This window comes from Varroa jacobsoni, unplaced genomic scaffold (assembly GCF_002532875.2).
Source record: "Varroa jacobsoni isolate VJ856 unplaced genomic scaffold, vjacob_1.0 contig01929, whole genome shotgun sequence".
NCBI lineage: Eukaryota > Metazoa > Arthropoda > Arachnida > Mesostigmata > Varroidae > Varroa > Varroa jacobsoni.
The window spans coordinates 1-67,244 of NW_019214720.1; the positions used below are offsets into that span (position 1 = coordinate 1).

At 40.0% G+C, this 67,244-nt stretch overlaps 2 protein-coding genes across 7 annotated transcripts; one reads left to right on the top strand and one right to left on the bottom strand.

Moving 5' to 3' along the window:
• Nucleotides 1–9,527: 9,527 nt before the first annotated feature.
• On the bottom strand, nucleotides 9,528–35,235 carry LOC111272277 (uncharacterized). Of its 3 annotated transcripts, none has more exons than XM_022853632.2 (3): nucleotides 34,995–35,235; nucleotides 13,272–13,514; nucleotides 9,528–10,347 (listed from the first exon to the last, which is right to left on the bottom strand). In XM_022853632.2, exons 1-3 carry the CDS (start codon nucleotides 35,048–35,050, stop codon nucleotides 10,281–10,283), a joined length of 366 nt encoding a protein of 121 aa, XP_022709367.1. In that variant the 5' UTR covers nucleotides 35,051–35,235; the 3' UTR covers nucleotides 9,528–10,280. The 3 variants fall into 3 exon arrangements, 2 of the variants coding, with proteins under 2 accessions (XP_022709367.1, XP_022709368.1); XM_022853633.2 differs by lacking the exon at nucleotides 13,272–13,514 and adding an exon at nucleotides 21,558–21,748; XR_002687425.2 differs by lacking the exon at nucleotides 13,272–13,514.
• A 19,929-nt stretch (nucleotides 35,236–55,164) lies between these two features.
• On the top strand, nucleotides 55,165–63,106 carry LOC111272275 (uncharacterized). 4 transcript variants are annotated; one of them, XM_022853629.2, is made up of 2 exons: nucleotides 55,165–57,308; nucleotides 63,005–63,106. In XM_022853629.2, exons 1-2 carry the CDS (start codon nucleotides 56,624–56,626, stop codon nucleotides 63,043–63,045), a joined length of 726 nt encoding a protein of 241 aa, XP_022709364.2. In that variant the 5' UTR covers nucleotides 55,165–56,623; the 3' UTR covers nucleotides 63,046–63,106. The 4 variants fall into 4 exon arrangements, with proteins under 4 accessions (XP_022709364.2, XP_022709366.1, XP_022709363.1 ...); XM_022853631.2 differs by lacking the exon at nucleotides 63,005–63,106 and adding an exon at nucleotides 61,089–61,417; XM_022853628.2 differs by lacking the exon at nucleotides 63,005–63,106 and adding an exon at nucleotides 59,679–60,483 and having other exon boundaries at nucleotides 55,166–57,308.
• Nucleotides 63,107–67,244: the final 4,138 nt, after the last annotated feature.

Consider the following 67,244-nt stretch of genomic DNA (forward strand, 5'->3'; position numbering starts at 1 on the left):
ATTTAAGGACTATTTTGCGAAATGGATGAGACATAAATAAATCGCCAAAAACAAAATATCAGTCTTCACAGCGGCGTAAAATTATGAATATAGCGTACATCGAGTCAAATGTTGATTTGAATATTTACTTCATATAGTTTTCAGACTCAGAGACGTTATACAAATGCATGCAACAGCTGTTCATCGTAGAAACGGGTTACTTCGGAAAATCAAAAAGTAAACGCTCTAAACTCTGTTCCGTCATTAACAAGGATCGAAGCACATGATTCATAATTATGGTACGAGAGGCTCAAGTCAAATTTTGATAGGAGCTAGCGAAACTGCCGCAGTAAGATAGACTTATAAAAGGTTTATGCAAAATGAGGTGACGAGTTCTTTGGAACCATGTGTGTGGACATTGGTTCTAGCTAACGACTGAACAACGCTTAACCGCCCGTCACCAATTTAGAAGAAGATTCGTAACCACGAACCAATCGTCGTGCACCGTCCATATTCAAAGCAATCGATTTCTTCGCTCGTTTGTCGAGCCTTTGTTGTCTTAAACTTTAAGACGCATTGTCGGAAATGCCCACTCGGTCCTTTGGGCAATAACTTTAAGTTTATGAACTTCGCAAAACTTTTACCTGTTTCTTGCCCCTTTAGCCTAGCGATTCGGCTTGTGCACCGCACTATATAATATGATAATCTGACAAACGGCTTATCAGCATGTTTGTGTATCTGCTTGTAATTAGGTGTGATTATTGTCTTCTCGAAAAACATCATTTGGATACCATTTTTTCCGCTTGATCATTAAGGCGAATTTGTCAGTAATACTTCTTCTTCGATCGAAAAGTGGTCCTTAGACGGTATTTACTTTTGACAGTTTTTCCTTTTTCGCCACGCTTTTCGTGGGACACTTTCCACAACACACCTTTATACAACAGATTCCTTTTGTGGAATTGATGGTCAACTGTTATTGCGTCGCTCTTTACTATGTGGACGCCTTATGACATCCTTCACAATATGGCGGTGCCGTTAAGAACGTTCAATAATATACCGGAAGCTTTTCAAGTGAGATGTACCAGCGCCAGGCTGCACTTGGACCCAATAAAATGTATCAACCCAGATGTTTAATTGGCTAAAGTTTCGTGCGTTGTATTTTGTTTCACTTATTGCAATCTAGCTGACGCCGGCTATCGCTGAATTTCCAATGGGCTTTTATTTCTTGACCGCTGAAAGAACCATGGTGTTTTCTGTAGAAAAAACCACTGGACAAATGTTTTTCTCAGTTTTTATGTTTAGTACTGTCATCGCTCCAGGTGGCTGGTATCCTACACGAAGAGAAGTGTAATTTAGGCCAAGTTGAAACTTAGACTATTTCATGAACATTTACCTTCTTGAGAATGTATCTTGCTTGCCCTCTCTGCTACCGCTATTCTAACCAGCTGCACTGTGTGTTTTATCGGCTACCCAGCATCTATTTAAGCGGTACAGCACGAAGTCGGCTCACGATATATGACTTTTTTCATAATGTCAATGTCAAGAAAGGCTGTTTTATGCACGAATGGCAGTAGCAGTCACAGCCATCGTGAAGAAAACCTCTAACTTGCTTGAGATCGGTCACACGAGGGATATATTGCCACAAAAAACGGATTTTGCCCACTCTCATACCCGCGCTGCAAAAAGCAGCGAAGTTTCCATCATGTATTTCCTGCTCAACAGAACGCTGAAATGTCGTTGAACTTGGAATGACTCACTTCGTCAAAGCAATAAAGAATCCCACAGTAAAATCGTGTATTCGAATTATTGTTTTGCAATAAAGTTTGTCATACTTTATTGTGTAGTTTCTTTTTTTTTGTTTGGGGTTTTCTCTAGTTGACGTGTCAGATGACGGCTGTTCGTGACTGAAAAGACCAGATACGTTCTATGACGGACCAAATATATACTCGGTTACAAATTCTATATTAATCAATGTAAAACCTGAAAATTACAGATTCTTTAAGCATGCAATATTGTCTGGTAGAATGTCACTGTTGACGTTGATGTTTGTACCTCTAATATATTTTTTCGAAACAATAGAACTAGCGGCCTTCTTGACTAACATAGACATCTGAGGTCTGTATTTTTATATAGTTGCCAATTATATGAAATTAGCGTTTATAGAGGCTTTCCCAGAGAAGAAGAATGCAAGCATAAAAGCAATCAATATTGTGCCCTGGAAAATCGTACCACTGCCAGCGAGTTCAACGAGTCCACTCGCATCATTCACTTTCTGGTCCTGACACACAATGCTTATGAATGTGTTACCTTTAGTTTTTATTGTCATTGGGTACGGAAGCCGAACTGCGGGTCGCAAAATGGATCACAGTCGAACAAATCGAAGCGATCACTTTAAAGCTCCTGCTTCCTGCAGGTAGCATTACGTAGTACCGCCCACAGCCACTGTGGGCCACACGAAGTAAATTGAAATCGCTGAGATCGTCTTCTAGGCTTTTGCCCCAACAAGAACAACAAAAACCTCAGAAGAGGAATCAATATAAAATGTAAACGCCCTTCACCTCCCTGAAGGCAATTGCAGGCTCCTAGTTTCACAGATGGTTTCATCTAATACGCTTCCTGCTGGCGCCTTTCCGTGAAAAAATTTTACTTTTCTTTTGTCTCCTCCGTAGATGGTACAGTATCTGCTGCGTTTACGACACTACACAATCTTGCTTTTTTGAAGTTATGTACGTATTTATGAATTTCTTTCTATCTATTTCACGCAATACAGGTATTAATATTTCCACTTATGATCTGTACGTCTGTCAAATACTCAACCCGCGAAGGCCGACGCGTTTTTGGATTCTAAAAAAAGGCCAAGAGCTTTCCAGCCATTAAATATATGTGACCAAAAGTTTGTCGCAAGAAGACCTGTGTAATCACGTTTTGAAAAAAAAATGTTCAATAGACGTTTCGGGAAAGGTTGTACATCAAACCCGACCGTTATTGATACTGCTGACACTGTGAATATTTCAACCGCAAGGAACCCACAAAGTTGCACAGTAGCAACTTCTGTATTCGTCGAGGCCTCAGAATTTTAAGTTGAGCGGCCTTCTATAAAGAGTTTAACGCCGGTGACGATCGCAAGAAATTCAACACTGCTTCAGATAGACTTGTCCAGTGGAGTACAGCAGAAGAAGGAGGCCCTATATATAAACAGCCATATTTTGTTTTTATCTAATATCTTTTCTGATATTGGACCATGATTAATACTGAGAAATGAAGCTTTTATAGATAGAAAACAAATATTATGGACCACTTGCTGTAGAATTGCCATATCAATACAGAGCATCTATTATATATTTATATATACACCCGAAAATCGGCTAGAATTCGGAGACTGGTCCTGTGTGATTTGCTCGAATCCAGTACCACAGTTCATTCTAAGATAAATGCATTTGAAATTACGACCAACTTGGGCTAATAGCAGCTATTATCCAAACTCTTGACACTTGGCGAATTTTCACGGCGATTAAGCACTTCTTTGCTAACCCTTCATCGTTTGTAAATAGCTGGGCGGCCGTCGAACAAATAGAAACAGAGCGCAACCAAAAGAAAAGTCCGCTACCAACAAAAGACAAAACAAACCTGAGAGTTAATTGATGCCCTCTAAAGTGTACTTCTGATGTCCATCTGGTTCTATCCCGTCAACAACGAAAGAAGTCCATATGAACGTGGCTACCATGTTAGTGACTGTTTACGAAGCGTTCAGATGTAGATTAGATGTTATAAAGGTTAGACACTTTTTGCTAGGCCAATAAAACACGGGCAAGAAAACGCTTATTTTTGATGCACGAATCAATCTCGGAAACGTTCGCTGGCTTGCTCACTATCTATTACGAGTAGATCCGACCTTTCAGCCAAAATGTATGTTTTCGATATTTGAACGTTCACTGAAAATGTCACGCCGCCATTTCTCGCAAAAGTGAGACCACTACCGAAAAACTAGATTTCCGTACGTTATACTGAATATAATAAAAGTGTATGAAAGAAGGTTATACGCCTTTCAGTTACCAGTTTTAACATCTAAGCATGTTCTGGAATAAACACGTATGGCCTTCATACGGCTCAGACCTGAATCCATAGTGCGTGTGAAGCGCAACGTTCAACGAGCATTGGCATTACAACGGCGACTCATTCACTCGTGCCTTGAAGGACACGTTGGCCTTTGCTCAGGGGTAACATTCTGCAGGTGTTCTCTTTGCAAGCGACTTAGGCCTAGAATTATAGCTCTAGTCGAGGTGAACGGGGCGCCACATAAAAACTAAAGGTTGCACTAATAAATAGGGCTGCCAGGAACAATACTTTAAGCACATACCGAGAATGTTGAAATACCTGCTCTACTTTATACAGAGCCTTAGTACGTGGAAAATAAAAACATCCAAATACAAATCAACCATTCCGCTTGATTTTACATGGTCTAAATCCGTAACTGCATTCTATCAATCGATCGCTTTCAGATGGATGGATGGATTCTAGCGTTTGTCTTCCTTAGTCGTACAGCTACATACTTACTCAAAGCTGTGCCAGTACGATTTGTGTACTCTTTCTGCCATCGAGCCATAGAAGGGATTGGCATTTCTTAATTTTCTTGACACTGATGATGCAGACAAACACCTCTTCTTTTTAGCTGGTAGGCAGATACTTAGCTGCGCCGTTAGTCTCATTCGGATCCCCGAACTGGCAACAGAAACAAACAGTACTCCGACAAGATTTGAAGCTATAGTAATTTACAATAGCTGACTAGTTTTAATATAAATAAAAGCTACACATAGTGTTCTCTATAGCAAACGATCGTATCGAAATGTCTATATATAATGAGCATAATGCGATAAACACAATATGCCAACAATCAGAGAAAAAACATGGTGTGAAACCGTTATTTTTTGCTTACGGAACATCAAAAAATGTTTCAGATTTAATTACTACAGTAAAAGGCTGTGACGAGAATTGCTAAAATTGTATTATTTTTATATAAAATTGTAACCTGAATCGGAACTTGTCATCCTGCTATACTATGAAACTTAAGCTGACAGATTAAATCGACATTGTACCGGTTAAAAGACGGACTGTATCGTCTATAAAGTTAATGCTATCGCCTGCGTTGATGTCTATAACCCATTTGACATCCTAGGCCAATTTCAGTTGTCAGTTTGACGATAAAGTGAGTAATATTTTAAAAACCATTAATTGACGCTTGTGTTGTGAGTCAGCCGTCTTATATTCAGTCACAAAGATTTGATTTTTAAGGAAATTATCAATTTTTTAATGGTGACTGTTTTCCACAGATCCATCTAAACGTTTAGTGTAAAATGAAAAAAAGCTTAGTGAGGATAATTCTTTTATAGCAACGTGTATTTTCCGTTACGAAATTTAAAATTTACAAACCGAGCGTATATGTATAATCGACATTTTCAACATTCTATGAAATATCTCTAGGTAAATCTTAATAAAGGAGCGCTTGTAGTAGGCGCTTTTTCTATTAAAACAGGTCGCCATTTAAAATGCAGTTCGCGTGAACGACGGCATGTACAATACATCAATTAGATGATCATATCTTTTTGGCTGTTTCCATTGACAACAATCTCCCTACGGCAGACGGACAATGAGATTCGTTACTTAAACCTAAATGTTCGGAATTGTGATGCTGTTCACGGCAAAATTACAATTTTTTAGCAACGATCAGGCCTCTGTGCTCCTGGAAAAAATTTTAATTTTTTGCCGTTTACTTGTTTAGACCGGTGGTAAACATGGGATAGGATCGTACACGTTTTCTGTACGACAACAAAACTAGGACTGAATAGTTCATTTGGTGCCGTCCTAAACGGCTTGACTGTGCTTGGTCATTCTGAGAAATACATATGTTATACAGAGAAGGACACAACACTTAGAGCGGACAACAACAATTTTTTAGAATTTAACCTCGTAACGGTTGAATTTTGAATCCCTTGAACTATTTGGGGACGACAATTTGCATATGGGTGAAACAGAAGGTTCATGTGTGTGCGAACGATTCCAGGGTGCTTTGCTGTAAGGAAATGTTCACGAAGGGTGAGCGCTTGGTAAATGGCAAAATGAGCGGATGCTCGACCCGACTAGCAGTATGGTACGCGGCGCCGTTTCGTCATACTATACGCTTAGAAACAATCTCTCAGTTAGAATGTGTAGTTTTTTTGATGGGTATCCAAGAAAAAATATGGAAGCCGGTCTAGATCTTCGATGGGTACTGAACATCATCCATTAACCACTAGCCCACATAGAAAGCTAGTAATTTCGGTACATTTATTTCGGTAGATACGTTCTTTAAAATGCGAGTCTGCGCGATTCATAATAGTGCAGTGCTTTTCAGCATTATATGTATCTGTTAGACAAGAACATTCAGCAGCGACACGAGTAATTGTTCACGACAAAGAAAGCTTGTGCACATCTACGTAAGAGAACCAACGACATAAGTGGAGTTTGGGGCAGGGTCTTAAAGGGACGCGCGAGAGGGAAGGAATTCGTCGACAACTGTTGTGGGGCTTTCGCCTTCGCACCTCACAGCTAAAGCAATTCTAACAACTCCGGTGACGGGTATCGCTCAAAAAAGAAGATGCGGAAGCAAAGCAAATAGCAGCACGAATGGTTAGAATAGTTTCTTGCAGCAAAGCCAAACGTCGCCGTCGCCGTCGTCGTGCGACAAGTGTCTGGACCGGCCCTTCTTGGCTGTTGGGGGTCGGACCCATTGTCGCTGTTGTCAGTATTTCACCGATCGAACCTTCTCTCTTAAGTATGGCACTTTGTTTGCGCTCTAAGCTTTCTTATACGAAGTAAGTTCTTCCGCTTGCAGAAGCTCTCACCTGGGTCTGGCTTAGCTGGGCCAAAACAGTGCTGTTTCTGCCGCCTTACGCCTTTGCCCGCCCCTCGAAACTCCCAGACCTTCCGCTTTCCACTTACTTTTCTCCGGCCTTACACATTCCTCTCACCACCGCGTTGCCGGCTTCTTGCCGACTTGCTCCCTTTTTATCTTTCATTCCGCCGGTCCCGTTGTCGCTCCAAAAAACAAATTCCACTGCTGGCCGCTTACAGCTGCTCATTTCTTTGTTCGAGCGGAAGCTTGCTTCCACCACCACAACGCTTGGTTCATTACGGTAACAACGCCACTGTCGAAAGAACAACTAAGAATGGTTGCCCTTGCACCGTACAGATTTGTTGCAACTACATGGACAGTCCGAGAAAAGCTCCGCTCTAATCAACGCGGAGGAATGAGCGAAAGAGAGAGGGGTGGGGGTGGGGAGACAGGGAATACATATCCCCTGCGAAAGCAACGAACCTTAGCTCTGCAGCTGAGATTTCCATGTGTGCTCTGGCATTATTTTCTAGCCCAGGCGACTAATAGACTCTGCTGTGGCTAGAAGTGCTACGTTTACTGTTGTTAGTGGAAGTATTATCACTAAATACTTTGAGTTTTACATCCAGAACCGCCATTAGATATTACATCAAGCTGCGTTACTACTGTATAGCACTTTGATACCTCGCTTCATTTTACATCGCGACGCTCCCTTTGTCCATCCAGAAGCAGAAGAGCATGCCAGTTCAGCCAAGACAAAGCTCTGTCTCACTTGCTTCGGCTCAGGGGCAAAAACAGGAAAAAGAGAAGAAAAGGCAATCTGGGAAAATAGGAACAACTAAGGGAGTAAGAACTGGTATGGTTGCAACCCATATTTTCATACCACGATATTAAGTGAAAGGTTGCGTTAGTGGCGTACCTTTGTCCGGACGCATGGCTGAGGAAGATATGGAACTTCAGCCAGCAGGAGCGACCCATTGGGCGGCAGAGTAAGCGCAGACGCTTACGGAAAGGGGAATAGGACTAGTACAAAACAAAGTTTGGCAGGTCCGTCGATTAATTGGTCTATTTGTTCGTTCGTTTGTTGGTAATCTTTGTGATAGGTGGCGTAAGTTCGGTGGAAACTTGGTTGGTCACATACAAAATAATATGAAAATAATACTTGTAAATACATGCTAGTATCGATGGTAGTTTTCGGTTGCTGGTGATGCAATATAGCATTGCAAATTGTAGTATTAGGCTGTTACAAGCTAACCCAAAGGGATTTGAAACTGAATATTTTTTTTAATTACGCGCCGCCGGAGTGCAAAATTCGGGAAACAATTTTAGTCTCAAAAATCAACGCTAGCTTTTTTCCTCGCAGACAACAGCGTTGCGAAATTTCATCGAAAACTGATCAAGATATTAAGGCAAGTGGCCTTAAGCTAAACCCAGTACGTGAATAATGCAAACGTTTTGTCGTGTTAAAAATCAGCGAGGAAGTAACAAAATATGGCATTGCCGCAATCGAAAAGGCCTTTGACAAAAGCGGAGTTCGGAGTTTAAAGGCTCTATGGCTTTCCGTATGTAACACATTCCAGAATTACAACTGAAATATGGAACATGTGGAAAATAAGTACGACACGCTCAAGCGAAAAAATATCATGTATAATTTGCGAAACTTTGACTAACGGAAGACGCGCCTGGAGCATATGATCGTTATGGACGAAACATGGTTCATTCTGTTCTTGAAAGAAGCCAGGCGAAAGAATAGCATGGCCCCAGAGAGAAGTCGAGTTTGGTGGCAGGGTCAAGTAAGTTGACACACGCTAATAGTACTAATTGCAATGAACATTAGGAACATCTGCTACTATGAAATGTTCTCCGAAAATCAAAGAATAAACGAAGCGCATTATTTCAAGTTGCTCAAAAGATTGTTAGACCGTAAACAAAGCAATCGAAACATACATCTTAATTACTTGATGACAACGCCAGACGTTACTCACAGTCACTTCTAAACTGAGCAAAGGAATATGCAAAGTTCGTTTCATCCCACTTATTCTCCCGGTCTACGTTCATGCGATTACTAAAAGAACAACTGGTAGACAAGGATTTGCTTCAACAAGCCGCATATGGGGAAATTACCTTAGAGAATGCGAATGCAGGGTTATATGGCTGTCTAGAGCCCATGGGAACACATGGGAAATGTGAAAAAAATAAAGAAGAGCACCTCTGATATATATATAAAAAAAAATATAATTTCAACCCAACTAATCCGATATTCCAAAGTTAATCGTAATGCGGCAAAAATCCAAGCGCCTTCTAACTAACATTATACCATAAGTAGCTTGCATAAAATTGTAATGACTGGTACGCACTTCTGTGTCACGTGTAGTTTTTTTTTTTGTAAGCTCTTTAACATTTTTATCAAGCTGCGAAACGGCAGCGAGCAAATACTGGCAGTACTCCCACCAATATAGAGTACACCTCGCCTAGGTTCCAAAACGGGCTAACAAAGTAAGTTTTTCTATGAATTAATGATGCAACAGATGAGACGCGTCTTTAACCTAACCTACTGCAAATGACCTGAGCTACAGAATATCTGGTTCTTAACCTGTCGTAACGGAGGAGCTAAACAAGCAGACATACCAAAATTGACAACATGATCATCTGAAGCAGTGAAGCAAGATTTACGCACGAGTATGTGTTGCATCAAACGTAAATTTATTTCGTTTACCTCCTTAGAATTACATTCGTAGGTCTGCCAATCTTTCCTACTGGTCAGCGTTCTCTGTCAGCATTAGCACAGATAGGGGCTCACTATAAGGACCAACGTTAGCTACGGCTACTGTTACAGAATTTAAGAGAATAGCTGAAGAAGCAGCAGCTACATTCTTTGGCCTCAGTTAAAGACGCTAAAGGTCGTAACTAGCCAGGAAGTTCATACGTGTTAGTCTTATGGGATTTCAGCACTGTGGTTTTTATAGCTGAGCTTCTTTGTGTAGCAATATCAATTCGAAATGAATGATTCTCTTGCATTCATTGGCTACAAGCCATGTGTTAACATAAGGCTGAAATTAAATATAACCATCCTTCCATACAACTGGATTTTGCGTGCGATAGTGCAGAAGTGCGGTACTCTTTGTGTTGTGTCCGACCCATGCCAACAGGATACTATAGTAATCTCTGTGTTTGGCCGGACATACCATTAAGATCGTACGTAAAGTTTCCAGACTTAGCGAACGAATTCGGCCTCGATTCGATCCGCCTCTGCCATCATAATTTGACCACGCCGCTACAAAACCCCCAGCTGCTGTTGCTTGCTCCCGTCTACTACGATGAGGTAACTTGCGCCTGTTGATTTTGCGGAGAGTGAAGTAATTTTCGAGGCCAGTTTGTGCGTTCAGTGGCGCCAGGTTAAGGCCGTTGTTTTGAGCCGAGAGCAACATGGAGACTAGCGGCTGGCAACACGTGGCGTAGAGGTGCAAATGTTGCTTAATCGGCTACTAGTGATACCATTTCTGAAAAACAATCCATAATTAAATTATTTCACACGTATTGTGATTCTGATTAGAGTCATGATAGAGATTATTTCGCCTATCTATCATTTAAAAAATCATATTTTATTATATGGGGAATGATTATACGAATTCTTTTTCTGTTTTAGATGCTCTTTTGCCTGACATACATAAAACCATATAACGTATATAATATAAAAACAATGACAATGCGTGACAACGAACGTGTCGATGGATCTTGTTGACGCAGTTCCAAGAAGCGATTTTTTTGACGCTTATATACTTTACAACGCAGTTTTCTCTCAACGATCACGAAAAGGGACAACTTCAACTCAGTTGACAATTTTTTTTTCTTTGTAAAGTAACAACGTCATTCTGCAGGCTATCGCTATGTACGTTCAAAAGCTTAGATTAAAGCGACGTAACAAACTGAGGTGCGGAAGGTCACATTTGATAAGTCCAGCAAAAATTAAATTCATTCTTATATAAATAAGAACGATAGTAATGTCGACCACAGACAGCATTTTCTTCTCTATTGGCTGACGTGGACTCAAATTATGGAATGGCCTCTCTGCTAGCAACAAAAATGCCTTATCCTTTGGCAGTTCAATGTTTGGCTTTCTACAAACAGGACTCATCACCCGAATGAAAGATGACCAGTCAAAGCCAAAACGCCCAAGCTGTTGCTGACATTCAGCTGAATCCTGCTGGGCCGTCATTCTATTCGTTCGAATTGCTTAGGTCTTGTGCTGTGTCCTGTTGCGGCGTATAGTAGCGGTCAAGGAAAAAACGGCCACCTTGCACAATTGACGTGCACCGTAGCGCAACCAAAGCACTACCGTCCGTCAGAATTGCCTACGTTGCCTGTTCAGGCTCTCGATGCTACGTGGCTGGCGGCCAGCCAACGATAACAGGGAATATGGTGTTTGTCCGGCACCGTTGCATCGGATGGCCGAAGTGCCAGCACAGTATCAGATGTATCGATGGCGAGTCCTTTCGAGCGAACAAATACAAGGGTGGGTGGCTTCTGCGAGGTGCTCCACACTGTAACATTTTCTTCCCTCGTCGTTCGTTTGCGTGCGAATTCGCAACCCATGTTATATCCCTGCTACTCTGCCAGATGCCAGCCTCTGGTGACTTGCCGTGTCTCGACAAATATACTTTTCTTTGCTAGTCGAAAAAGTAGTTTCAGGGAAAATTTTAGGGGAGGAAACGGGACAGTCTATGCGAGAGATAGCTATGCGGCTGAGCTACATTGACTCGTACAACACTGGGAGGGCTACGTGGAAAATATAGAAGACAGAATGCCATGTTGGGCTGTTTCGAGTTCTAGCTCGAACCAGGGCTGGGGCTAAACTCGAGACTGGCTTCGGCTTCAGAGTTGGCCTGGGTATTGCCCTTGTCGCTCCAGTGGACCATTCCAGGCCGAGAATGTACTAGATGGAAGGCTAGTTGGAGAAGCACGGAAGAATGAGAGGATAGGCTTGCACGAAATATTGAACACGGAAGTGAGTAGTCAATACGGAAGGACTCTTTCTGTACGACATATCGAAAAACGAACGGTGGGAAAAAGGCACAAAGTTAGCCGATCCGCAGCCTGACCACCAGTCACCAACGGTCCTGTAGTCTTTTCGCCACTGTAAATTATCTTGTCCACTCTTACCAAACGTTAGCCACAATTCATCGTTCTGATAATGAAAGATACATGAAAACAGGAGACATGAGGGCAAAGCTTCTGCTTTGCACCGACTACTTTGACAGGAGAACACAAGCTGGGCAGAGTTCAGTGCTACAGGGGAATGTCAAGAACGAGTTGGATTCGGAAGTTTTGAAAAATGTTATTGAGAAACAGAAGGAAAAGTGGAGATCCTTAGAACTAATACCCAGGCTGTGCGACGCTTAGTATTTGTTGCAGATTTGTATTCGATGTCCTAAAGGGAATTTGGAATTGAAAGAAGGCTCAGAAAACGGTTGTATTTCATTTAACGGATTTTTTAAATAAATCGACTGTTCCCACTTGCTAAGCACATACATAGTTGAACTGAGTAATAATTCTGGCGTGGTTTACAGGACTTCAAGGCAAGTTCTATTGTCGAAGGTAACCGATTATTGTTTACTCTAAACAATACGTGCGTTTTATGGTGCATAGATTTACATTGAGGAAAGTATGCGCATGCAGAGTAGCTAGTAACATCAATCAAGGCCCCGTCCACTATCCGGAATCAACTGAGACATATCGGTCTAGGAGGTTTGATTTTAGTAGAACCCATTATCAGCTTCCCCTACATAGGTCCGGGTGCAGTGTGATACGTCTTTCTACCAGGCTATGTGCACCAGGCGGGCACTGTGCTAGTGACTCTCTATAATAGAACATCCTAACAATCTTCTTGTGCATAACGATGCTCGAAAATGAATCTCGTTGTCGACGAAATGGTCGCAATAATGAACTCTCTGGCTGCAAGCACATACAGATTGTTCATTTAATTATCAAGGCACATAGAACCTACCGTTCGAAATGAAAAATACTTTTAACTTAATTCGCTTTGCTATTGTACCGAAGTAAGCGTACGCCTCCAGCGGTAACCTTTGTCCCAGCATATAAACTCGAAGAGAACTTTTTGAGAGTGTCGTATAAATTTGTACTTCCAGTAACGGGTTAATTTTAAATTCGTATCCGCTAACATTTTTATTAACTATCGAGTAAACTAAGGCGAGTTCGCTGTCCATACGGTTACGATCTCACACAGGATCTTAATAGGATAATTAACAAAAAGATTCTTAATAGAAACTTAACAATTTAATTAACGGCAAAGTCTACGACCATCCGTAAAATATTTCGGATCGTGAAGTCAAGCCCGATCGACTCTCGATTATCGACCGTTCAGTTTCACTTACTAACAAATCTGAATTTTATAGATCTCACGTACCTCGACGTTTTTAGCGGCATCGACTGTTTTACAACGGTATCATACTTGTAGCATCTGGTGACGTTCGTGGCCTCTTTCCACCGACGGGTCATAGCTTCAGCATAAGAAACTTCAGCCATTAGTGCACCATACCAATATCGTCGAGCTAAAAAAGCGGCTAACAGTCCTCGATTGCACTGCAGGCTAACTGTGGCATATTTCCGTCTGAATTCTCTCCTCTTCCAAAACGACGCTAGTTTTTCCCTAAATGTTTAAGAAAATATCTATTTTATAAAGGGAAACCGTTGGCGCCAACTGTGCGGCGACTTATATTATAGCTAGCGATAAGTACTCTTGCCGGTGTGGAAAGTGTCACTGTGAACTCAATTCTGTAGAAAGATTATGTCAAGTGTTCGATATAATTACAATGTTAGATCTTGACGACGAAGGCAGATGGATTCGTTCCCTAAGACGAGCTTTCGCGTTCGCTATTTCCTTTTCCAAAGTATTGCTAAATCTAAATTACACTTATGAATATTATTTCTATCACATCAGAGATACTTGCCTCAACTTGTGCATCTCTCTTTGCTGGGGAAACAAAGCTCGACTTTCCCATTGTTTGCTTGTTTACATTTTTTAAATTCTGCTCTTGCTGTTTTATGCTAATGGTGCCAAAACCAAGGAGATTTACTCGGATCTTATTTTCGCTACTGCTAGGTGGCTAATCATCTACCAAGCATTCTGCGAAATTTCGCGTCTTCTGTGCTCATTCGGTGATACATTGGATCAATCAAACCGACCGGGCTGCTTCCATATTTGCTCTAAAAATATCTTGGCTCTATCCCGTGTTGGCCTGCTTATCGACCCGCCCATTTGCATCCATGGCCGAACGCGAGGCAGTGGTCAAAGAATAAGGCTAGTGGTAAATGCAAATAATTTTCAGAACTCTCTTTCTCTCCACTGTAAAGTAAGACGGGCTCGTGTTTTCGTTGTCGGTCCTGTGTCTGCCTTGTTGAACAGAAAATAGCTGGAGGGTAACTGTTTGTGTGTTAGTAGCTATTCATTTTTGTTTTCTCGACGCTTCGGGATGTTGTCGAAAAAATGCTAGAGGGAAAGGTAGAGGGAGAGTCGACCAAATGAAGAGGCGTGCTCTTGTTCGAATACCACAAAAAACAATAATACTGTAATTAACGTCTTCATGATGGGTACCAATACCCACTGTATGATGAATATATATATATACATTTGTGTTATTGTTGAACAAAGCAACAAGAAACAAGAATAAGCTATCGTATATTGAGGTATGCAGGACCTACAAACATATGTAATTTTTGTACGATTACTCTGAGTAACGAGACACTTTTGGATTCTATTTAATGGACAGACTGTGTGGAGAGTTTACGGGCAATCTTTAAGTACACTCTAATTATAGGTAAGAACCATAAAACGCGTTCTTTTCATTTGTAGTTAAAACTTTCTAGTGTGCCCTTGGCGACAGATTATCCAGCACTCCATAAATTCTGTTTCACGTAAAATCTCTTCTTACGTGCAACTACTGGTACACTTCTTTACACGTCTTTGGTTTAACGATTAAATTCTGATTAAACTATTATATTGTAGTTAAAGAGTTCTTCTAGGATAGACCAAAGAGTCATCCAACAAAGATTCCTCATCAAACTGGCCACGCATCGTATGGTGGCCACATCTAGGCCTCGTTCCTGCAGATTCGTCAAGGCACAAACCCAGTGTAGAACAGTTTTAACCAAAATATATGAGATCGAAAAAATACGTTTAGTCAAAGATGCCGGCACGATAGGCTACTTGCTACGCGCGATAACAACACGTTTACGCACAAGTAGTATTTGATGTTCACGCTAAAAATGGCAGAATGGCCACTCGACCAACTATTTGTAAATGCCATAAAGAATGACGACATAAACGCAGAGAGAATCTGCCTGGATGAACTCAGATAGCAACAACTGCAGAGTCCTCTCTATTTATTTCTCTCGTTTATATTTCTCGCAGGTTCTCCAACATTTAACCTTATCTGGGCGACTTGCAGCTGGCGCCTTGTTATTTTATCTTCTCGTATGAATTTCGTTGGCTTCACATATGCAAATGAAATATCTGCTGGTATAGTACTACGTATATATGATACGAACACGTCATCTCAAAGGTTAGGCTGCAGGACTTCAACGTTTTGATGACAATTTTTGAGGGAAGCTGTCGTTTGTTTCTGCCTGCTCTTTCTTTTTTGTACCCCCCCCCCGCCCCCCGCCCCGCCTTTCCCCGACGCGTTATTAGCTATTAGTCTAAAGATAACACCGAAATACCATTTTTCGGCTGTCTGTTAATGTATTTCGGCTCAGGCAAACGAAGTCGAAAGAGATCAGTTTTAGCCTAACAATACTACCGCAGATCGCCCGCTATCTTTCTTTCTCAAAAGTATAAAAACCTCCAAGCCGACAGTCGAAATTGAAATTCAGTTGATGAGACGAGGAGTTGGCCCGCCTGGCTAATGACATATTAACTGTAATTGATTTTCCTTTCTATTCGGACTTATGCTGTTGAAAGCCAGATTGGAGTTTGACGGAAAGCATCATCACATTAAGAAAAACTCCATAAAATCCCTATAAAATTCAAGGCCTCGATCATCTTCTGATATTGATGCTGCGAGGCGAAGCTTTGGAAAACATACGAAGCCATCTTAAGTACCTTCTTTTGCGTTCGCTTGTTAGTTGAGCAGTGATTGATTTTTTTTTATACATTTCTGCGCCATTATCGGCGATTGTTGTTCTGCACCGTCCTGTGTTTGAGATTCTCCCTGTCAGATCGTCGGCGCATTCAACACTATTGGACTGTTCATGGCTGTGCATGTACATGTTATGCCTATGTGCTTGAATTTCAAAATTTTAACTACTGACGTCTACAGTGGTCTGTTGAGTGGCTCACCGTCTTATACTATAGCTCTTCTAGAGACTGAGTATGCGTATGCAAAATGCACGAGTACATCTTCGCTGTAGTGGAACCAGTTAGAGAGACCTGTTACGCGGATCGATGCTAGTCCGTTCTACAGCTTTTTGATCTTCTCGTCTTTTTAGTTCACTTTCACATTTACAGCGGCATGATTTTAAGAGCTATTTTCTATTGTGCTTAGGCGCTTACTAGTTGTGTGCCGAAGCTACAGTGAAGCTCATGTGTGCGATACTCGTGGCACATTTAGGATATTTGCGCGACACTTATGCTATAGTCGTCGCTTGTGAAGATCCTTGCTATCAGCTTAGGGGGAAATTATTAATAAACAGGGATAACTTTTTATCATGTCCGCGTTCGGGCAATTACATAACAGTGCATCCGACAGTCGCCTCCTTGATCGGCATGACCGCAAACGCGATCGACAGAGAATAGGTTTAACAACGATTACACTGTTTAACTATACAAATAAAAATACAAGTAAATATTTGTAGTCCCTGTAGCGTAACAGGCTGATTTCCTTGGCTGGACTTAGTAAAACTTAAAAACGTACCATAACAGGGCTATTATTGATTAAGTTATTTATTAATAAAAGATAAAGTTTTAGTGTAAAATTGAAAAATATTTATGAAAAAAGTACTTCTTTTACATCTTTTTTACTTAGCCTACGTACTGCTGGATGGAGTTCGTCTTCGATTACAACATAACTCACTCGAGTTTTTATTTACCAACTTATCCAGCGTTGTTTTTTATTAGAGAAAAATATATAACCTGTACTAGATTTGATACTGAGGTAAGAAAATAGCCCGATTGAGATGAGCGAATGAAATGAAATGAACAGGCTGAACAAATATCTCTGGCTTTACCGTTAAACACTGCGAAGTTCGAGCATATAACGAAATATATGTACATTTGCCTTCGAAAACTAACTGCCTGACCGAGCTGATTCTTCCGCTAGTTCTTAAACGCACGATAGGGACAGGTCGTCTTACTAGTCCTTACGATATGGGTTAGACTAAAAAATCTGCGAGGTTAGTGTTGACGGAAACCGGAAAATATTTCTTTCTCCATTTCGACATGAGCGGCAGTTATCTTGTGACCAAGCGCGAGGCTGGCGGGAAACCAGTGCCCGAAGCTTCTGACAGACCAATACGGTCTGTCGACTTTTCAGCGATCAGACAAGTTCGTGCATATTATCCTCATCCAACAATCTACGCGTGGCCGCGATGCATTACACCGACAGGGAAAAAAAGCCAAGGTGATGAGATCCAAGTCATGCGACGCAACGACATTCGTTTGGACTAGGAATCCTATTCAGTTGTCGTAACGAGAAGAAATAGGGCGCCGCGATGGCTACCACAGAATAGATGCCGTGTACCCGCTGTCGGGCATGAACGCGCACTGAATCTGTTCAATCGACGCTGCCAATCGTCATATACCCTAGACGATAAAGAAAAGGCGCCATGCACGCGATTTGGCAATTCGGGTTCAAATACACTCTTACGAGCCCCATGATGATACGCTATGTGCACGCATAGCAAGCTAGGGCAAACTTTCAGACACTGGCAAAGCTGTTCGACAGCTACGTGCAAGCACTTCACGCTAAGCTTCGTATGCGCATGTAAAAGGCTGAACGTTAGCTACACGTGTTCAGGTCGTAATATCTAAACTAAAGATTAGAGCCGATTTTCTTTGAGCACAAACAGTAGCTCGGCAATCGCAAGTAACAATATCTGTGCGACGCGTTGAATGACAGCCAAAAAAGCAGAGTAACGCGTGCGTCATTAACACCAACAGCGTCGGGATTTGCCATTGTACTTCTGTGATTTGACTCTTTTCTATCTTTTACACTTCCATCAATTGCTTCCGAGGTCATCTTTTTGTTTCTGTCGATTCCGATTCGAACGGTCACTGCCGTGAGGATAAGCCAACGCAGCGTTATAAGGCCGAAGCGGTCCAGTCAGATTGCGTACGTCATGTTGCTAGGTAGCATCTTATTCCTAGAAAAATGAAAACAACCAGCCTGGACAGCCTGGAACAAGTCAATTTAGCTACCTTAACTCAACTTTAGTAGCACTTTAGGATGATGAAAGCACCAGATATTCAGGGCTAAGACAGTATGAGCTTATACAAAGGAAACAGGACCTTGGAGTAAAAAATGTCCTAAGATTATCCTTAACATCTGCTGGCCAGTTTCAATCCCGGGAAAAACTGCTCATCGGGCTATTTTTAGGCTCTCTGTAGTACGCGTTTGGCATTTATTAATTCTAGAACGAAATTAAGTCATGACGCGGAACAAATTAATTTAACGCTGTCTACTTGAACAGAAACGAGTTATAGATTATCTTAAAAAATACACTCATCCAAACTGAGTAAAGATAGACGGCATAATTTTCACATTCTAGATCTTACTGACTTCTAATACATAATCGTATCATGCATTATTAAGCATTATTAAGATTATTATATGCACTTAATAGAGATGCACATATGTTACGTCTTATGCAGTCAATTTAGTTTGAAAACATATGTTATTTATACTTCTATCATTGTCCCTACCTAGATAGTATAACACATTTTTCCCTTGCCAAATCACAGGACTACCTCTCGTATCGTCTGACTCCAAGCAAGAATGTAAAAGGAAGACCTTATTTTACGTGTCAAACCACCGATCCTATGCCAATTGTCTGATCATATTAGAATGCCTTTTAAAGTTCTTCGCTTAAAGAATGTCAGACTCAAAACGTCTCAATGATCGACCAAGTGGAACTTTTAGTAAGTATCATCCTGAACTCAACGTTTAAATATGTGAAACAATACCCGCGTCACCCGTAAAGGAACTACTATAAATCCTAGAAGGAAGAAACAGCCACATCTATGTATCAAATAAAACGAAAAGGTTCAAATAGATAGTCTAAAGCCATTGCTATTGCCATGATAGACTGATTAGATAGAACGGTTTCCAGTATCATTTTCCGATTCCAACCGGTTACGATTCGTACGATGAGAACTTGATTAGATCGCCTGCAATCACGAAAAGAGGTACTACAGGCAAGTATGAAACGCGGCTTTCCACCATTGTATGAATTCATTCAATGAAAAAAATAAATACATTTCTTTATTAGCAAAAAATTGAATTTTACCTCTGCCATCAAAGAACGCTCGAAGTGATTATCTCATCTCCTCAAAAGGGGCCTTACTTACGCGATGCGTGTAGTGAGATTACTTTCTAACTACGTTAAAGATTGTAAGTACCTTACAAGCCATCTGTCTATCAAATAAATATACCTATGCCGCTAATGATGTCGGAAAAGTCTCTGGAAGGAGAGCAAACGACACGTTTTTTAGGCTCAAGAGGACAAACTTCATTTTATACTGGAAGCCGCGCTCACCGGAGTGAGGTTTAAAGGCAAAGCTCAATGGCAAAAATATTATACCACTAATTTTTTACCAAATCAAAACCGATAACTTCGTAAATACTTCTCTTAGTGCTATTATAGGATGTGCAGTGGTAGTCCAATCAGTCCCGTATAGTCTTTTTAACCAGCGTAAAACGAGCCGTCACCATTAAAGGCATATATATCTTTTTTTTTTCCTCATCTATATGTGTCGAGACAAGCAAGAGGATGTCTTGAGCTCGCAGATTACAGAACCAATTAGGCGAGCGACTGAAATCCATTTCCTAAGGGTCTGATAGTAAAGGCGAAATAATATGAACTTGACAAATCTGTAACTTAGACTTACTTCCATATAGATATATGCCGAAACACTGCACCGCGACATGGAGCGGCCGGATACGCGCAAAATAGTTGGTGCGGGGTAGTAATACTGAGAGACATTAATTAGCACGAAGCGGTCGAGACAAAGCTGTGATTTTTACATTTTCTCTGCCTGGGCTAATTTTGCATATAGGTTATTTTAAATTAACTCAATTTGTCGCAAATGGAAAAATGTTAGTCGTTTATTGAGGCTTGCCTGCGGCAGACTGTGCCCGGACACTTAAGCAAATTTTACATTGTTTCGTTTAACTATATTTGATTTATTTTCTTCGCTTAGGTAATAATTTTATTAGCACGGAGCGACTTGGTTATTATTTATTTCAGATTCGTGTTTGAGTGTCTTTTTGAAACAAGCAAGTGGCTCGGCAATTGTACTTAAGGGTATTTTAAAGTTTGCCCGCTCGAAAGCTTTAATGGTAATAGAAAGTACTATTTGTTGCGTAAATGGCCGCGGGACATACGCCTCAAGCAAGCTTTAAATACACAGGAGTGATACGGATAAATGAAGCGCATCCATTTGCTTTATGAAAACCTTGAAATTATTAAGTTATAAGCTTATTGGAGTCTTTATTATATGCACCCTATTGGAGGCTGTACTAACTTGTTCCGTACAACGAACGATTCGTTTCGAGATTACAATACTTTTAAATTACCGGTCTCTAAGGGACCTGCACACTTTGCGTCAAAGTGGGTGCCTTCATAGAAAATGCGTGAATTTGATCAAATAGCAAAGCAAAGCATTTGCCAGATACATCCTCGGTTAGTACTACAAGATATTGCTAGCAATAGGTAAATCGCTAGTAGACAAATGTCGACCAAGTAGTCTTTAGGGTACGGGTCAACGTAAATTGTAACTGGAAATGAGTGAAAGATGCGATCCATGCGTAGGCGTTTTTTTTTAGCTGTTGCCAAATGTTAGTGCAAGCAATCTTTAACTGTTTCCTTTTTTTTTATGTTATTTAAAGGGCACAAGCATAGTGTGTCTGATACACGCGGGACGTACTGTCACAATCGTTTCATTTACGTACGTATGCAGCAGAGCGGCTTTCGACCCGCACTATGCACGGTGACACGCATTCAGATGCAGGTGATAAATGATGGTAGTGCAAAAACTTGTCCCTAACGTGCCCACTGGATCTACATTCAAATGGCAACTGCGCCCAATTTATTGACCAGCCATTGATATGATCAAGCCATATCGTCATATGGAGAACGAATGGGAAGACATTTGGAATAACGGCCATTGCGTGTGTCTACTCATTTTCAAAAATCTAGTAGTTGAGTGCAATATATATTATATACAAGTGCAATATATGACGATATGGCTTGATCATATCAATGGCTGGTCAATAAATTTGGGCGCAGTTGCCATTTGAATGTAGATCCAGTGGGCACGTCAGGGACAAGTTTTTGCACTACCATCATTTTCTCCCTGTGATGTCTGACGTCGAACTACTCCTCTTGTGTTATTATTCCATAAGATAAGATTGATGTTTATGCGACTGCCAATTCAAGAGTATAGTAGTTTGCTGTCAAAGATGACCTTTCCACTTACCTGCTTTTCGACAGGTCGTCATTTTCCAGGTTGATAGACACTGCCCGCTGTCGTCATATGAAACTTTTTTACCCGAACCACTTTCTGGCTCGTTGAGTTTGTGCCTGCGGGACAGCTTGCATCGAATACTAATATCTCTATGAACGACGAGAATCCTTTCAGCAATGCCACGCATTAGACAGGTTTCAGATCTTAAATATATAGGCCACTAATAATGCATGTTCGTATATATATATATGTACAGTACTGAATACCATTTCTGGTACCGTTAGCACCAATGCTAGCAAAAAGAACGTTGGTTTGATCTAACCCCAAAAAGCCATCTTCACTCATGCCGAATTTATGAGCGAATTGCTCATATAAAAAAAAAAACTCATAAAATCGTAAAGCGTACAATATATACACTGACACTGCTCTCTGTTATTTCCTCCATTCATCTGTTACTATCATATTGCATGTAGACATCACACAGAGATGACCTCTTTCGTATAGCTCACTTCAATACTATCTGCAGTGTCTAAATATAAACGTATAGGTACGATAGCTATTCGAAATCATACTCATAATGTTATCTCGCACAAATACGATGGAAGGAACGATGTAGAAAGGTGGCAATTTTTATAAACAAATTTGTTTGTCCCAAGGGACAATCAGCACTACCATCACTATTTCTATGCTACTGATAAATGTCATAATTATGTAGAAACATTTTCCTTTGTATCACACTCTACCACCCTTCATATGACACAGACGCTGACAGGTGTTTCTGAAAGATCGGGAAATGCAGTCAATAGACATGGACAACAATTAAATGATCGAAAGGAAGCCGTAACAGTGATCGTAGCCAGCATTGTGCGCCTGCTCTATGCCAAAAGAGGCGCATCTATTTGCGCCTGTGTGTCTAAATCAACACTGTTCGACAATGCATATTAACCGGACACAAGGTAGCCGTGCCCCCCATTGCGGCAACAATGGGAATCGTGAAAAAAACTCTCCACGCGAAAAGCACGAAGAAACTCCGAGACATTCGATTTGAGAGCCGACGAATACACCTTCCTCAAGCGATTTCCACGTAGGTTGCGAATCCAGCGGCCGATGCTTCTATCCAATGCGTTTCTGACTAGGACCGTCCGAAAGAAAAAAGAGAAAGCGTGTGCAATAATGGGCCTCCTTAAAAATACAAGGAGAGGATGTTAGCTGAACTACGAGGCTAGAGAAACGCGAGCAGCTCCTTAACGTGCCACGTATTCGTTTAAGGGAACCAGCCTTCGTTTTGCACAGAATGTTTTACTCAATACTATATCTAAGTCATCGAAGTACCGCTCGGAACAAGCTATCTAATTCAGTTAGAACTGCAGTAGAGAGAAGTGTAATATATCCTGATATTCGTTTAGAGTGTCAAATCGACGATGGCACCGAATGATGAAATGTTACGGCTAAAACGCCCAGCTAACATTATCGTCTTGTGTTTTTAAGGAAGCGCATTATTGCGTACGCTTTGTCTATTTATGTACTGCCCTGGTCAGAAACGGATTTATTCTGAACTAGGTGTATGGCAGCACGTCGGGGGGCAATAGCTATCTTAATAATCTCCCAATTCTGATATGTTTTATTACAACATTACGGAGCGATGGTAGCGAATTTGCAAAATGGATAAGGTTTCGTATGATATAATCTGGTGGATCCTAGAAGCAATGATGGTCGAAACGCTGTGATGGTAAAAAAGCTTGCCTTAAAAAACAGTGATCTCGGCAAGGATCGCGAAGTAAGTGGTGTAGCTGGACAAAAGGATACAAACGTAAAAATTACTTTATCTAAAGGTACACACGTGTGTATATTGTCTTGGCCTTCACTGGTACTAAACTATGACCTCATTTTGTTCCTTTAAATCGGTCGTACTCAGTGTACCCTTTCGTAGTAATTCTTCGACTTCCTAGTACAGCTAAATGTCGTCCTTCACATGTCCCTAATTTTGCTACTTTTAGCCCAATATAAGACGCAGGCAGAAATTAGGTAAAACAAAGTTACAGATGTAAAAAAAAAGTTTGGGCTCGCCTTTTCGAGAGCCTTGCACGTCCTATACTTGTTACGATATTGTGAAATATTATATTAACATAATTATTCTAAATTAATCGACGAGCTCAACACCGATTTATTGATCTTAATCCGGCGTGGTATTACTATTTATTTAATAATTGACTTTATTAAACAGCTATTGTTACTAATAGTGCTAGTCTTCTAGTGTATGTTTGAATGAATATACAGTTACTTTATTTAATGTTTAAGTGATTTTTTTTGAGAGAATCTTGCGGCGGCGTTGAACGCGTACGCATTTTAGTCTGCGCAGGCAATTTACGAATCACTCTCGATACAGCTGTAGCCCCATTTAGAGCCCAATAATTGTGGAATAAATCATATTTAACGTTTTAAATTTCGATATCCACCCAACAGCTTTTGCGGTGATCTAAACTAAGTTGTGATCTGAAAGAAACCTAGTCTAAGCTCGAAGTTTCCCGTTTTTTTTTACGCTTTTTTATTGCTTCCTCTCATTAAAAAATGCTTTATGTACAATGTGGCAAAACAAATTTACGTCCCGATTGATCGGTAAAGCAATCTTTCAAAATCGCATTTAACAGCTCACTCCAGTGGGGCTTGACATCAAGTGGCTCCGAACGTTATTGTTTCTAAGGAATAATTGTTTCTAAAAAGGAGAGACCCGAAGGAAAAAGGTGGCGAAATGAGGCGTTTCAAAATATAGCGACCGAATTAACCCATTGAACCCGTAAGAGTTCCTGTCATGTGTGTGTGTACGTGTTTGCGCGAGTTATTGAAAGCAAGGTTCAAGCCGTTTGTAATTCCATCAGGGCAAAATGCTACTTTACCGAACGCGACGGCGACCCAGCTTAGCCATTCACTGATTTCGACAGATGTGGGGATTCTGTGAATGCCCAAATCTACCTGAGTCGCCTGCAAAGCAACTCGATTCTTATCTCTAGAAAGTTCCTTTTCACCGCTGAAATACTCATTAGGTCTGCCATTCTGCGACCAAATCTGTGAGAAAGTCGAGCGTACCTCCATGTGGAATTCAGGAATATTAGGTAAGCGCGCTTCAGATTTTCTTTTCAAAATTACGTAAGCAACTTTATTCACGATTCTGTTTGCTTAAGCAAAAACTTTTTAGGACAGCTCCTTTGCCTACTTTGCCAATATATATATATATATATATATATATATATATATATATATATATATATAGATGAGCAAATTCGCCATTTTGCGTATCTTCAACATGGGTCTTTCATCATTCTCACGACTAGAGGCCCTGACTAAGCAAGTTCGTTAATGAAACACTTCATAAATCGAAAAATATCGCGAATATTATCCTGGACTTTTCTTAGTTTTTCCAAACGTATAATAGTTCTTTGTGGGTCTCTCCGATATTTTCGGTTTAGTAATTTCACACGCGTTACCCCTAACAGTCTTACGTCTCCAAAGATATAAAACTAGAACATTTTTATTGGTAGACGCACTCTGCACTGCAATGTGTGTTAAAATTTCGAAAGAATATTGATATCTAGCTAGGTAGAGGTACTTTTGTTGATCCTACATTCTGAGACAGGACCAGCACAATAAAACTTTTACGAAAACTATTCTAGGCCCGGTTGTGGACTTCGAACTTGGTCTTTGAGACATGTATTCTGTCAATAAAAACGGCATGCAACCCTTTTGAAAGCAGACCGCTTTTTTGGGCCTTTTTATATGGCTAGTGATGAAAGCTGAATAGAAGTACATGCCCCATCTTTTAAATACATAGAAACTCGTTGTAAGAAAAAAAAAATAATGCTCTTCCAGTATTACTGATCTGGGTTTGATGAAAGCATCTTGAATATATGTATCACAGATATGAAGCTGGGCCTGGCGAATCGGCACAAAGTTATTTTAGAATCCACCCAAAAAATCATTGCAAGTTTCCCGTCCTATCACTTAACGAATTACAATCGCAGCTTTACTATGGTAGCAGTATAGTTTAAGTTCTATCTGGTGTTAAAATGACTAAGTTTCAAATTAGATTGTTTTTGACCTGGATGGAAACAGAAAGTTACGAGGATCCGTAGAAATCTCAAGGACTACTCGGACATTGTAGACAACATTTAGAGAACAACTCGGACAACATTTAGAGAAAGAAATTGGAAGACTGCAATCGTTGTTCGGTGTTTACTGAGGAGCGACCTTTAATTTATTACACACTAATCTCTTTCCGAGAAGCTATTTCAGTTTATATCGCTTTAATAACTGCCATGTTTCGATACCTTCCGTTCTTCCTTCGCTCACCCTTCGTTTAATTAAGTTTCTTACGTAACTGGCAGGCTGCTGAAGGCAGTAGGCTGAAAGGTCGGCGCCAAATCAAGTGAGTAAGGTCAACGATAGCTGCTGATAAAAAAAAACTGACGGATTCCAACTGATAGCTCACGCCGAGACACTGTGCACAAGCAAGCGACATCGTACTTCAGGGGACCCCAGTGGGTGAAAAGGCTAAATCAACTGGATGAGACTGTAGCCCGGTTTTACAAGAATACGAGTCGCCTTACCCCGTTGTTACCACAAAGGTACTAGAAGATAATAATTGCTTAAGCAAGCACAATAAACGTACAAAATCACCAACGTCCATCTTCGCCGCTTTAGTGCAATACACATGTGGCTAATGTTTTTTATTTAATATAGTGTAGTAGCCCACAATATCGGTGTGTAGAAAATTTCTAGATAATTCCAAATCATTTATACACCAATTTTTATTTAGTATTTAATCACTTTACAGCTAGTTAGAGCTAACAGTAACACCGTTAGTAATTATTTATTTATTTATTCATTCATTCATTTCCTTGTTACGGCTTAGTCTGCATCCAATGTTCATCAACTAAATATTTGCATGCATAAAAAAATGTTCCTTAACTAGATAGTTAAGGATTCAACCAACAAAAATAACTGTAAGGTAAGTTTCTATTATAAAGCCATATAACGTAGAATTTCGCCTTGCATCACCGTTAGCTGATTTTGGCATGATTGTCTATTGTAAGATAGATTTACAATAACAGTATTGTCTGACTTTACAAAAGCAATAGGCATATATTGGTGTAAAGATATGCCTTATTTAAGTACAACTCATCCGAGAGATTTTTAAGTTTTCGTTAGAAATTAACCTTACAAATGATTCGCTTAGAGGCTTAATAATGATTAAGTCTAGCTAGTTACAGTAGTATGTCTCTCACAATATGCCACTAGGTTGGCTTGACAAGGCACTACACCGTTCTTGTTGGAGATCTGAAGGCGCGATGCGACGCGCTCCACGGCCTTAGCTTGGCTCGAGGCGCCTTACATTGCCTTATGTCCTCCCGTAGGCTTTTCATACGGGCAGATACACATATCTGACAAGGAGCTGGGAACCCCCCGATATTGCTCTTCAATGGTTCGGTGCCATCGTAATTGTTCCAATTATTCTCCAGCTCAGTTGGTTATAGCTCTTAGCACATGAAAGAGGCTGCTTGTATTTCTAGTCGCAGGTACAGCTTCAGCTTACTCCTGTTCGTGCCGTCATTCTTGCCATTCTCCATTTTTTTTGCTACCTGATGATGATATAGATGTACTGTACAAAAACAGGTATAGCTGTATGCAGCAAGGCAATAATAGAGCTCCAAGCTTCGGAAGCGGATGCAGTGCCAGCCACCCTCGAAAGAGACTGGGCGTACACAGGCGAAATATGCTGCAAGAACGTGCTATACCATACATTTGGGAGGAAAATGGCAAATGGCAATGTTTTCAACAGGACGGAACATCTGTACGCTGTCATCATGAGGTAAGAACTTATCCCAATGAAGATTTGCCAAACAGAATACCCTGCCCATTCTTCCGACCTGATGCCAATGGGCTTTCTTGTTATTTCTCAGGAAAAGTCTAGTTAAAATTGCCGATACAAAATGAGGCATCAGCAACCAATGAGTGGGTATTAAGGGAGGCCTATGTATTCCGAGAGTAATTTACGTAGTCAGAGCGATCTGCCCGAGCCAGAAATGGTCGCAAACAAAACGGGTTTCACGAGTTATTGCCAGTGGGATCGGGCTTATCCTGTTAAAAGTTTACGCTGTTAATAATCATAATCAATAATTATGGAGAGACGTCAATGTTTTAATATATCTGCATGGAAATTTGTTAAATATGCACCGAAGGTAATTTTGATGATTTTGGAATATAAAAAATGTTGGGTATATAGAATACTACATGATTTTTCTAAAACATTTATAACAATATTGCGTAGTAGATAGTTGTAAATGTATATAAACCGTGAATATATATTACAATGTTAATATAATCCAAAATCATAACGAAATCCGTTTTTAACTCGTAAGACTGGCGATTGAAGATTTAGATCCGCTATATTTCCTTGCCTGTGGCGTATTTAAAGGAACGAGTCGACTCTAATAATAGTAATATGGCGGCAACCATAGTCCTTGAATGTCGTCTGGAACGATAACGACTTGTATCCGTGCCCATCAAAGATCAAACTGAATTTCAAAAACTCGTAATAGAACGGGGCAGTTTTCGGGATGTTTCTATAACGATGTCAAAGATTTGCGATCAAGGAAGAAGAAGGAGCCATTTTAGATGTAACTGAAGTACCCAGCTATACCTATTTGTTATACCATGGCTCATACGACACAAGCACGTGTACTTTTACCTGAAGAATGGCTGCACCTTTTTCCGACGAATGGATCCTTTTTGCGTAATCTACAGTTGCCATTGGCGTAACTAGAATAGCTTGTAAAACGGTAGCAGGCCACTACGAAAAGATGACCAACTAAGAGTCTTTTTTCGCCCTGCACGGCCGGTGTGTTTTCTGAAGACTCGTTCCCTCACACACTCACCGATGGATTACTTGTTATTATCGAACATCTGCTGGGCCAGAAGCATCGCAATTCGTTTTACCAAAACGTTTGTCATTTTACCATTAGCATTGCCATATACCGTCATTTCATCCAATCTAAGGAAAGTATGCAGGTAATTGGCCACGGATAGGTAGTAATTAGTGAGTGTTGTAAAAGTTCGTCTATCATTGTTAGTTGATTTACTTTGACTCATTTTACGATACGCGTGGTAGTCGCTGCTCTAATACTACGTAAGAAATCAGTGGTTAGGGTTTCACCTATTTTCACGAAAGCATCGGACGCAGATTTACCTAGCAGCTTCTCGATGCAGCTGGATGGTTCGTTCTGGGTTTGCTCGAAGCCGACCCCCTTACCCAACACCAAGCAAGTCTCGAGGATGGTAGGAAGTATCTGAGAACGGCAGATCATGTATTTTCAGTGGGCTCAAATTGGAGCCAGTCAGAGCATCGGCCGTTAGCCAGCAACTACCGGGGGTCAACGGGATAAGACATTCTATCCCATGAGTACTAATGACCGGTTGCTAACACTGGTCACCCATTGGTTGTTGCTACTGAAACTTCCCACTAACGCCAGATGCGGGAACTCGAGGTAGCATCACAGCCAGTGAATCGTGGCAACTTCACGGCCCACAGGCTTAATTATACGCCGCCTGGCTGCATTGGTAAACTATTGAACTTGATGCTTACTAGTACCAGTTGTTTGATTTGCGGTAGGGATGGTCGGGCTGACTTCGCAGATTTCAATAACCGGGTGATCTAGAAGTGTATGGATAAGTTGGCAGAGAAATCAGCGTACAACGCCATTAGAAACTGCATCTTTTTCTCTTTACCCAACACCGATGACCTACAAATGAATGGTGCCGAATACCTTGAAGTCATTGTTCGTTCTTGGAATCGTTATAAGTAAACTTGAATAAGCAAATTAAAATGTAACTTTGTGATTCAATAATATTTTTTATTTTATAATTTAATGTAACGTAAACGTGTATGTGTGTGTGTGTGTTTTATTAGAGGTTGAATTGTATTTTCAGGCTGGGTTTTTTTTTGACAATTGTTCAGAATAGATATGCGAGATTTCTATAACCAAGTTGTCCAAGCCTTTTCAGCTTGATTACATTTGTAATTAGATGAGTAAATATTCTTTTATGCTCCCTAAATGCCTCACGAGAATCTGTTTACTTAAACCCAATATACTCGAATATGAATCTCCAGATAGGTATACGACGTTTCTAATTAGAGTAATTTTGTCGTTAAGGTCGCAGGTACAAGTAAATAAGATGTCATAAAATTTTAAGCCGTATTCGCTCGCGATTATCGCATCCTCAACGAGCCAGCACGGCTGATCGGTTCTATTAAGTCAGTGCAACTTGTGTCAGGTTTGATCTAGAGAAAATGCAGTAGCTCTTAGGAACATCATAGGAGGTTTCCGATAGCAGTTTTGCTTTGGATAAGGATAAAATAAAGACAAAAGCATTTCTTATTTCATGTTAGGCCGCATTTTGTAGGTTTGGTTTCACGGTGTCATTTCGTTTGAAATGTATTTAGTGCTTAGAAAAATTCTGGAAACGAGTTACAATATAGAACGGCACAAATTTTTCTTTCGCAGCTCAGTATATCCTTGACTGTTTTTACGGTAATTTCATACTGAGCCAGTTAGGGCTACCTGCATATTTAACTTGCGCTACATAGAATTGCTACACCTTCTATTAGCAAAGCAATCGGCCAAAGACAGGCTGTGCGCTTGCCCTACCAATGTAGTATCTACCAATGTAGATGGACCAGCGTCGAAGGAGGCCCACGAGGCGAACGCATTGCATTGTCTTTTACGTTCGAAGCGGTGATGAGTAGCAACATCTGAGCACTTCGGCTCGTATTTGCTGAACCTTCAGGAGTCCTCATTGTTCGTCTATATGGTTACGATCACGTGTGTACTATATAGCCCTTATAGTGCACCGTGAATTATAATTCTCGTCTTGCTAGAGACGATGAATACAGCCATGGGTACAGCTATAATGAAAGTTGTCCATCTAATCAGTGGCTGGCATTTTGCAAAAATCACTTTATGGAAAAATTACTTTTATGCGTATTAAAGGTTGAGGTGACAATTCCGTTCATAGAAAGCCAAAGTAGAATATTTTTGCAATTCATCAAATCGAGGAAGTTAGATCAACAGATCATTTGGGATTATTACAATTGCGTAGAGTGTGCAAAACGCGGAAGCTATAGCTGGGCCTAATACATTGGATGACGATGTCGTTAAGCAAATGCCCTCTCTGGCTATTAACTGTTTCTATCAGGGCGGTCGTCGATTTGCCTTCAACCGAAAAAAATAATTATTTTCCGTTCAGGAAACACTTAACAAGGCTAACAGTGAAGAAGGCCATTAGCCCATGACTTAGCCATGTAATCTTTGGACGGGAAATGGCATGGCCTATATAAAACATAATGGTGTCAGTGGGCTTATATCATATATAATGTTTCATTCTGATGCCGACACCCTCTGGGCATCTCCTTAACAACGTTATATTATTCATTTTATGGCTTGATTATACATATACAGCAATCGAGCTTAGATGAGACTATTAACGGCGGCTGATCGTGTGTTAATTAAAAAAAAACTAGGCCGTGTATTGCGTCTTACGGTCAGCACGACTCGTAGCGTCTACTGCTGCAAAAACCTGTCGATTTTTACTGATGAATATTGACTCGTCATTTTAAATAGCTAGATTTAGTTGTTATTGAGCCGATAAACCCAATAACAGATTTTGCAAAACGTGCTATCTGAAGCAGGATCTGGTCAATTCTCAACTAGCAGAGGAATACCGTTTTCCCTGTCCCGAACCAGTTTTAATGAATTAGTCATCGAAATCTCGAAGGCTGCCGTTGTACATAAGTACACCAATAACACCAAAACAATCAAAGCAGACACAACTCGTCCTTTAGATTGAAACGAAAAAATTAGCCTGGTTTTAAAGTAACGTTTTTTTTGCGTCGAAGTACCACAACTCGGCTTCATAGAAAGCAGCAATTCGTAAATGTTTATGAATAAAACTCCTAATAGCAGTGTCGAACGTAACGTTCAAAATGTTTAGTTTAAGTACTTAGCGATTTACAAAGCGTTTCCGTATCATTAAGAGTACTTTATCTTGTCAGTTCTTTATAAATGTATTTTATCAAATGCACAATCGACAGTTGATCTTAACGTTTTTCCTTGACATTACTATGGAAAAGTTGCATAGTAGAAACTGAATAAATCTGAGTAATCGAGAATTGTCGTTAAATTAAAAAATGTTGTGTCTTAGTGGCCGTTACAGTTCGACCTATAGGATACGGTTTTTTTAGAACTGGGTATAACTTATTTGGAGCATATATATATATATATATATATATGCATACGTTTTTCCCAGTATTAATAAATTCTGTATGGGTTTCTAATATTCAAGATCGTTTAAGTCAATTTTCCGTTAGATTACGGTCGGATACATGCTAAACTTATTGAATCATACTCACATTGGAGCATACCCACGAATATCTAGCAAGTTCGATAGAAAGTTTATTCCGGGATTCTGTATGAACGACTTTGGATTAAAGTCGTTTCGGCCGAACTTAGTGTAACGCTTAGATAGTCAGATTTTGCAGGGTAACGATGTCTGCGAAATGTTTCAGCTTTGGTTAAAACATGGGGCACGTACATGCCGCCTGATTTTGCATAAAATAGTAAAAACACTCTTATGACGATCATACGTTTATATTTGTATTTATCTCAAACTGACTTTTTTAACGAACAACACGGGTTACATATGTTCGACTCGGCTGGGACAGAATTCATCATGATCATTGCCAATTTATGCTGGGTAGAGACAATACGTCCAATGAACTAAGGTCACGCTCTGTTCCAGTTGTGTCCGGCTCATCAAATTATCAATCTATTCAAATCCATTATATCCACTATTATGAAACATCAAGTTAATGTTTATTTTAATGAAAAGATGATTTTGGTGAGCATTACAACTGTAAAAATTGCTTCTTCATAAAGAACACGTAGAGGTACGTTGTCAAGTGGAAGGGTAAAAGTTGTGCAGATTTTGACTAAGATACCCAAATATTACCAACTTACTTTTTATTAATTAACCCTCTTCCTGTGAAGTTTCCTTCTGATAGGATTTCTACGTCCGGTGAAACGCAGTAAACCTAACCCCATTATGTCACAATGGCGTAAACGTCAACACAGGTGGTCAAGCAACCAAAAGTGACATGGGTGCAACTGGCATCGCGGAACCGTATATTTAATTAGGGTCTGGGTAAAATATGATATCATATCAAGTTCAAGGATTTTTCGCAAACGTTGACTCCTCCTAATGTTTTCAATGTCTACTATGTTCATATTAAGTCTGTGAATCTTTCAAACCCAAAGAAGTTTCGTGCATTTGTTTTCGTGACGGTTAAAGGTTGTCGTCGCTTGTAACACTTTGGACAAATAATCGAAAATGAGACCGAATCCATTGGCCGAGGAAACATCTACAACGATGACGACAAACAAAGTAGTTCTTCGCTTAAGTGACACCTAGGCCGAGTGGAGTGGGAGTCCATTTTGTTGATAATATCATGCCATATCATTATATAGTCATAATGATTATTATTACTATTATTAGATAATTTGTCATCGAACAAAGACAAAGAGTGGCTACTGTTATAGTGATGAGGAGACACCGGTCTCGTTTTCATCGCACATCGAACGTTTTTTTTTTCAATTCTTGCGGAAGCGTATAGAAGATCGTTAGACAAAGCGCGGAAGAGTCACTGTCCCGCGATACAAATTAAGCGAGCGGTACCAGACGTCAGCTAAGTGCCAGCAACAGCGAAGGCGTATAAACGACATCTATCCGTGCTATCTAAGAAAGGTAAGGACGCGTCCGGAAGGACACTAACCTTATCGGAATACCCATCAATAACAACAGCCGTTCCGGGATCAAGAACAACGTAATGGCACAAATGCTTATCTGTCTAAGAAATACCACATTTGGTGAATAGAAGGTTGAATTAAGGGGGAATCAAAAAGGAATTGAGAAATCGTGCCATCTGAATATAGCCCAGGTACAGAGGTGAGATCTATCGATTTTTGTTGGCGTATAGGAGTATCGTTTGTGAGCTGGCATCATCGATAGCCATGCCTGCTGTGGTTATTTGAAAAGGTCGATATCGCATATTCCTGTCATTTAGTGGAATTAAATTATAAAGAAATAGTGCTAGTCATGTGGTTCAAGTTAGCCAAAATCTGCTTAGAAGTTCTACAATTGTGAAGGTTTAGACATCTCTAGGAAACTGAATACTGTAACTAGACATAGTCGATAGGATGTCTCTAGCAGCACTGGAGTGTGTGAGTCCTTTAAGGGGAATTTTTAAAAGCAACCTAGTACCATATGTACGTAAGCAAATATTACAATATGAGGTAAAAGATCCTTGCTGAGCCGTCGTCGATAATTCGCTTGCTGTAATAAAGCTAAGCAGAAACGTAAGCAACGAGGGTTGAAGCCGGTTTCTTAGGGGTAGCAGAGCTACGTTCGCTGATCGATGCTGGACAAGTTGTGGCAGATTTGTAAATTAGCGTGAATCGATATTCAGAACATTTCATATACAATTAATACACACATTAGAAACGATACGAATCAGAGACGTTTCTTTGGGTAATTTTCGTAGCATTCATAGCTCGTAGCACCTCTTGGTAATCACAATGACGAATTCGTCGGACACAAACAGATCAGCGGGCATCGAAAGTTGTTTTTTTTTTTCTCTCATCAGCCTCCTGGAAATGTTTCGTCTGTGTTTACGTCGTTTTAGCAGATGAGCGATTATTTTGCCGCGATAACTTCGTATGCTTGCTTTCGACAATCAAACTCGATGTACTTTTATGCTTATTATCTTTTAATCTAATTAATGAAACCCACAGAAAGGTACCGAAGCGTGTGACCTATAGTAAGTGCTCCACCCTAGATTATGAGTGAGTTTCGTTGCCTCATTCTGTTTACTGCGTTGAGATTAGCGAAATTATCCTGCATTTTATTACTTTCCCTGTCTCCTGCTCTAATAAGAACATACGTGCGGCCCCCGTGTTTGTTTCCACCGGGAAGTCGCAGTTCCTATCCCCAGTACGTGTTACGGTGTGGTACGGCATGTAAAAGAGCCGCCCTAAGACGAAGTGAGACTGCTAGGTTGAAGCACAACGTATGTCTAGGAAAGCTGTTTAAATAATAATAGTTCCAAATAATATTACTTGCAACAATTACAAAAATCTGCCTAAAATACGCAAGCTGCTTCAAATCAAACGACAAGATATCCTTGAGTTAAAATTTGTAGTCAGTTTTGTGCTTCAAGAAAATCGTTGAAAATCGAGGATGTTCAATTTCTTAAAATATGCGTATATATATATATATATATATATATATATATATATAATAATCTGTTCGATATTTTGTTCTAGCTCTTTCATAACAGATACTTACCTATGGTGCACAGTCGTCACTCGGTTAATCTGGTACTCCATGGACTTCACTGCCATTACTGGCGTGAGGCTTAGAAATCGTCCAGCAGTACAGTTCTAATGCGCGCGTTCAACGACTTGTTAGACGTGTCCCCTGTATATGCTGCTAGCTCAATGGCCCATTCCTTTGACCAGAAACCCTCAACGGTCTCTTTCAGGCACACGCATACTACAACTGAAAGTGTCCATTGAACTACATTACTGCTGCAGCCGTAGCCTGTAAATGTTAATCACTTTTGTTGTGACAGAGACCTGCAAGGGGAAATGTCGAAAGAAAGGATTACATACTTGTAGGCTGACATCTTAAACGTGCGGCTCAATCACCCTCGCAATTCAGCTCGAAAATGGTCGATATATTCATATTATGTTATTTAGACCTGTCGGTTTAGCTTGAGAAAAGTTAATCAGCAACGATAAACGATGTTTGTTTAGATTCAGATTTTAATGTTTCGAGATTTACGTCCGAGGTATTCATCATACGACTGACTTGCAACGCGAAACTAAACATGTCCATGTTCGTATCCAAGTCTAGACCAACACGTGTCTCTATTCGCTCGCTAAACTATCACTGACCAACATTCAAGTCGAAAATATGGCAGACTAGCCCGTTCTTTAGCTATATTTATATATATATATATATATATTCTAATATAAAAGGATTCTCACTAGCATGCGAATGCTCGAGCTTCAATATGCTCATATTGAATTTTGTTACTTCGTTACATATTTGAGTAATATTAGTTCCGCATTAGTGAGCCTATTCCTTTTGCTCCAGCATTGCAACAAAAGTTAGATTGTTCCGGTTCTTGTTTTTATTCAATGGACCCGGAAATGGGGCAATTTTCCCCAACGGTCAATTGGGTTAGCTTAGACATCGTCATTGTATATCTTGGTGCCATGCCAAAACATTTGTCCGAGAGAGAAATTCGTATTACATGAAGTTCGAGCTATGCGGGCCAATGGGAAGCAATGTCAAAACCGTGTATCTTTGAACGCCTTTGTTTGTAACCCTAGTTTTGTGCTGGATTCGACAAACGATGGATCATGCCTCGATGAACTTTGTAATCATTCAAATAATTCGGTAACTGAGTTTACTTTCACGTTTAGGCTATGAGCATCGACAAGAAGCTAGTACCTTCGCTTTTAAACAAAGAATGGTATAAATCTTTGCAATAAAATGCCTTTTCCAAGTTCAAAACGGAAAGCGCAAACGTGTCTATCGTACTCTTTATGGTATCTCAAAAAAAAGTACTTTAACAAAAAAAAAAAAAAAAAAAAAAGACACAACCGGCCAGCAATACAACAATATGCAAAATACATAAAAACATTGATGAAAGTATAAACGTCAAGGTACTAAAAAATCAGCTCAACGAAAGAAGCGCGTATCGACGAAAAGGCCGAGGCTATACCATATTTTAAAAGCTTCTTTATTTTATCATGCATGTGGTACTAAAGGCACGTGTGATACCACCCTGCCCACATAAATTTACGTTAATATTTATGCCATTTAGCGTTATAATAAAGGAATTGGAATAATCAAACATTCGTATGTTTGAGCTTTTTTTTATTAAAATGCTAAAAGTTACCGTTGATTAGTTCACTTTAAAAGTATATTCAGCTCTGAACCTAGATGAAGTGTTTGTTTTGCCTAACTTTAATATCGTAGTTTCTGTGATAGCGGTTGGTATTGGAATTGACTCAGGCCGTTTTGCCTATGATGTTTATTTATAGCCTTTATACTAGACTTTTAATGCATTTTTACATATGATAACAGACGATAAAAATGTTTATGAATCCTATTCTGGTATACCACGACAAGAGGAAGAGTCAAGCGGTACATTTCCGTGAACAAAGAGATGAAAATTTTGAATTATAAAGCAAGCCGAGTCGTTGCCCAAGACTCCTCGATATTGTGCTCAAAGACAGCCATATTGTCAATTCAGGTAGGCTTAAAAATAGGGTTGTATGTTGCCGAAGGTAAACATACAGGCCCATCAAAGGCTTTGTACAAAGAAATATGCATTTTGGCAAAGTTCTACTAGAGAAGCTATGATTCTAACAAAAGAAAATGGTGCTTCATAATCATTTAGTGGCAATCTGATATAATCAAAAATCGTTTCGTAACCGATAATGCGTGATAGTGATTATAGTCTTTATGATGATTATGCAAAAACGGTCGTCACGTTTCCTCTCCTATCTATAGAGTTCTTCAAGATACGCTGACAAGCTAGCATTCGATCGTATCCTGTTGTATCCGGATTGTAAAATCTATCTTACTGCCTTCATTGATACCCAAAATACAAACATCCGTGCAGCTATCAATGCGAACTTGTAATATAACTCAATGTCACGACTCTTATAAAATGCAGTTCGCGGGCAGAAAACCTAGTTCTGAAATTGTAGCATAAAAATAATTGGTTATTTTGTTTTTTCATCATGTATTTAACGTTCAGTGAAGTCTTAGCCTTTTGAATTCAGATGGAGAACAATCCAGTAACAAAAACCGCATGAACTATTTACGTTTCAAGAACGCTAAACCTTTGATAGTCTTATATTTCAAAACTTACGTTCCCATATTGAAAGAAATGCAGTGCCTTATTTAGCCCTGTGTCCATGTAAACCCGCCGTGCTTTACGTACGGTTGTATTCCTTACAATCTTAGGCGAGCGTTGAAACTTGGCGAAAATACGTGGTTTCGTAGAAAAAGTACGAAATTCATATGAAACATAGATGAACACCTTTTTGGTAGGAACTGGGTTAGAATCTAGTAGTTTCCTCTAGTGAACATTTTCAAGTTCGTTCGACGGAAGCACCGACATTGGACAGTTTCGTAGATAGCAAAAATGACAATGTTAATATCATAATGTACCATCCATCGTTTGGCAATTATCGTCTTTCTCCAGTCAGTCGCAATGGAGACGATAAGGTATAATCATGATATAGAAATTGCATGAACAACCCAAATCAAAGGCGATTTAAATGGATTTCTCTTGGCTGAAGCCAATCGATTTCTAGAGACCGTTTATCGTTTAGCCACTTGGTAGTGAAAACGAATATCGTCGTTTCACTCAACGACTGCTTTGAGAGGTAGGAAACTAGTTGCAAAACTTATCATAGATACGGCCTATGCATGGACCAGATCGAACTGCATGAAGACTTGGCCGTAGTTGTTTTGGAAAAATTAGTCATTAGTCGATCATTTCCTAGAGGCTGTAGCAGTTTAAAGGTAATCCTTCCATCGGAACCTGCTTTAGACGCAAATAAGTTTTATGGTTTCAGCCGAATTGCGAACGATGAAATAAGACCAGTTGACGGCGGTCGGTGAGTATTTTGCGACGTCTAGTTCAAAGTAGCATCCGCTGCTAACTTAAGTTTAGGAAGCAGTTGCAAAAAAGCCGACCTGTTTTAAAAGGCGATGCTTCTGGTATAGTCGAAAGATCAAACAAAGAGTTTAAAACGAAGAGGCATTTTAGTTGAAGTGTTGTTAACAAGTTAACAGTTGTTGTTAACAACACATTTAAGTGTTGTTCTATAGGTATGTTTAGATAGTTAGAGGATGTAGTTGCTTTTCACGACTCGAACATACAACTGAAAACTATATATAAAATTCAATTCTGTAAGCATCGATTTATAAATGGGTCGCTCAGTTTTAGCGTAATTTTGAAGCGATATAATAATCGTCATTAGGCTCGTTCCTTCTAGAGACTTTTTTATTGATTTCATTTCTTTTAGTGGCCCCTGGCCCGTTTTGGTATCAAATCTAGTGTACTATGTATGTTGTCAACGGCCAAAGATCCATCCTATCTGCTTGAACGTTTTGCATAGGATTTTTCTAAATTTCGATTTGGTTGACGCAGTGTTTCCGTTCATAGGGAATAACTAACGTTTAGCTTGGAAAATAAACGAGACAAATGCGAAATTACAAATGACCGCTTCTCGCAAAGCACTATTCTTCGGGCGCGTAGATAGAAGTTAGGCTGTTTTCTACATATGTCAACCTACTGGCTATGTTACCCACTAATTGTTGTGCATTAGATTCAAACAAAATCTATGGAACAGCTAACTTTTAAAGGAAGTAACAGAATAAAGGAAGTGACAGAAAGCTAAGTTGTTCGCGTCGATTCTAACTAACTAACGTCTGCAGCCTAAAGTACTGTGATCCCCCCACCTACAAGTACGATATGATTCGCAGAATGATTAAGGATAACTTAAGCTTGAAACTATTATTATGTTCGAAGAAACACGGGTGCTGATCGTACTAAATTTGTGTCAATAGATTTAAACGAAAGACAAAATTTTAGATAGGTAATGTAGTAAAGATCCTACTATTACTAACTGGATTGAAATCTAAATAGAAGCATCGTGGCATATTGACCATAGGCTATAAATACGAATTTAACCAAATGTAGCGATTTTCAATATTTTGAACGGGCGCAATGTACATTTATGTATGGGGCCACACTGAAACTGCATTTGCTAACTTGTCTCTAATTAGATATATTGTTCGTTAAATAGGTAACTTTTGTGAGCCTTCAATGCTAAAAAAAGAAACATTCGTCACTCTTATCTTTCCCTTGCTGAATTATAGAATCATCCATTTAATGGATGTCGCAAATCGGTTGCAAGTTTGATGTAGCGGTGTTTACGAAGTCAGAGGGCGCTCGCGTCTCTCTGGGTGACATTTACCCACGCGTTGAAAGGGTAAATACTCGCGCAGTAAACGAACCTCTATGTAAGCCACTTATAGCGGCTAAACTCTCAGTTGGCTAATAAATTTTATGGGTGTACACACTTTTCGCGATAACGGGTTCTTGCTGGGTCCAGCTGATTACTCGACAATCAGGCCACTAAGACCTAACAGGAGTGTAAGTAAATTTGTAACAGCTACTTAAGCCTTAATCAATGTTTTTCTTTATTTCGCAGAGTTGATTCGCTATATATGAGACACGCACCGCAATTTCCTCAGCTAAAGCTTGCGAAATGCTTATATCTACATGGTTATATATGTATTTTTGAGAACCTGCTGATTAGTAAACCGAATGACTACTATATTTGTGCCCAAACGATATATGGAATTTACCAGTGGCAATTTCATATTATAACTAGTAATAGAGCTTTAACTACGATTCGTTCTAATAAAAAAAATCTAATGAATTACAGGTTACTGCTCAATATGCACTTTTGTGTGCTTGAAATCAATTAGCCACTAAACGTTCTAACAAATTGACTTAAATTATCTCTAAAGGCCTTATTCTCCTTTATTTACTACTGTCAAGATTAAGGACATGCGGAGTAATACATGAATCACTCAAAACTCACCGAAATCTATATATAGATTCGGATCTGCAGTTGCTAGAAACAATATCCGTTATGTCTAGCAAGTAGGGCTACTGCTAGGTTATATTAAAATTGTAGATTTGCTTCAAGGAACACTCGATGGTTGTTACCTTCTTTGCTTTATATAGGCAAAAAGTCCACTAGCACATCCTTGTGCCAGCAAGCGATGCGGACGTACGTAAAATATATGTGTATATATATACACCCTGTTTTTGGAAAATTAAATATTTTGTTGACAGTTTTTCTCTCTATTTAATATTGAGCAACAATAATGATATAAGACAATGAATGAACAGTTCGTGCGTGTTACCTGGGATTATACCATAACCAACGATAAAATAAAGGAATGCTTGGATCCCTCTGATTCAACCACCAGTTTGTCTGATGAAATGCTGTAGTGTATATCTTTGTTTTTTTAGAATGTCATTTTGTATTCTGCTTTCGTAAATCGTGTGGAAACCATATGAAAAAATTGTCTGTTTCATTTATAAAAGGCGATACTGATCTATTTATGTAAAATCGTTTATGTAACCTTATATAAATAAGTTTTGTTTGTCCCAAAATTGTTTGTAGTAATTTTTAAGACATTAGAACAATATCAGTCAAAAAATTCTATGTCTAAAAATATCACTGAGTATCTGGCTTGTTACTGTATTTTGCTGACTATATGAGATATTCATTTTATTACGTAACGTAGTGAAACTATAAATATTTTCCGAAGGTTCCTGAACATGAAAAGTAGCTTCACGCCCTGCTTGACCTTAAAAGCTGCCATCGAGCATTGGCTTTTTCTTTCAAATTCATGTAAATATACCTAGGACTTCAAATATGACAATCCGCTAGAGCTCCGCCCTAGTAGCAGTAAAGGTAATTGCTTGAAAATTCTAGTTTTGATAGTAAAGTGGGAGAATTCGGCACTTCTCGCAAGAACCATTACACAGTTGTACGACGACACTGCGTAGATCTTCAGTCCAGCATCCGGGCTAATGCACTATATGAAAATATCTTAAATTTTGCACGCGACTAAACGTACTTGAAGGACCAAGAAAAATCAGCGTTCATCACCTAATCCCGCCTTCTCGACAGAAATTCGTGATGCACGACGCGCAGGTGCCTTCCTGCGTTGCTTGCCGTAGAGCGGACAACACGTTCATACAACCGCTTCCGGTTTCAATCAGCGGAGACATGTGTTGCGTGCGGCGCGTGATCCTTCCACGGATATGCCTGGTCATTATTGCATAGTGTCAGCAGATAAAAAAGTGAACAGCCTGCACCTCCGAATAGTCCTACAATTACTGTGTAAAAAAAAGTACAATTACTGTGTATCTGGACGTTTCTCTCATTATGAGTTTTGGCGTTTCGGTTGACCCCATACAGTGCCAGTTTAAGCAATGCAATAAAGAGTAAAAAAGAGGCACATTTAACAACAGATCATAGACAAGTCGAAGAATGTAAACAACTCTTCAAATGTATTAACATACCCGTACGTATGGGAAAATTCTTTTTCGACTGATTGAATAAATCGCTACATTTACGGTGACGCAAAATGCGTTGCGGCCTTCTCAGAGGACTCTCGTACGTTTTGGCAGGATGTACGCAGACGCGAGAAGTTGTGATGAGACATATACTTCTGAATGATCAAATATAATGTCGATGGTACAATGTCTAGTTGCGAAGCCGTCAGACCGTCAAATCAGCGGCTCGTTTGTGTACAATTACGGTCAGCCATTTCAATGGCCAACGTTGATCAGTTCATTGCACAATCAGCAGGAAATGCAGCGTATGTCATCGTCATCGTCATCGGAGCGATTACCCACGTAATCGATATGTGTCGATGTAATTATCAAGATACTTCAATTAATGTCTGATGCCCAAATAGATGTGAGCTTGCATGACTGCATACGAGACCACAATAATATTTGGGAGAAAAATCTATCCACTCCTACCGAACTACCCAAGACTATGATCGTGTATGCCAAGTCTGTATGATGAAAACTGTTTTGTGGTCTTTTTTTTTGAAGAACTCTACAATTCATAGTAATTACCTAAAAGTGCAGTGCTTTCGTCAGACACAAAAGGCAATAATATTTTGTGGGAAGCAGGGGTCGTTCGAATCAAGACTATCCCGTACAATAGAATAACTCGGTTTGTCGTCAACAAACGCCCGAATAACGGCGTGTTACGTGTTTCTGTTTGTTGTTCAGTAGTGGCTGAAGCTGCTTTACCTTGAAACAATGTAAAGGAAAAAACGTCGGGGCGTCATTCGGCTGTCAAAATTAAAAACGCTACGAACTTTCTCAACGGAACCCAAGATGAACGAGAACAGCTAGCTGGACTTGAACAGAATATAGAAATTTGCATTCAGAAAGCCTGCTACAAGATCCACAGAAAATGGCTTTTTACTCAAATCGCTGCAACGACCGTATACTCATAAAGAATAAGCGGTACTGTTGGGCTAGGGTTCAATTGACCCACGGAAGTGGATTTCTTCATACTTAGCCTTTTCTCGTTGAGGCCCACCCTGCTATCCTAACCTAAAAACCGCGATGCCATTCTAGCACGAATCGTCACCTGTACCCCGCCTAGAGGGCACTAATGGTTATTGTACCGACAACACAATCTGTTAGCGTTTTTTTTTAGGTTGCTAATCGAAGCTGTAAATAGCATATATGTGAACGCTGCAGTGGATACGAAATATATTGAAATGTAATTTTAAGATTTTATTTGATTATATAGAGCACCGTTGCAAGTTAAAGTAAAACTTGAGCTCAATTACTTCAGACTTTTTTGACTGAAGTTAGTTAGGAAAACAATTGCCCTTGCCATTGTATAACAAGCGGAATATTTTTAAGCAAAATGTATTATAGAACTTGTAGACATTCCTCAATTTACTAAAATATAAATGGTAATATTCTAACATACTAAAAATAAAGGTGCACGAAATAATTTTAAATGCTTTTCGTGCAGTATACACAAGTCATACAGACATACCTGTGGCGCGTCGCTTTGCAAAGCGTATATTGTAATTCTCTACAGCGTTACCAAGCTTCCATACAGTTCCCGGACGTGAAATTACGAACCGTCGTTACAGGGTATCTATCTGTTTGTAATACTATTTGTGGGAAAATAGACGATCGCTGGCTCAAGATCGGCCATGCGTACGTACCTACAAGTGTTATGCGCTATGGCAAAGTTGGCTTTCGACAAAATGTGTAAAAATGAAAAAAGTGGCGTTCACTATTTAGTGAGATGATAAAAACGTACACGTATACCAATAAAAATTACTAGTTTTTCAAAGACATCTCGTAGTAGCTTTTTTACTTACTATTTTCAACTTAAAATGCATATATATAAGAGAAATAGGCTTATTACAGTTGAAGCCGAGCAATGTCCCAAACGATCTGCAATGCCGAAAAATATTTATATCTAGTTAACTTCGACGCTATTCGCAGTTTTACAAATCTATACTCATAATAAACCCACGTACCAAGAAAAATTATGTGAATACCTTTGAAATAAGGCCAACAGTCGTCCACTTCTCTAATAGACAATTGAGGAACATCGGTATTATAATGTCTAAATTTTTTCTCCTATGATAAAAATTAATGTTTATATGCGTGTCTTCTGCTATTGTTTTACAGAAGTAAGCTGCAAGCGGTGCATCTGGGAATATTATGCCTTTTCAACGCTTCGCTTTAAAAAGACTTCGTAGCTTGGTTTGGACGAAAGTAAAATTAATGGTTTGTCGCAATATTTGTTTTATCACCACTGAACGTAACTAGGCTAACGGCACGCGGGCGAATTCAACGGTCGTCTCAGACGGACTTAGAGTCATTTTTCATGTCTGAGACCCTTGAGGAAGGAAATTCGCATTTATTTACACGTGTTGTGCGCAAAAATTACGTGAGAGTAACTGATCTCCAGCTTGCGACGTGGGATTGCGATAATTTAGATGAATCACGTCTAGGGAGACACGTCTTATCCAAGTAATATTAGTTTGCTTGCGTGACTGTTAGGCATATGCATATTGTATGGCTGATCCGGCTGGCATAGGCCCAACCGCAAAGAATAGCAAAAATAAAGCTCTGCGCTTAAACCTTAAGTGTTCCCTGTTGGATATAGGCAGAGCAGTGGCTTGTCATTGGTAGCTAGCATTTTATTGTAAATGGAACGCTTACAATGGGTATAGCATTAAACACCACTTTTGTCGAGGCTACGCAGCGTACAAGGAGGCTCCTATTTGGCCTATGTGGCCAGGTATCCATATCCTACTATAGAGCCCCTTGCATGCATGATAATCACTGAGGTAGTTGACGTCTAGGCTTAAGTTGGAGGTATGCAATATTAAGAACATCTGAGCCTGAAATGTAATGCTTATGAGCGTAAGCCGCTTATTTTCAATTCCCGGACGTTCCAGAATTGTTAAGCATTATGAAAATCTAATAACGGTCTGACACTGCGTAAAAATGTTCATGTAACATCCGCAAGGTTTATCCGTTGATTTACCTCGACAGTCCAGCCGCCTGCTACACTTCTGTAGCCTCGTGAAAACTATATTGATATCGTTATTGAAACGTGAACTATCAATAATGATGCGTAAAATAATATTTCATTTTGATATAGATGTGATATTTGGGTAAGAGTCACTGACTTTGGCAGCGAAGCTGCTTTTTCAAATGCGGCTGGCCATCGACTCGCTTGATGTGACCTTACTTCACCGATTTACGTACATGAAAGACCTATATTGAGTTTTTCGTGGCGTCGCAGCAGTATCATTGTCTTAAACACGGCTCTTTTGCACTATGCTTGTGCGTTACTGAAAAAATTCTCCTCGTAGGTGCCTTGAGTTTATCGACTTCAACGGTTTATGCGTACGCATATTTAGGGAAACTGCGGACTGAATCACACCTACATTTTACTATCAAAACTTTACTACCTCCAATTTCAGTTGCCTTTCCACGCATCTGTGAATAGGTTTCTCCTACAAATCGGGCTCTGGCTCCAGCAGCAGACCTTGTGGTCAGCTGAGGCATAGAAAGAATAATGAGTTTGTCACAGCATGTCTTACGTGAGCCTACATCTCATGTAAACGGCCTTGTTCGCCAACTGGTGCTGTAGCCTGAGCAAGTTTTGATATGCGAAAGACAGATCTCCTGCTGGTCTTATAATACCGGCATATTTCAGGAGGGCAAATTCGAGACGAAGACGATTGATTCCATAATATAAAAATGAATGAAACGTAATCATAAAAATAAGCAAAATATTCATAGTAAAAAAATCGTTAACAACAATAGTGTTGATCTGAGCGTTTTACGCGGGACTTATAGGAGGTGTCTTCCTGCCACCAGACAATGACCGTGAATCGGCTCTTTTGCGACGACGCCTAAAAACGTTACTGATGTGAACTTTTTGAATTTAGAACTACGTGAGATACGTTGCTTCTATAATTTCTGTTAAGCTGATACAGCTACTACAGACCCTTGGCCTACGGTCAGGCTGATGATTCGACATATATATATGTCGAATTCACCTCTATATACATACATATAGATGAATTAAATTGAAGAAAGACAACTTCACTTGTATAGTACATAAGGTTTCGCGTCATTTTAATATGTCTACCTTGTTTGCTTCGGGTTTCATTTGCTATGCAAATCATCTCCAAGAACCGGTTTATATAGGAGTGACGGCGATGGGTTATAGAAAGTTTGCCCGGGTCCCCGTACATTGCAAGTGTATTTCTATCGCCTGAAAATAAGTTGCTGTCCACTATGATCACGTACGCAAATAGTCAACTGTGTAAATAGTGAATTTGTGACAGAGAGCGTTGTGCACATAAATCCCATATCTTTATGAAACAATTTACATATTTGAGCACGACGGTAGACCCGAGACTATACGACGTGCTTGCGTTGCGGAATTTTCTTCACAGAATAAGGACGTTGGCGCTACTGTAGCTAAGACCGAAAAAGTACACTAAAATATATAGAACCTCTAAGTGACACATATGACGTTTGCATAAAATATATAACGTAGTGTGTTCGGAAAGAGACCGACGAAAGTTCTAAGCAGTTCTCATTGCGGCAAAGATGTATTGTTGGCAATCTGCTAAGTTATTCAGCGATACAGAAAAACGTGGCTGCAAGACGAAGGATTTGTGATTCACTAATCGAAGGATAAGTGCTTTAAAGACTATAGAATCATTAACAAAGGGCGGCATTTAGATCTCGTAAGCTTGGCGTAAAATGCTTACAATACGGTCCAGTTGGCTCGCATTAAATTGTAGGCGAACGCTGCTAGCGAGAACAATAGACTCAAGAATCAAATAGCTAAATTAGGCCAAGCTACGATTCATGAGCTGAATAGGCAGGGCCTTTGCCAGCGTGCTGTACATTTCTATCATACTTCCTTACTGCCTTTCGACTTTATAAGCAGCATAACGAAAAAACAGTATTGCTTACATTCGTATAGTGTACTACGTAACTATCGAATCCTAAAATCTATTTATACGAGTGGCCCTTAGAGCTGTTTCTGCATATCGTCCACTTAGTACGTAACTGATTGATAAAACCAAGGAAGCATTTTTCTACCGACCTTCGGTCTAGATCGCTTCACAACTTCCGCTTCTGGAGTCGTTCGGGGCAACGTTCCTACGGAAGCCGTAAGCGTGTGTGCATGGGCTCGTGGCCAGGCAACCTACATATTGACAAGATCTAGTGGTAATTAACCGCTGGATCCAAGAACAACCTGCCTCTAGCAAAGGAAATTCTAGCCTTCACGCTATATTGCCAAAAGAGCAGCAAGGCACAGGTAATAACAACGCCACCTCAAAACAGGCCTAAGAATTGCCCAAGGCAGCAGGTCGATAGGAGGAGGGTTAGCTGTTTTCACGTAGTGCCCCCTGCGTATCTTGTTTTCATGCTTCTGTTTGGAGGGTCCTTGTGCGATAGCTACAAACAAAGTAAGACGTGAAACGTGCGAATATTTGCAAGTATCAGGCGATATGCTTTCGAAAGCACGTACAGCAGGTCTTAAAGGTATTACGTATAACTCAAGGACGTGTTCCCAAGTGAGAGGATGTTCAGCCTGCGAAGGATACATGTCATCAGCAAACTACGATAAAAACACGATAAGGTGCAATTTACCTGTGAGATTGCGATTTCGCTCTTTTGTGAGCCCCTTGATGCCTATTCATAACATAACACGCAATCTTTTAGTCAACAGGAAGACAACTTGTTTGCGGCCAGACTACGTATTGCATGGATAGAATAGCTTGGTACGAGAGATTTATTCACACCAGATAGAACCCTTCTTTGCGCTCGGCTCACTTAGAGATGAATTCAATCACTTAATGTATTTGTTGCTCACAAAGCGTTTCAATTCCTATTTCCGCCCCAGAACAGTTCATATACATAGTGAGGCAATCTAAATCCGAACTTTTTTTTTAGAGTCTCTTCGAAGGCCTGTGCGGCCACAAACGAATGTTTCAATTGAATTTTTTGCATATGCTAAAAATGCCGATCCTGACGGTTACGTGTATTTAATATAACACCGTTCACTCCCAATGACGTTTCAATTCTGGACCTAAACTACTAACAAATCATCTTCAAATTATCTTGCTGGAGGTTCAGGACCACTAACTAATAATTAGCATCCTTCTCTTTAGTTTTACAGCTTTTAAATTTTGAGTTGCTCAGAATTCTCACCTCACAAGCCTTGTTTGCATGTACAAACTTTACTCAATTTATATATATATATATATATATATATATATATATGTATATGTATTCTTTTCCAAACGGCCGTTAATATCTGTATAAGTCACATGACAACTGGAAATAACCTGTACCGTCGAGTTCGAACAAAAAAAAGTTTCTCGTTCCTAAAAATATGATTGATGTAGCTGGTGTTTACTGAAATTTCAAAGACGATGCATCATTCCCGCCGTGATAAGTTTGCCGCCTTGTTTTAGCAAGAACTGTGTCTTTTTATATAAAAAACGGATGGACGCATACCCACTTTGACAAGCAGATAATCAAAGTTTGTTCTAATTTGAATGCTCTAGCCTGTGGTGATTAAGGTCAAGTGATATTTTAACTCGGTGGCTCTTAGGTTCTTACAGCAATTGGCGAATCTAAGTGAAAAAATCTTGGTCGAACTACACAAAAAATAAAGTAATTTTTTGAGCCGTTTCACCACGGCAGCATAACTTTAGCGCGTATCTGCTACATACATCTAAAATCTCTAAGATCAGATTGGAGAACCGAACGAGCCTTAAGCGGTATTCTATCGTATAACGACAAAACATTTTAACATGTACAGGCTAAGATACAGTTCGGCCTAATCTCGACTTAATATGGACCTTGTAGTTTCTTGCATTATGGAATCATAGGCTACCATGGATGGGACAGCAGTGACAGAAATGACTGCTCGAAGAGGTTCGCACCCCCTGCCCTCCGCTCCGCTTTGGCACGCTTGTAATATACATATATATATATAGAAGTTATCAGCAAGTGCCTTCTCCTTATTGCAAGTGCTTGAGCCTATAAGAGGTGAGTTCTTGAGGGGTTCTTCTGTAATAGTGGCATATCTATTCGGTTGCCTTTGAGAAGTCTGTGGCTCTTTGGATGACTGTACTCATTCAATTTATATCTACCTTCCTTCTTCCGAATAACCGACTGCTCATATTAGAAAGTAAAGTGTACTATGTATGTATTTTTAGTATGATATGTCGTCTTTTATTATTTGCCGCCTTGGTGACAAAGTTAAGGCTGTGTAGGGCTCTGAGATCATCAAAAGGTCTAGTTGATACTATCTAGAGTGCTTTAAGTTCTCTCTGAAATAAAATAATGGCAGACGCTAAGTCCATACCCGACTTACATTGCGTGATAACACATTGTTTTCATAAGAAATTAAAGCAGAGTTGTTCAATATACTTGTAGAAAAATGAAAAGCAATGTTGAATTAAGATTTATTGATAAAAGATTGGCCAATATTATGTGATCTGGAAAATTCGAAATGCCAGAGAAGCCTCGATACTCGCAGAGTAAAGCACATGGTTCCCTTAGGCTGTAACAAATCTTAATTAACTAGAAAATGCCGAAAAGAATCCTTCGGTACCGCTAGATATAGACGCATGCTGTGGCATTCATACATCCGAACAGTGTAGATGGTATACGGAGTGCTGTTTCGTGTGGTATTACTTCCGTGTGAACATACTGTCTGATGAAATTACGTGCCCCATTAAGTTTGTTCGCGGAGAATTTAGACCTACGCCCACCCAAACGCCACATAGTGCCTTGCACGTATATGTATTTCATTTCAGCCCATCAATATCATGCTACTTTCAATTGATCATTTAGGGCGGTCTGCAGACTAATGCAGAAAACAAGCGATCAAAATATGAAGATAATTATGCAAATTTTCATTTTATTGTAGATTAGATATAGAAAGTACGAGCAAGTGATGGGAAATTGTGCCCATGTGATGTGAAAATTGAAATTATAGAACCTACAAATAATAGTTCAATATGATACTGTAAGTAGTCATACAGTCAGTCTTGGTAAGGTGTTGCTTTTCATTGATAAGAGTCGGGCGGAATGAATAGAAAAGAAAAAAAGGTGTTTATCCAAAGGCCAAGTGCGCAAATGAGGCGCCACAGACTGTAGCGTGGTAAATTATCGATATATTTCTTTACGTTGACCTAGGCTTTGTTATACATCATTGATACACACATCTGTCGAGAGTTTTCGTTAATTTCGTAGTTGAATGAGCTTTCTGCAAAGAAGTTGAGCAGCGATTACGAACTATCAGGATGTGATAGTTTTGTAATAGAAAAATTGAATAACGAAATTACATACAAACGTTGTTTATCTGAATTACGGGTGTTAATAGCACGCAATAATAACTTCAAACAGAAGGTGTGTTCTTTCTTACGAATTTCATTCAAACGTGTAGCGGTTCATTCAGCGGATATAGTATCAACTATCTACTAATAGTTTTCATGAGATAACGAAATAGTAAATCGTTTGAAAGAGGTCTCGGTTCTACTAGAGTACTTTACTAGGAATCAATAGCTATACACAAGATAGTCAGATGCAATACATAGAAAATATTTAAAAGCAATGATTATGCCAGTAACCGTTGGGCTTGTTGAACGTTCTTTGAATCGTTCACGATTATAGACGTTATTACTATATGCCGGATCACTGGTGGTCATCGAAGCTATCAGAGTTACGCTAGTGAACTACGCCAGAAAAATACTCAGGTGTGATGCTCTGTTCTTCAACAGAGACAATTTAAGCTAACCATTATTATTATTATTATTAACGTTTGCGATGCCCTTAGCAGCCCATCAGGGCAAGAACCCAAAAACTAAAATGTTGTTATAGTCTTCGTTAAATTGTAATTTCGGCGACCTTCTTTAATTAATGAGCTTTGATTTTCGTCAAAAGGTTCATATTGCGCGTTGCGTTCACTCGCTAATTGTGGCGTGTTCTTCAACCCTTCAGATAAAAACGAACTTTCCCGTCGTTCAAGCGGTTTAGCTACGATGGACGACACGTTGTCCGGCGAGGGCGTAGCCACTCAGGCGATTATATTGCTTCGTTAGGTCCATCTGTAAACATAAACGCACACCCACATCATACAAAGGCCGTCGTTTTGGCGATCTTACCGAAGTCGCGTTCATCGTCGTGGCTGTATTCAAGCGTCTGCTTTCGACGAACGATGCACCGATTGTTTCCCCTTCACAACTATAATCAACCTATAAATAAACACTAATTAGTCTATTTACGCTCTTGCCTATTTGTGAAGATCATGATACGATGGTCAAAGTTCATTTTCTGTAGTTTATTTACAAAGTTACTATGGGAAATTTATAATTTGATCGTAAATGGCAGAAAGGAAGGATGCGAGGTGTGAGTTGGGTTTTTTTTTGTTATCCAACCGACAAATATGGAAGGCCATGCAAACATACTGGTTATATAAATGTGTGCGTCTGTTATGTGTTACTGAGGCAAGTTCATAAGCAAACTAAACTGACAAAATCCATAAATGCCTCGAGTTCTATGTCCCGTATTTCGATTAAACGCTGTAAATTGAGGTCCGCCGGCTGGACTGTAACCGTAATTGTTCTAAACGTTGATAGCTGAAACTTAGGCTGAAAACGCACAAGCGGTTAACTATGGTTCCCTCTGAATACTTACGCTGTTTTTAGGAAAAGTGTTTTAAATGCTTAGCGGAAAGCGGGTGTCAAAGTTTGCTGACTTCAGGACTACATTAAATCTTTGAGACGATGTATCCACTCCATCGGAAATCACCATAAAACGATAGAATTGTAATCAGTAGTCATAATCTTATTGACGAAGTCATCGGTCCACGTCGAGTTCACCACCAAATTCAAGAATTTGATTTTTTTTTCAAATATACAGTTGCGTTTGTGGTAAATGGGATTTGGCAAGTGTTTTACCTTTAGCAGTATCGTTGCTAATATAGTAGATATATAGCACATAAACTGCATAATATCAACAGAAATCATCTCTATACGGAAAACTAATAAAAAAAAATGTGATATATTGCCTAAGATCATCAATGAATCAAGATCATATAGGTAAACCGCGTTGCGTCTTAAACAAAACGCCGCCGAATTGCCCACCTAGCGGCAATCGGATCCATTCGGGTCTTATTTCGCACCCAGCACCTATAGAGGATAAGACATTGAAACAAATAATAAGATATAAGACAATATGATTCATGCAGTAAGCTCTTTCTTAATTTGATAAATGCTTATGTCTCATCATATCTTCTCCGTCGAACAGATATGAAAATGTCAATGGGTGTTCCTCATAAATGCTCACTTGAGAATCTCCTTCAGGCAATTTTTGGTACGTGACGTTGTATACGAAGCAGGGATCTTTCAATAGATGACGTAGCTCATTATTCATGTGATACGTTGACACCTTTTCTTTTTGTTGTTATAGGTCTATAGTGGAAAAGAAAATAGGAGTCGGGTTTATAATAACACTGCAGAAAAACTGTAACCTACAAAAGAATGATACCTAGTGATAAATAGTTGCCTGCTTTCAAAGGCACCCTTTTTTTGGCGAAAGCTACTAAATAACATGAGCAAGGCCCAGTAGGTTCGGATAAATCTCTGGTCAGCGACCCTAGTTTTGCTACTACATCAGGCTAACCAGGCCACGTGTTTGCAGCCTTTCTCTGCTAGCTTCAAAAGCTCCAAGTGTTAACTTATGACGAATTTCGTTCGAATTAAGTTCGGTAGCACTTTAGTACACGCGCTATCGTCGTATATTTATGAAGATTTTAGGAATGGACTATTTTTTCCTGAAAATCATGAACCGTAAGCAATAATTGTTTATTTCTAAGGCTACCAATTTTTTTGTGATGCTAAGCACGTGGGTTGCCATAAACCCCTTTAGTCAGAAAAGCAGTTAGTTAGCAGACAGTATAACCGAGTTTATTATTACAGCTGAGTATATGGTGCTTCCTGCAGTGCTTATATATATATAAGCACTATATATATTAGAGCTGCGGCTTTTCATAGCAAAAACGCCCATCCTTATAACTCTATTTGTTTTTACCCGTTTATTATATATTGTCTCACACTTATGGTACATTAGGCACGTGTTGCTCATGAGTACCATGGCTCGTGGCAGAACCTGTTGACAACAAACTCAGCTGAAACTGAATTTTTATATATGTCGTTTTCAACAGCTTTTCTAGGTCCATGAAAAAGAAAACCGGCGCTGTTTTTTTTTCGAAACGTACCACTTGGAGCTAGCTCGTTTGTCTTCTAAGCCGGCATTAGGCTTCGCAGGAACAAAGCCTGTTCTCCAAAAGGACTTTACATACTGGTGTTTCTTGTAGCTCTTGTGATTCTTGTTTTTATGGTCTATAAAGAAGATTACTATCCAGACAAACTGTTGCTAAGTTAAAATTTGAAATCCCTAGAGTCCGTAGGTTGCTATGGTTCGTAATGATTTGTGTCATTATTAAGCTGACAGTCATAACTAGGATTGCAGTAATTGTGCTCTTCGGCGCAACCTATTTGAATTACGTGGACGTCATGGCACTATTCAAACTTTGCCCCGTGTTTATAGAGAAACGCCAAAAGTCTCGCATCGAGAACCGATTCTCTACCGTAGTTTTTAATATGCGTGTAACTAAATAACTCGTTGCGCAGTGACGGATTGCTAGCTCAGGTGCTGCCAGCTTCACATACTACGCAATTTACGTGAATAAAAAAGCGTTATTCTTTTATAAAATATAAAACTTATTATTGCGTATAACTTATGTATGTAGTACTTATGATTATTGTGCAATATTACAGCTTACAATGATTACATAATAGCAATGATTTAAATCGCTGCCAAATACAATTGTAGCACCTGTATTCTGATCATTCCCGGCATAAACATTGCTAAAACAACAAAAATAAAACGAATACAAATAAATAAATATATACAAATTAGATAAGGACCAATAAAACAGGAGAAAGATAACAGTAAGTACGTTTACCTTGCATGCACTGTCAAAATCGTAGTCTTTACATGTCTTCAAGCGTGTGGAAATGTTCCTGCATCAATTGAGGACTTACCATAGGCATAACTGCGGGTGCGCTATGTACCTCAGTCATTAGAAAGACAGACTACTACGGTGAATCTTTAACGAGCGTTGCCCTTAGGCCAGTACAATTTGTTGAAAACCCTCTGCGACCCTTCTCATTGTAGAGTGCTCATGTATTCGTCTCTGACCGTATGTGCCATGGCAAATCAGTCGGTGAATGAAGTCCAACCAACCAAATCAGCCTGCTTGACTACAACCTACCTAAAAATTAGTTCCCCTCTTTAACCTCGCTCTCTGTGCTACAGTCCAGAATGTCCTCGACTGCTGAAACCTTGTAAGGTTCAACTCATAAATGATACGTAATACTGCCAATGCCAGGCGAGTTCTACAAATTAAGCGTTATACACATAAGTTGATCTTTCTTACTTTTTTCGTACACATTTGCAGGAAAAATTTCTGCTCTTCTGTCAGGTCATACACTATTCTATATGACATCACCACATCTTGTAATTTTTTAAAACAAGGTGAAAAGCAGAGTTGATTAAACCAAATAGACAAACTAAGTATATAATAGTTATTTTGATGAACGGTTCAAATGTATCAAACTATACATCATGGCTTTGAGTTCGCTGGGAGGGTCTGGCACGCATTAAAATGCCTGATGGCTTATCCATAACCCTATTAATGTTTGCAAATGGTATTTATTCTGGCGAAAATCAACGAATAGGTCCAACGAATCCTTTAACGTTGCATTCGATATGGGCTTAAAATAGAATTAGCGTTTAAGCCTTTTGTTTTTTTTCTTATTATTATATTATAATATTATTATATATAATGAAATTATATTAGCTGCTTTGCTGATTGTTACATGCAATGTCAGTGAAACCAGTGAGTACTAAACACCGGTTTCAATAGACGGGTAACAATCTTCAGCCAGAGCCGTAGTAATCAAATAGAACTTTGCTCACTTGCGAATTTCCAGGGTCCAGATTGTTTCCCAATATACACTCAAAAAGTAGTCAATTAAAAACTCATCTACTGACAAAAAACGACACACAATTGACCTAAACGTACGTGCATGCCTTTCATTCTTCCCCAAATCCTCTTTACTTCAAAGCAGGAAGTCTGCCACATGCCGGCCGACAATGGCTAAAACATACATGGGTTCTGTAAACTCCATATTTTGAAAGTTTGATATCTAAACTTGGCTTGCAGTTAATACACTTTTGAAGATAAAGTTTCTTAATTATGCATCGATCGTTGAACGAGATGAATTAGTAGCTTACTCATTTTTCTTCGATGCCCATTTCTACTGACTCAGAATTATTTAGTTTATCATCTATTTTGTTTCAATATCGTTCCGATGCGTTTTATTTAAGGATTATGATCCCCGCTAACCTATTCGCATTTATGTTGGTGACAGCATAACTTCGCTACTTGTGTAGCCAACATCGTAATCAACGTGGTACTGTACGTATAGCGGGCTGCTAATCGGCCTATACCCTTAACATACCACAGCATATCCTTCCCTTTGCCTTCAAAGGGCAAGGGCGTTACCCTTTCCTGCCGAGGCTGGCCAACCGCCTGTGCTTCCCCCGCCATCCTAAGGTAAATTCTGGGCTGTATACCGTGGGGTTGTGCTATGAGTTGTTGGTGATGTTGAGTGCGGGATAGGGAAAACGACAAAACAGAGCCTGTTTTGCCTAGCGAGTCCCGCCAAGAGTTGTCTCGAAGCCGCCTCGAAGAGTTGGCTACGGAATTGCCCTTCCCTCCGAGGCTGCTGGAAGCAGGTCCATCAGGTGGCAGTTATAGCATCGGTTCTAATGCCGTGACGTGTTTAGCCACCGTCACTGGCGATAGCGAGTGCCGCCCCACGAAGACAGACGCAGACTGGCGGACGTACGTATGTACGTACGCCGCTGGAACCAAAAGCGTCGGCTTCTGTCACAAAAATGCTACTAGAGCTAGAGCGCGCTTAGATGTGCGCTGTGGCCGTCAGCAGGAATGCTCTGTGAGTGTGTATTGTTTGCTTATTGTCGTGGACGCTTGTGGTTCCGGTTTGTTGGCTGGTTCGGGCTGGTAAAAGGGTTGCCTTGGTAATTATAGAGAGGCAAAAACGTGCATCTGTGAAAAAGAAGTGAGATCGATATGTGAGGTGAGTGAAATTCAATGTTTTTTCACTAGACGTTACGTGAAATTACGCGATTCGTGGTGATCCTTCGTGGTAATTTAAATCGAAATAACCACTATTCTGCAAGTTGTTAGAAGCGTCGTATAAAATTATGCACGGTGTGATAGTTAACTGATATCAGTAACAGGCGGAAGAGAATGTTATACGGGGTGATGCTAGTGGTGGTGTGTTAATCAGACGTTGCCGAACGGGCAGCTGGTGCCGGATGCGGCCGTCGATTTCGGCTGGATTCGAATGTGTGGAGCTGGCGAAAGATATTGACAACGCGTGCGTCGTCGTCCCCGTTTCTGGCACCAGCTCCGCTTGTCATCAAGGGCCCGGTCGACACCTTTCTTTCCCATGTGCGCGTTACGTAGCCGACGACCGCGGCCATCCGACGGTCACCGCTCACGAATCTGGCTTGCTGTGAAGATTTCGCCGAGCGGTGGACCTAGCCAGCAAAGTACCTTGTCCGTTATCGCCGCTCCGCCGGCACGATGCGCCTAAGCGCCCAGTCTGCTGCGTCGCTTCCGCCTGCCGTTTGCGTGCAGCGCATCCCAACGCTCAGCACGAACGTGCAGAAGCAGCAGCTTTCTAATCAGGAAAAGCAGCAAAGACAACCAAACAGAAAATTACAATTGAAGCCACATCAGCAGCTAACTCAGATTTTACGACATTTGCCTCTTGTACCGGGACAGCAGCAGCAGCAGCAGCAGCAGCAGCCGCCGCCGCCGCCGCCGCCAGTGCTGCTTTGGAAGCCACGGGAACACCAGCAAGCGAACCGCAGATGTAGCAGCAATAGTGTCAGCTTTGATCACTATTATTATTGTAACTGCTCGGACGAAAACATTACAGAGACTGCTACGGTAAACATAAAAAGTGAGGTCGATAAGGGCGCCCCCTGTCAGAGACCAAAATTGGCAGCAACAGTAGCATCGTGGATCATAACATCAACGACAACGAGTGCTACGATTGCAACGACCGCCGCGTGGAATAATAGTCGAACGAAGGACATAGTTATTAACATAAGAGCAAAGCCAGCAATACGAGTAGAGAAAAAAACAGGGATATTTGAACAGCATTCTAAATTGTCGACGTGCGGCTCGAAAGTCGGCGAGCAGCAAAAGCCCGCCCCAGCGGACGTCCAAGGCGGCGCCTCTGGTCAAGCCAAGAAGCCCGCAGGTGAGTGTTACGTACGCATAAAATACTATATGATGAAGGAAATTGCAGTATTCGTGTGGGACTGCGAAAAATATCGTAGACGATGTATATTTTTGTGTATGATAATCGTATCATACACACGTATAATGATATCGTAAATCAGTACACCTGTGCTAGTGTACTGAAAAATCGTCATGATTAATTAAAATTAAGCCGTCAAAACTGTTTTTACTTTGGCTCAACTATATTGTTTGATAATGTTTGCTATTCACAGATTACGCAGTTATCATTTTTTCCGTTGCCCACATTAAAGACAATGTATTACATTCTTCCCCTATCTAACTGCATTGGACACTCAAGCAAATCATTTTAATACACTCGATCTTTCGATCCCTAGCTTATGTTTGATAGCTAGCACACCCACAGCAACGTGCCGTATTTGAAGGCATGGCTACGTCAATATGTTTTCATAATCTATTCTAATAACCTCATCCAGCTGAAAGAATTGAGAGGTGGGTGGTGCCTTTAGAAGTGAGACCCAAGTCATCACTTTCGAAAGGTTGGTTTCTTATGCTGTGTAGGTTCCCGTTATACCCATACGAGTTGAATGGGTAAGGTCAATGTGCTTCCATGATAGCTCAGTGGACAATTTGCCTGCTAGTGTTAGGGACACGTTGTGATCTGGGTTCGAATTCGGGCGTAGACACAGGTTTTTTTCGCTCTGGGAGCCGGCCGTCTGATGTACTGTCTAACGGCAATATCGGCCGTAAATCTCGAAGCATGAAAAGCACTACATACACATTTGCGTGTGTAAAAACTGCTTTCGATATGGACGGTTGTGAAACACGACGGCGTCCCAGCTCTTGCTGATATGTCAGCACAACGAGGCTTTAAAGCCTGTTACCCTCAATTATTCGAGTTACGTTGCAACATCATTTGGATACTGACAGAGGACGTCATTCGTAGTATTCAGCGAGGGTTAGAATTGGTCGGATTATTAAAATCGTCTGTCTCGCCCGCGGAGTCTTATTGCGTTAATATCCAAATAAGATTCGTAGATATGGATAAAGCATATTAGGGACTACCGAAGGGTAGAAATGAAGACAGCTGATGGGCGCACTCCTTGTAATCATTTTATGAACAGTGATATTGTCTTATTAAATTTTACAAGTATCCTATGACGCAGTCGAAGAGGTTAGACTGATGCATGTAATGAAACTGAACAGGAGAATCGACTCCTCTTGGGCTCGCAACTCGTCCACTATGAACTGTTATTATGGAAAATAGATAATTCAGGCAACAAACGAAGGTTCCGTAATAAATGCCAAGTGATCCATGCGCAGTGTTACCACCAGCCCCCGCCCGCCGTTCCTAAAGTTGGGTAATGAAACCCTATTTATCGCTAGCTACCACAAAAACATGCTGAGAGTTTAGCAAAGTTAAGAACAATGCACAACGGCCGTAGCAGATGCAAAGCCAAATGGCTGAGTTTCGGTTTAAAAAAAAATTAAATGGAGTACGCGTAGCAAGTTAGAAACACCAAGATCAGAATCTGCCTGTACAGAATTCGATTAAATTATTAAACTATATTAAAAAAGAAAGCAAGTGCTCCGTGTCTTTCCTAGTGGTAACAAGTAGGTTGTCCACTTTCGTACGGCCTACGTACGGAGCGTATGAAATTCAGGTTAGCATTTTGACGGAGCGACCTCGAGCTGAGAACAGTTCGGTACTATCATTGAAAAATATGTGAAAGGCATTTTTGAAAAATATACTACAAATTTGTTTACAACGGTGCAGATAAAAAGCCACTGGACGAGAACAGACAGAGGTCCCACAAGAGCTTTGATTGACCCTGTGCAATAACATATGTGTAATAATGCGTCCTTAAGCCCTGTGGCCTTGGTGTCGCAGTAACGTAGATCAGTTTTCGCCAGTTTATCTCTGGCTGATAGCTGGTGTAAACAGGAATTGCATACAGGCACACCTGTATCTCGAAGACTACCTGCATGAAGCCGTGCAAGTTGGGAAAATTTCGCTTTTTCGGATTCTCGAACGTTGTCTCATGCAGACTATGTTCGTCATAGCTGGCGTTTAAATTCTCTAATCGAAATAACAATACTAGCTTAAATTATTGATTTAGAAATCACAGAATCGTGCACGCCAGTCAAGCTACTACTAGTAATAGTATCCGACGACGTCTTCTGTTTTAGGAAAATATCAATTGTGGACCTGGTAACAAATATTTGTTTCTGCATGTATATTTTACAGTAGGGCCTCAGCATCGTTAGACAATCGGCTGCATGCATTTTCATCAAAGTATAGAGGGTGCTTGTCGGGTGAAAATTTTACAGTGAATAATTTCAGATGAGAAAGCTTTCTTCCTCTAGGTAGCTCTGGAATTACACACAACAACCCGTAACCGGTTTACGTATCTGATGGCCGATTCGTCGTCCCTCATCGAGGCCCTGCGTTGCCGCTTTAAGTTTTTTGTAGCGGAGACCCTTAACATCAACTGAGGAACTAGAAGCGAAATTCACAGAGCCAGAGTTTAAGTTGGAAATGAAAAGGATATCGAACTGGCCGGCTAAACAAATACGTTGCGGCTCCGTTTTAGCGTGTGCGGGTTCCACAGGGAAGCACGCAGACGACGAGGGTTCGCGCCTGATGATGTGCGGCGCCGTATTTTGGACGCGTGACAGTTTGCCTAACTTCAAGCTGACGCAAACACAGTCAGACCAAGCGGACAAATACAAACCATACGACGCCAAGTATATTTATGATGGGGCGACTATATATGGCAGCCGATGAGAGGCCTAGACTACTCGGGTCAGCTCCATTAATAACAATGATAATATGTCTATTGTCTATGTATATTCGGCGTGTGATAATATACTATCCGCATAAGAATAACCTCAGCCGGAAGCGATTGTTTTCAATGTACTCCGTTGTAGTCTTATTATGGCTTGTATTAAGCTATCGTGTAGCATACATATATGTCGAAGATCATGGGCGGTGGTTTTTCTTTACCGTGTCATTTATATGGGTAATTGTATTTATGGCTTGACGCAATTTTCTACTGCTTTACACATATTTTTTTGCTGGTGCGTAATTGCAGCTTGACAAATTTAAATATTCAAAAATTTGACCAGGTTATGCTGTGAATAAATTTAAGCCTAACGATAAATATAAATAATAATAGTTTTTCTTTCCGTTGTGTTCAAACATGCTTTCTTTAAAAGTCCGTTTATTATGTGTCTGTAGAACGCTTATTTCAAGAGTTGGCCTACAAAAATTGGTGTTCATGAAACTCACTTTCTCTTTGGCCACCGATTTATGCAGCTTCACTGCGCTAGGTTTTTTTCACGCAATCAAATCACGTCCCATAGATAGACAATAATTTACCTTTTTTTAGGCTTTGCCCTTTAAATAGAGGCCTGGAAATTTCCTCTGAAACCTCGAACGCGTAGCAGCAGTTTGCTAGGCGCAAGTAATCTGTCCAGAAGGACTTTGAAGGTGCGGTCACGTTGCCATTCAACATGCCCAAAAACCTGCTTCCGCAAAAGGGGTTCCAACAGGCTATAACAGATGGCGACACTGTCGTGTTGCGAGGCGTCCGAGTTTAATAGTTTTTTTCTGAAAACAAACAGAAAAGAGATTTGTGTAGTATTGTCAGTTTAGCAGACGTCGTCTAAAGCTGCCTAATACATTCATAGTTAGTTATTTTTGAAAAGGCAACAGCATTTATTATGTAGTTTTATGTATATACTTATTATGTACGTAAAATTTGAAATTTCAAAACAGAACCAGCATTGGTGAACAGATATTAGGATTACTGCCGGCGGTTATATAAGGCCCCATGGCCTTGCGTGTCGAAGGAATCTGCTCATTGACTTGCCGTCAAATACGTGACATGAAAAGGTGGCACCTAGTCCGTTCTACGGGGCTGCTTGAAATCGAATTGATGTAACAAATAAAATCTTATGGAGACGTAACGGATCCCTTGATCTATTTATTAGGCAATCTAGGATAACTAGGGTATTAAAAAGCAAAGAATCTTGATGCAATCCCAAAAGGGTTCGATGCTTTGCGATGGTAAACGTACCTTGACATTTTAAAATTCTAAGCCAGCAGTCTCGATTAAATGTCATGCATTTATGTAAGTTTATGGTTTTAGTTCGTGCGATCTGATCAATAAGGAACTCGAAGGCGACAAACTAAAGGTATAAATTGAAAAAGATGAGGTCCATAGAACTGTATCGTATAAGAAAACAGGGCCTGCTAGTTATCACGTCATACTATCAGTGTAACCCATGTATTTTTTACAATACGATAAAACGAGCATAATAAGATGTTTGCCATAGCTGTTCAACTGTTAAGGCCATCTTATCAAAGCGTTTCATGAGTAGCAAACGAAGGCAGACATATGATTGAGTAAACGGGAACTTGAGGATCTTTTTTTCTGATATGGCAAAAATCTGTTTGATTAGGCGTATCGTATATCCATTCATTGAATAGCGGTTGAAAATTCTGCAGACTCTTTTTTGCTAAACCAAAATGTTCATATCCTATTGGCACTCGAGCTTACGAACAAGTGGGTGCTCAAGTACGGGCGAACGAATACGGCTTGTGAGCTTCAAGCATAGCAATGAAAGGCCAACACAGTAAATGATTGAACCATCGGGTATATTACAGTGTGCCTGAGGTCTCGAATGAAAGCGGACAACAACAACAGCTAAATTGCCGCCTAGGAATGTCTTTCATAGAATAGAGATAGGTTTGATTTGGCTTGGAGCCTAATTTACTATGGTAGCCTAACAGCGGTCCTTAGCCGTGGTTTCAAGTCGCTCTCACTTCTACGAATGTTCCCCATTCGCTTGTCGGGCTGATACCTTTATTGGGAAGGTATTGGCAAAGAGTTCCACTCGTGTCAGGTGCAACACGCTTCTAGCGTTGCCTGTCTTTCGTATATAAAGTGGAGCTACACATTTAAACGTTAACCATTCAATGGCGAAACGTTTTATTAGCGATGAATCGCCGTAGATACTACGACACGTTATGTAAACACTAACAGAGCGCTTATACGATTCTATGACGCGACTTCATTTTAAGGATCATGGTTTTGATTCAGAATCTAAATTCTAGTCCTACCTACTAAAACTACAATTAAATTTATTTTACATCTACATTTTTCGCAGGGAATGACGAAACCTTTGATCGGCATGAATGTTTTGCGTATTGGGTACGCAAATACAAATCATTTCTAAGCCCAAATATTCAGCTGGCTAAAATAATATAGCTAAACTATATATATTCCATTTTGATCGGTGTCCTTCTGCCATTTTTCTAGGAACAGCGCAATCTAAGCACTATTGAGTTTCTATGAAAAAAAAAAGTTGTGATAGATGATTTTTGCATCCCTTCATGAACCCTAAATGAACATAATTAAGAAAGTTTTGCGAAGACCGAAACAGATACTGGTCTGGATGTGTAAAGTTCGGCTGCGTGACGCATCCAATATCCAAGTTTCTTATTTGAGCTAAATAGCTAAAAATGTATGCGACCTGGCATTGTCATGGTAAAAGACGACGCTTCTTCTGTTCATTAGTTTTGATTCTTTCCGAGTGGCTTATTGTGATTTTATTAAGTGTCCATAGTAGAAATCCGAGCCTATTGTTTAGCTGGCCGGCAACAACTCATAACGTGCGATTGCTTTCCAGTTCCAACAAGCAGTCAGTCTCGACTCTACAATAGATGGTAACGTATACCTTTTTTTTCTATTTCTGGTCGATTAATTTGTGTTGCTTCTAAGCATCGGTAGCCAACCTTCTTCAATAAGTTGAAAACTAAGTAGTTATGGATGTCTCGTTTGAAGTACTCATTCATGTCAGTCATTTCATCATACTTGCTTGATCACGATGATAAGGACCTTTCATATCCAAGTTTACTCCCGAACAAAAGCGACAGAATCATCTCTGAGCCTTTTATTCTGACCACACATTTCGGCCATAAGTAGCACAAATTTTTTTATGGGCTTACACAAAACAGCGTTTATCGGAGCCATAATATAGCGTGTGTTTTTAGAAATTTCACTCACCTTTAAAACGCTCTATTTTTAGTCTGAATAGCAATTTTCGTACACCTACCACTGTCAACCGTCAGCTTGCAGACGACACCAGCACCGCTTATGAAATGAACTTACATCTAAAATTCAAGTTATAGTAACATTAGTCATCTACAAAATACAAAATTTAATAGAAAAATTTACCGGTTTCTCGTTAAGCGGAATTCGAGTTTCCGTCCATAATAACTTTTTCTTATTATTACGTTAACGTTCTTGTTATTACGTTAACAGCCTGGTGGTGACTCTAAGCTAGAGTTTTGCTTACACTATGTTTCCTTACGTACAAATGCGCACAGAAACACCTTCTTAGTTAAGTGATTTATATGTTTATTGACAGCATTAGAGTAGCGATTGTTAGTCCGGCAGTAAAGTTAATATTTCACTTGGAATTGGGTACAGGTTTTCGGCCTTGCTATTTTCATTTAGGCTGTATTGGCCGGCGACGTCACGTAACTGACGGCGATACTTTTAGTATCTTAAGTTTCTCCTGTTTATTTTCTCTCATTTGGCAAACCACCCGCGAAGACTACTTCTTGCAGTGAAGCTGGCTCTCATTAGCATAAACAATGCGCTTGCCACATTCGTACTCATGGACCTTATATCCTCCCTTCCTTCCTTCCTTCCTTCCTTATACCTCCCATCTTTAGGTTCACTTCCTGGACCGATCTTCGCTAGTTTACAAATGCCGTTAAAGTTTCTTCGTTAACAGAGAGACTTCGCTTGTACTAAAAACTAACCTAATTGCTAACATAAGCATAGATATTCAAATTCTACTTCTAACTTCTCGAACCATCTCGCCTTAAATGTACTTTACATCAATATAATAATTCCGACTAAAAATGCTTGCTGGTCACCGAATCACGGCCACGTCACTCGGCTTCTCAATACATCATGTATCGATAGTTGAACATGGCAAAGCTGTTAACACATTAGTAATAGCAGAGAAAGAATCAGTGCCGCACATGGCACGTTGAGCAGGCGAAAGAACGTCAAACACAAACCGCTTCACTCTCTCTGTCCTTGTTCCGACCGATCCTGAACTGTCCGACAGTTTTTTTTTTCGCTTAAAACGCTACGCACAAAACTATATGAAATAAATCATGAAGGCATAGATATATGAGCGCGGCGTTGTTGCTGTAGAAAAGCCTATTTCAAAAACAAGTCTATCATGGCCTGTTTTGCCTTTCGGCGTTCCGAATTTAGCCTTCGAGGCAAAACGTCGAATGAAGTGCCAATACACCGTGTTAAATGTACTCCGTTAAATTGTCTAAGATTGCTGCTGCTTTAAAGCCGTCTTCTTGTTTCAGGCAAAACTGTAAAGAAAGCAATTTCGCTCAGGCGTAGCCACGTATTACTCAGCATCATTAGTTGCCTATCAACCTCCTTTATTTACTCTCTCTCTCTCTCTCTCTCTATATATATATATATATATATATATATATCTTCTCTCTCTGTCTCGCTCTCTCTCTCTCTCCCCTCCCCCTCTCGCTCTGTAGCTAGTGCGGAAATATCAAGAGACGCGACAGCATAAAACGTTTTCGATTGGCAAAAGACTTTAACGTTGTTTCAAGCTGTTGCCAGATCGCCAGTAATACTAACAGGAGCTCCAAGACGAAACAGCATCTGGATGGGCTCTACGTAAGCGTTACAACAACACCCGCCGTTCCGGCCAAAAGAAACGCTGGTGTCCAACGTAAGAGGTCAATAGTTAATCTATCAACTTAGCCATTGCGGATTCTCATGAAGCGAATGATTTTTTTCTGTTACAGACAGAGTTGTCGCATTCACTGTCGAACCTAAAATTTCAATACATCTGCATAGTTAACGTATACACGTATATCCAATATGAGTAAGAATGACTTCTTTGATCCGGTTGCGGATATATCGTTTTAATAAGTCGTGTAGTAATGCTTTCCAATCTAAAAAGAGCGCCTATTAAGTTCATTAAATAGACAACACCATGAAAAGGCCCTCTGTATTTTTATTCCATGTTTTGTTTGTTAGAAAGCAACACTTGCAAGTAACAATACAGTTGTGCTTTAAGCATGTTCTGATAGAAATCTAAAAATAAAACATGCATGAATACAAGTTTTACCACATCAAACGGGTTGTCCTTGAAACTAGCAAAATGAGTGCCACTACTATCATCTATACCTTGGCCTATACGTAGGCCTGCTCCCTAGTATTTGGCTGCATTTAGCCTTCGCCAGAAACTGGAAGTATTGCTAAACATACTGATCAAGTTTGCCTATATTAATCTGCAATCTGTAATGCTATACTTGCTGTTTGGAGAATATATGCACCATAATTCTGTCTGATTTGTCTCCAATATGAGTCAGCTGTTAGATGGTAAGTTACGCTTATGAAGACAAAACCTTTGTTGCTGTACTCACTAATTTCATTGAAGAAAAATAGTATTTAGAAATATATAGAAATAAATTTCGAAGCACCATGCACGGTTTATACGTTGCCATCGTTCACGTTTCATATTTTTTGGTCACCCACGATGCAGGCTGTGCAACTTTTTTAGCTAGATTTAACGATAGCTTGAAAAAGTGTAGTATTCTATTACTTTTCGTCCGTATATATATGCTGAATAAGTATGAAAATCAAGATGTACTTTAAAAAAATGTCATATTCTTCGCTGTTATATAAAAAAAAACTTGTCTTCCTCATGGTTTTGCCATACACACAAATCTAACCAAATAATAATGCTGTTTAAGCATATGGCCTTTTAGATAAGATCTATTCAAAATGCGTTATAGTTTTAATAGTAGTCATTGAAAATAACCAGTGACGTTCCGGATGTAAATAAAGAATTAAACGTCGGACCGGTTCTCGTTACTAGGTACAAATAAGCATGACTATTGAGACAAAACAGTCAATTCATAAATATTAAAACTTTTCCAAGTTCTTTTCCTTAATCTATAGGGCTGCCTTTAAATTACTAGCCTAATATTGATAGGACACGACTCGAAACTTAGCATATTTTGACGTCCGAGGGTTAAACAAGCGACTTTTGTAGAATACGGCATGAGACGACTGAAAAGGTAGTCTATGATTGATACGTCACTGCTGATGCGGAGCAATACGAGCAGTATGCTATGTCGCAGAAGGTCTCTATTTGCAATCTAATTTGGGGTAAACGCATTGGTTCGCCATGCATCATCAGCTCACTGAGGTGCCTATTGTAATGGCCACAGTTACTCGTATATAAACAAATAATCAATAACCGTTACGCATTCAATGGTCATGAAAGAGCGTCCGTATGTTACCGCTCCTGAAGGCGCTTACGACTATCTGATGAGGCTATTGAGGTTGTTAGTGAACCTCTTCGAATAGCCAAGCCATACATATATAAAACTTTGGCGGTAATGGCAGCTTATTATGGTCGATACAGATCAATAAAAACCAGAACGACATAAGACTTGCACACAATACCCCAAATATACGCTTTCCTGCTCAAACTAATCAGAAGAGACTGCAGTCACAAACATGCTTAAAGTAGATGGTTCTTGGCTATTTCGTCAATTATCTATTTTTTTTTTGCAAATAAAAATAACACCAATTACGATTCGCTATATACTTTAAGTTACATCGATAACTGGCAGCAACAAGTGTGAAATTTCATAGGAATGCTTAAGGAAAGTATGCTGCATTCTTTTACAGGCTAATCAGCTTGTATCAATACCGCTTCGGCGTATTATCAACATACCTAACGTTGAGCAGGCAATAGTATGTGTCCTATAAGAAGTGGCCATGAGTACTGCTGCCGCTCTCGTTCCTAGTCTGATAGAACTCATTCTCTCGAAACATGAGTAACATATTTTACACCG

Bases quoted from the DNA above. Each gene is read 5' to 3' on its own strand.
- LOC111272277 (XM_022853632.2), bottom strand. From the start codon at position 35,050: ATGGCAGTGAAGTCCATGGAGTACCAGATTAACCGAGTGACGACTGTG. The intron at 13,515-34,994 runs GTAAGTATCTGT...TTAAACATTTAG, and splicing joins GTGACGACTGTGCACCATAG to GGAAAAACTAGCGTCGTTTT. The intron at 10,348-13,271 runs GTACGTGAGATC...ATTGTTTTTCAG, and splicing joins ATGCCGCTAAAAACGTCGAG to AAATGGTATCACTAGTAGCC.
- LOC111272275 (XM_022853628.2), top strand. From the start codon at position 56,624: ATGCGCCTAAGCGCCCAGTCTGCTGCGTCGCTTCCGCCTGCCGTTTGC. The intron at 57,309-59,678 runs GTGAGTGTTACG...TCCTCTAGGTAG, and splicing joins TCAAGCCAAGAAGCCCGCAG to CTCTGGAATTACACACAACA.